Consider the following 72,089-nt stretch of genomic DNA (forward strand, 5'->3'; position numbering starts at 1 on the left):
CCTTTTAGCTCTAAATATCTATGATCCATGGTCTGAAAGAAAAAGGGTGTAGGTGGGAGAGTAATTCTCTTTTAGACATAAAAACAAAACAACAAAACTTATATAATAAGAACTTACTAGAAATGGTAAGGAAAAGCTTTGATAATTTTTTCATTTTTTTCTGCCTGATATGTGTTTTAATGTAATTTCAGCCATTTGCTTTCCATTACTGACTTGAGGTTACTTACGCCTAGCTTTTGTCAATATTATTCTTATACTTCATTCTCATCCTCCGTTTATCTTTCTGTACCTTCTCGTATTATACATCCCTCGTAGCCTAACCTCAGTATTTTTCTCAAAAGAAATCAATAAATTAGCTTTGTTCTCTCTTGCCATATAATGTTAGTAACAAGTCCAAATCAATCTATTCCTTCATCGTGGATTATACCACTCAAGAATGAGTTCATTCAGATTGAAGATTCTGGAAACTTAAGTTAAAATAATTTTTGCCATCAACATTAGTTTCCAATTTTGGCATGCCAAAACCACAATGAAAAGGACAATATAATTTTACTTGTATTGCAATATAAGCCACTAAAGGCAACTAATCTTTAAAAGCCAAGCAAAACAACAAAAAAGCAAGCAAATACATTCAGTTTAAAATAATGTTCCTTAATCTGCTTTGCTATACTGATAACGCACACATACTAATTTAGTTTAAAAAAAGTATTGAAAATGTTCAGGTGTGGGTGCTCCATTTGGATTAGTCATCCACTCTGCATGCTATCTAAATAAAGCTACCCCAAGTCATACAAATTCAAGTACCCTTCTAAGGTAAAGTCAGAAGTGTAAGAACTGCCTATCCCCCAAAATTAGACTGGTTCTCTAGACCTTTAAGGTAAAGCATGTGCCACTGTAAGTATAACCAGTGTGTTCTGTGGCCTCACTACTGGCTGGCGAGCAGCGTAAGTCATGTTTACACAGTTTTACCAAATGGCCCCATCTACTTTGTTAACAAGCAGTCCTCTTTTCCTGTGTCTCCCTACTCTTTCTATCCTTTTGATTCACCAACCACTACTATTAATACTATGCCACTCAGGATTTGCTATCTGCCTCACAATTGCAGAGGTTAATTTCTTAACCTCTTTTAATCACATTGTTTCTGCCTTTCCATTCTTACTGCCACAAATCAGATACACCTGGACTCCTGCTAGCCTTATCTTCAGTTCCTACCTCCACCATATTTCCCAAAAGTGTTTGTGTACTTTTTCTCAAGCCCCAATTTAGGTCTTACCTTTTTTGTGGAATCTTCTAAGATTCTAACTCATATCCATCTTCCCCTTAAGCACTTAAAATGTGTACAGCTCAATTTGATCATAAAAATGCACTGAATAAAATATTGTATTGGAATGAGCTTTGTGACTAAGAAAAGGTTACCTATTATGTAGTCTATGTCCTTGAATAATAACAACTAACATTTATTGAGTGCTTATTATATGCCAGGCTCTACAAGAATTACTTTTAGTTCCCAAAAAGCTGATGAGGTAAATACCATCATTTTCTCCATTTTACAGATGGGGAAACAGAGGCATAGAGGGTTAACTAATTTGGTTAAAGTCACACAGAATCAAACCCAAACAGTTCCTGAGTCAGTGTTCTTCATCATGATCCTAAACTACTTTTCAATTAACAAGTCAGTTGTATTTTTTTCCATCCTTTAAGAAATGGAATTAAAAATACCTGCCTTTATTACACTAAATGAAATACATCTATAGTGTTAACTAAGATTTCCATATCAATTACTTTTATTTAAAATTTGAGATATTTATTTTTTTCAATGCACTAATTACTTCATATTTATATGTAAAGCTCTGTAACTACTCAGGAATTTCCTTGTAAGAAGAGACCATGATTTATATATTAATGCATCCTTTTCTGCTTAGGAGAACCCTAGATAGATCCACTCATACATATTACTGATTGGTTAATACCCCTGCAACTTGCAGGACTATAAATCAGTTGTAAATAAAAGTTCCCATATTAGGTTAAAAAATATTATTTTAATTTTCAAATTACTATTGGGATAGTTTTGCATGAATTATTCACAGAGAAGAGACAATTCATTTTCATCAGATTCTAGGAGTCTGATCCTTCAGGTTGATGTTTTCTGCTCACAATCTAGATTCAGAACTAATGGAATGAGTGTCTCTTCCAAGCATACTTTGGTTGATGCTTTATCAGTGATAGAATATTATTCAAATAAGTAGTACTTTAGAGAGATCTTGATTTGTATTAAGCTGAAAGTCTAACTGTACCTCTCTTTTTAATTTTTTAGTTGTCAGATGTTTTTATATGTATATCCATTTTTCTCTGTTGGAGCTTTTTTTTTTTTATTTCATCTTATTATGGGGGATACAGAATTTCAGGCAACATCTGTTGGAGCTTTAACTTAATTCTTTACGAAATGCTAAACTATGTTCATGTACTCCCAAGATCACAAGCTAATTTAGATAAATCAAGTATGTATTTTTGCATCCAGATGTAACTCATTTTTTGTCTTAATAATGAAATTTTCTTTATCCATGGGGTTTCCCTCTGTATCTGTGATCCTCAGGGACTACAGAAAATATAGCAGTTTTAAGTCATATGTAAAAAAATTTTCAGACCAAAGAGATTTTGTGATGCTCCATAAACACTGCACATCTGCTATTTACCTAGCATATTAATTTAATGGAAACTATACAAGAACATACTTGTAATGTATTTATGATGAAATTAGTTATATAAATTACCACATAATGTCATGGTAACAAAAACTTTCAAAACAAGCACACTCTAAGGGATGAAAAACTATATAGATTATTCATTTTAAAAAGGTGGCACAGAGTTTTCTTTTTAACTCCTTACTAATAGTACCTCACTAATCATTAATTAGTACTTGGTTTTCTTTTAGTGCAATGCCTAAAATCTGCAAAAAATACACATTTTTCTCATCTAGGGAAAATACTTCTATTTGCTTCCCAGAAAATATAGGACACTCACAACCTAATTCCTATTTGTAGTTTCACATAGTTCAGAGTAAGTTTCACTACATAAAATATTAACCATTTGGGAATTCTCTTGTAGGTAGTTTTGTGGGTATGCTCTAATGAAAAGAAATTCTTCACTTTTCAGAGGAAAACTGCTGACATTGCAAGTTATTTCAAAGCCATAATTCTTTAGCTAAGAAATTACAAGCCTAACTGAAATCATAAAGATATTTTGTGAAAAGGAAATCGCTCCTGCTTGTGTTTTATGTATAAATTTCTAACTTTAAGCCTTTGTAAGTTAGGCCACCACAGTAAAATGAGGCACTATGGCGTTTTTCAGTGTTGTTTGGCTATCTGGAAAGATTCACAATGATAGCTGTGATAGAAGCTAAGGAAACCGAGGCCCAGAAGAGTTTAAATGACTTGTGTAAAGACAATTTTTTAGCAGGGCTAAGATTAGAACCCAGTTTGGTGCTTACTCCCAAGCCTCTTTCTGAATCTGTCCTTTCATGTTGGTGCGGCAGCCTTTCATTTATTAATTTCAACCTGAGGAAAGAGAACTCATGGCGTGGTGGAAGCGTGAACATCTAAGGGATATTCGCACAAATTTTCCTATTTGGTTTCAATTTCTAAAAGAAGTAACAACGCCTCCATTTTGGAGCACTTTTAGAGACAAATACAGAATATACGAACATGTTTTTCAGTTGAATTCTCCACGGTTGTACACCATGTGGTTACAACGTGCGCAACCTTGTCCCTCACCATTTACCCTCTTTTTGGTTATTTTCGTCTCGTGCGGCACAAAACTAGAGATTCCTCTGCCCGCACCTACATTCCATACAAGACAGCACTCATTTCTCTTCTCCTTTACTCATAATGAAAACACTACTCCATTTCTTCCTACCTGCCCTCTCTTTTCGCAACTCTACCTCGTAACTTCTACCACATTGCTTTTTACTAGACTAGCAAAGTCGCCCTTCCAACTTCTACCTCCTACTCCACCTTCAGGAAGTTTCTTCCTTCCGCTTCTCGCTCGCTTTTGTCTCTCGCGGCTGCCAGATCCCCGCCCGGAATTACAGTGCGCACGCGCACTAACTCGTCACCGCTTCTCTGCTTCTGCTTGGTTGGCCCGTTCTTCCCTATTTCCGACTCACAGTGGTGCGGCAACTCTCGCGATAATTGCTGCCGCCTACGGGCGCGAGCGTTTGTGTGTTTCTGGCGGGCCCTTTTAGCTCTACTAGTAGCCGGTTCCTGTGTTGCCCGGAATTGCCGGGCCGAGCAGCATGACGTCCGCCCTGGAGAACTACATCAACCGTATCCTCGGGCTGGCCGGCGCGAGCGCTAGCCAAGGCAGCGGCAAGGCCGGCGTCCGCACTGGAGCGGGGCGGGTGCGGAAGAGGCCGGGCTCGGTGGGCGGTTGGGACGACCGAGCACGGCGGGATCCGGGAGCGGGTGAGGGGATGAGGACCCGGGAGCAGCCAGTCCGGGCTCAAGGCTTCTTAATTTTATCCTAAAAAAATAAAAGTAAAAACCCAATGTAATTATTCCGAACTTTACTCTCTATAAAAAATATGTTCTTGATTCATTTTTACTATTTTCCTAGGGCCTCTGTGTTCAAGTTTGGCAACAAGATGAACAATTGCCATAGTGGCGACGATGGTTTTGTAAATCTATGTACTTGTTCTATTCACAGGCCTTGCTCATTGTTCGAGGATAGCAAAAAGTTTAAAGATGGTTCACAAGCTGAATTGCTGCCCTTTACCACTTGAAGTCTCAACTTGTTGATAGAATGAAAATAATGCCTGCTGTGGTAATGGATTATGGTGAGGGGCAAGTAACTTAAAAACCCACGTGAAGTCTTAGAGTACAAATGTTACCGTTTTAAAGCCTCAGGACAAAAACACTACATTGTTTCCATGTACAAACTGGGGACAAAAATTAAATACCGAAGGCTTTAAATTATGCAAGCGTTATTGGCACCTGCTGACATTGATTATAGGTTTTTTTCTTTTGAATTCTAGAAGCCAGGTCCTGAAACTGTGTTAATGTGCCTGAAATCATCCAACATTGATTAATTTAGCATTTATCCAATTTTCATTTTAGAAATGAAGAAATAGGGCTAAGAAAGGAGGAAATATCTTGCCCAAAGTCATAGATTGTCAACATTCCTAGTTTAAACAAAGTTCCAAAAATCCAAGTTGTTTGAGACAGGGTACAGTGATCACATACAGAAAGAGATTTCCTTTCTTTCTTTTTCGTTTTTTTAATTATGTAATTATCACAAGGACTAGTAGTTAGAAACAGTTTTTATGCAGGGAATGTAGTGGCTGTGTTGGTTACCTTTACCCTAATTCTGTCACTTTTTTCTAGTAATTTAGCTCATTCCCTTACCAGAGTCTAAATTTTCAGTTCATATTCCCTAAGAAATACTTTCCTTGATTCAATGATCAGGAACTGTTGCTGTTATTACTTCTGATGGGAGAATGATTGTGGTAAGTCTTTGGCATTTTCATTCTCTGCTTTCTTGTAGCCTTATTGTTTATAAATTTTTATGTAAAATCTAAGATCTCTAATGCCCAGGCACTACAATACCTGCATTGCAGTTTTATTATGATTCAGCTCTTACCGCTTTGCTGCCAATCCATATTTTCTTCATTAATAAATATGTTACTTCCAAGTCTTATAGGAGCTAGAATAATAGGTTCTGCCCTTAGAGAGCTCCTAGTCTAGTCTGCAGGTCTGTACTTTAAACTTATTTATTTTCCTCTTCCATTTTTTATTTCTGTCCCCTTTCAGTGCCTTGACATTTGCCACATGAATCATAATTTTTTTGAAAATTTGAGTATGCTTCTTAGAAACTTTTTTATGATGTAGATGCTACATATATGAGTATTTAAGACTTGTATGTTCTTAATATTCTTTGAATATTTTAAGGTTTAATGACTTATGTTTTCTGTAAGACATATTATGATGATTGATTCTAAATTTATGTGTATTATTGACCTCCTTTAAAGGCATTTCTCAGTTGCTAATTTACCTCTATAACAAAGATAAAACCTTCCTATGGCTGATATTTGTATTTTGAATTTGATCTGAGGAATTTATCTCATGTTTTTGGCTACTTGATTATTTCTTCATTTATAATTCATGTGATTGCTTCCAAAAAAGTTTTAAGGCTGGTAAACTTTCTCTTCTTTTTAATCTTACTTAATGTCTTCAGATAATTTAATCCCTTACTTTCCCATTCTGCAGTTTCGTTTTTGTTTGTTTTCTTTTTCATTCTTGTGATTTTTTTCCCAGTGGGTTGTTAATTACTACTAGTCAAAGTTATTAAATGTATGTCACGTACTGGGCACATATGTGTGCCCATTATTTAATCTGTAGTACAACCTTGTGAAGAATTACCCCTATATTCTGTGTTGGGAACCAAGCTCAGAGAAAGTGAGTCACTTTCCCAGAGTCACAAGGATAACAAGTGGCAGAACCAAACTAGGATTTAAATTGGGTTTGACTCTAAAACCAAAGCCAGTTGCTTTGCTTCTTTCTTAAATAAGGAAGCAATGGTGGTTTTTTTTTTTTTTAGGCCCCTCACATTGTATTGTGTCAAATGTGGGCAGTTTGAAATATTTTAATCTCAACACTTCAAGAAGCCTATTGCTCTTAACAGATATTTGCAAATAATTTTTTTTATTTTGTGTAAACCTTAAGTTCACATTTTCTTGTTTTCATTAAGAGGGTAGATAGTAAACTGGAGAATTATTTTTAATTTTATAGAAGAAAGAAAGCGATGTAAAAAGAGTATCTTGAGTACTAGAGTTCAGTAGTTCTGTATTTCTTTGACACATAGTTTACTTGATGGAATAGTTATGTGTAAAATGAAGCCAAGAGGTTATGTATGGGTGTTTATGATAGCAACCTTTTGCTGACAAGTATAGTAAATGATCTATGTTTTGTTTTTCTTCCAAATTCTGGGTTCTGGGTTTCTCTTTATTTCATTCTGATTTTATATATTTTGATTTTCAGAACATTAAATAGTTTAACAGTAATCTTGAGAGATTTAACCAGCCCAAACCAATATAAGCTGCTGTTTCTTCAGAAACTTGAATAGAATCTGAGTTACCATGTTATACAAGGCCCATGTCTTCCTTTATTCAAAACCAAGCTGCTTTTATAAAACTTTTGCTGATCATTTTTTTCAAGTTCTGTTTCTAATTATTACAGTAACATTTGCACCTACCTTACTGTGTTATTGGGAGAATTAAATAATAAATACCTGTGATACACATTAAATAATAAATACGCGTGAGACACAGAATACTGGCAGCTAGTAAGTACTCATTAAGTATTATCTGTAACTACGGGTTGAAGTTTTTGTGTGTATGGGACTAATTTGAATCTCTGAAAAATGGCAAATTATATTTACTTGTTTACAGTGTTAATAGCATAATGCAGTAGTTCACTGGTCTATCCTTTTGTGGTTCAGATCCTGGCTCTGCTGCTCACTTCCATGAGACCATGAGAGAAATTCTCTGCTCCTTAGTTTTTCTTCTTTGAAATGGGGACAATTATTGTATTATCTTGAAGGGTAGAGATTAGTTGAGATAACATATGCAGTGTGTCTAACAAACTGCCTAGTACTAGTATGTATAATAGTATGCAGTGATACTGTTACATTGCTATAGTTGGTATGTAGGGTTTCTCCTTGTTTATATATTTATATATCATGTTCCCTTAAATTTCCCTTCTTTTAATTTGTGTCCTTAGAATGTTAGCTCCTGGACAACATGAGCTTTTATGATACTTGGAAATACTCACACTAGTACATATAGGTGCCCTTTGTAACTCTGAACAACTCTGCATACTAGTCAGATACGTTGTATAGGTTTCCCCCCCCACCCACCCCCTTAAACAACCAAGAGGTAGGTTTTGTACCCAGGAATACTGTCGGATATAAAGAAGGCATTTTGACAGTGGAGTTATATTTAAAATCGGTACTTCTGTTGGAGTACCTGACAACTAAAATGGTTGTAAGGTTGAATTTATACATTCATGTAAACCCAAATATTTCTCTTTTGCTCCTGGATGTTTTCTTTACAGGGAACACTGAAAGGTTTTGACCAGACCATTAATCTGATTTTGGATGAAAGCCATGAACGAGTATTCAGCTCTTCACAGGGAGTAGAGCAAGTGGTACTAGGATTGTACATTGTAAGAGGTGACAACGTGTAAGTAGATTATGTCTTTTTAAGGCAGGTTAAAATTATACTACAGGTGTACTGCCTTCCTTTATGTAGACGTTTTCCCCAAAATATACTATGTCAACCATACAAAGTTAGTAGAATCAGGCACTCATTTGTTTTGTGAATGTGGCTTTTCTTACATTTGCTTAAAGTAAAGCAGTTCTATACATTTTATGTCAACATTTATTCAGGTGCCAACCAAAGCTATCTCTTTACAAATTAAACTTTCTCCTGAGATCAGTCCATACCTCTGATAGTTGGGTGTCCTGGATAGGATCCAGAAAGGGCGCTGCCTCATACCAAATACTTAATTAGAGAGGCTTCTTAAAATGGTCTTCCAAATACCCTGAATTTCAGCAGAACGTAAATATATTGTGAGAGTCCAAGGCTAGAAAATGCGTTTGAAATCTCTTCTTGGCACAATTTTAAATAATTCGTAGTCTATAATATAGCTGTATTTATAAACAAGGATTTATGCATTGCTTATTTTCTTTTAATTTTTTAGTATATTGACCACTTAAGATGTCCCATGTTTACTCTGTGGCCTCGGTTAACTTGGGACACACCCATACACCAGTTTGAGAGTATTTTAGTGATAGCAATTTAAGAAAAGCCTGCAGCTATATAGAGCAGTACTGTCCAAAAGAACTTTTTGCGATGTGGAAATGTTGCATACCTGCATTTTCCAGTACAGTAGTCACTAGCCATTGAGTACTTGGAAAGTGACTAGTGTGACTGAGGAGCTGAAATTTAAATTTTATTTAGTTGTAATTAATTTTAATAGTTATATGTGGCTTGTAATAGTATAGTTATAGAGGCTAGAAGAATTTGAATCAGTTCTCCAGTGAGTACTGTATTTAATCAAAATATGACTGGAAGGTAACAAAATATAAAAGATGAAGGGACACTTTATTCATTTAAGTTGTTTGTGTTAACTAAATTGCCTTTACATGGATAAATTATTTGATCTTTAATCAAAATTAGGGGTTTAAAGCTGGGCACATGGCATTCACTGAGTAGTCCCAGCTACTCACAAAGCTGAGGCGGAATGATTACTTAAGTCCAGGAGTTTGAGGTCAGCCTGGACTAGATAGAGAGTGAGAAAAAAAATCAAAGGTTTATAAAATATTCTATAGAGATGACTTTTTAGGTGGAATTATAAGGTGAGCTGTAAAGAATAAGAGGGAAGCAAAGCAGGTAGGGCCCAGGTCCCCTGACCAGAACAACATTGATTGGTTCTGGAATGTATAATAATTGATTTTAAGAAGATTTCTTCTACTTTAAAAATGTAGTTTTTTTTTTTTTTTTTGGAACTTCAGTTAAAAAAAATTTATTTAAACCTTTGCCCTAGACCCAGTGGTGTGCTGGAACCAGCTAATACTGGCTCATGAAAGCAGATTGTTATATTTTCAGGAATTTGGCAAGCTGATTGATTGTTAGTATTTGAAATTGGGCATGGTGGGAGTATTGTGCAATGGATATTAGTAAATGCTTCAAACCAGCCTCCTCGTTTTACTCCAGAGAGCTGGTTTTTAAACACTTACCAAAATTCCACTACCTACTTACAGGATTTTATTTTATTTTATTTTGTTTTTTTTAGACAGAGTCTCGCTCTGTTGCCCGGGCTAGAGTCAGTACCGTGGTGTCAGCCTAGCTCACAGCAACTTCAAACTCCTGGGCTTAAGCAATCCTACTGCCTCAGCCTCCCGAGTAGCTGTGACTACAGGCATGTGCCACCATGCCCGGCTAATTTTTTCTATATATATTTTAGTTGGCCAGATAATTTCTTTCTATTGTTAGTAGAGACGGGGTCTCGCTCTTGCTCAGGCTGGTCTCGAACTCCTGACTTGGAGCTATCCACCTACCTTGGCCTCCCAGAGTGCTAGGATTACAGGCGTGAGCCATCGCACCCGGCCTTAAGCGTAGAATTGAGGTCTTTAATTTGTTTTATTTTGAGAAAATATAATCTACCAGAGCAAAATTGGACTGATTCTATATTATAAATATTCATCTTTAGAATTACTCTCATTAAAATCAAACAAATGTAAACCCAACAAATAACAGTTTTGTATGGGATAATGTTTCATAGATCAACATCCTGTCATCTGGGTAATAACATTGATTATATCAAGTCAGAGGGCTATGGGTTGGTTACCTAGCATGCTATTAATGAATTTAATGTTATAGATGTTACATTATTGTTGAACAAGGAAGAGTTTCCTGGCTTTAACCCTAGCCAGTCAATATCAAAAATCATTTGTTAGATACCAAAGTACCTACTGCTACTATTATCTTTGTATATGAAGAACTGTACTTTTTAAAAAAGTCTTAGATTTAATTGGAAACTGAAAAATCATAAAAAGGAAACTAGTAGGTATACTAATGTATCATTTATGGATATAGTTCAAGATTACTCAAAAATTGATACTTACATTTGCTGATTTAGTAGTAATTTTTTTTTCTTCAATACAGTCCCAGAATTGAATTGAAATCATAGGATTTGGAAGTTTTGGGTTTTTATACCATACCTATCTCCCATATGTGTTTTTTTCCTTTAAAGACTCATGATCCAATCGCTTTATGCAATCTGTCCCTTAATATTGGTTCTTGTAATAATGTTTCTTCAAATAATTCCTTCTTGAGTTTTATGACTTAAATATATAGTTCACTGACTCATGCAAATATTTGCTTTTTACCTTAAGTAGTTCTTTTTACTATGGTCTCTCACTTTTATGTTTTGGAAGAATGCTACTAAGTGCTTTGGTTTGATTAGTAAGATTTTTGGAACACATGCAAAATTTCAGAAATGCAACTGTTTTAACTCTTTTTTTCTCCATAAATAATTATAGTGCAGTCATTGGAGAAATTGATGAAGAGACAGATTCTGCGCTTGATTTGGGGAATATTCGAGCAGAACCTCTGAACTCTGTAGCACACTGAAGAAAAACTACATACTTGGACATCTGTAAATCTTTGTACAGAAACTGCTTATTCTGAGTATGATGTGTGGAATTTTTATGAACATGTAATTGTGGATTTTGACTATATTGATTTATTGTAATATGTAAATTAAAATATTTCTACATTTTATTGAAAAAACTTTTTTTTTGCCTAACTCATAACTTTGGCAGCTTGGTTTTATTTTTCTATTAAATGGAGTGAAAATCTCATAATCATTTTGAAAACTTAGAAAAAAAATCAGGACTTGCTCATATTTTAATATTTATGGAAAACGAGTGTAAAAGAGATATTTGTATGCAATATAAGTCAAGCATACAAACAACATCACTAGTACAGGATATATATGTTTCTTACCCTGATTTTGAGAAAGTCACAGGAAGGTAAATCCCATTTTCTACAGTTACCTGAATCATCAGCATTTATCACACTGCCCTGGTGGTGGTTTACTAGTGCTTTTGAAAGTTTCTTCCCAGTACTTAGGCATGGGTAGCGTAAAAATGTGCCTGGTTGAGAAAAAGAAAAATGCTGTCAAAGTTTTAATAGATTGGGCCAAAAATTGAGACTTGAATATTAAGGATGACTGGGAAAGGTAGGATTGATGGAGAGGATATTGTTAAAATTTTTGGATGCCCCTTAGGTTACATATTAAAGAAATATGAACACATTAATATTGAATTTTGTAGATAGTAATCTGAAAAAATTGATTCCATGTAGTTTTAAAAGCCATTATAGCTTTTAATTTTGAAGAATTGTGGAATTTCTAATATTAAAGGAGTTTTTATTGTTTATAAATGTTGAATAAATAAACTAAGTTTATTTTGAAGCAGTGCTTGCTATCATTGCCAACAATTTTCCATAACTCATTGGTTTCATAAACCTGATTTAATAAAAAGTAAAGGTGGTTTTTTTAAAGAATCCATAGAAACTATGTTCTAAGTAGTGTTTAGATATCCAATCTAGTCCACAAAAATTCTCATTAACTCACGTGTAGGCCAAAGTGTGTATCTTTGTGATGAGAAGAAAATAGAAAAGTATTTGTCCTTGTAATTCAAACAAAATTTAAGTAGTCTTTTTTTTTTTTTTTTTAATGAAAAGTACTTAAAATAGATGTTGGCAAACTTTTTCTGTAAGATCCCTACAGTAAATATTTTCAGGCTTTGAAGGCCATGTGGTCTCTGTCACAGCTACTCAACTCTGCTGTTATAGTACAAAAACAGCCATAGATATTATTAATACATAAATGAATAGTCATGGCTGTCTTCCAATAAAAGTGCATTTATAAAGCAGGCAGGGTTGGATTTGACTTGAAGGTAATAGTTTGCTGACCCTTGGCTTAAACAATACAAGTTCAGTAAGAAAAGATGAAGGCCAGTTTGTATAAATTCCAGAATGGAACTTTTCAGAGAGTTTAAAAGTAGCTTTCATTCATATTTTTTAACATTTGAAAATTTTATTAAACATAGTTTTGGGGGAGGAAAATACCTTCACTCACAGAAACAAGCTTTGTATGGAAAGAAATGTTAAGACAGTTTTCTTCATTGGTTACCGAGCACTCATCACCCTGGAATAACTTGGTTGATATTCTATGCTGACTCTGGGAGGATTAAAGAGAGGCTAGCTAGTATTGGCTATTCATAAATATTTGGCTTTTGTAGTATGAGGTTTTGTAATCAATTTAGTAATAAAATGAAAATGATTTCAAAGTGTAAGGCAAACTTAGGCAAGTTTAATTAGGGACTGTGAACCAAATACTCAATTTTAATAAATAACGGTATTTTAAACTGGTAAACTAATTCCAAAAAATCAAGAATACATATCATTCAATTGCTAAAGCAAATGTATTCTAATGGTACAAATGAAGTCTAGAGTGATCTTTTCTCAAAATACTTGACACATCAACAGACTACACAAACAAGGAAACAAACTAGTCCTGTCCTCAGTAATGGGTATCTTTGGAATCTTCTAAAGCACCTTATAAAGATTGAGTTTCCTGGTTGATGTTGGAAAAAGCATTCCCAAAATATAAATTATTGCCTTTATTAATGGTTTATGGGGAAAATGAGTGATAATATACCAAATGGTATATGTAATTCTTTATTCCTGAATGCACATGGTAGGCTTTTGATACTCACCATTCAAATTGGATTTCTTTTTGCATGAGAATTGTAAGGGAACCACAGCCATGAGTGGTAACAAGATTAATATACAGTGTCAAGTTTTTTATATTTAATGAGACTTTTATTCTATAATCAGTTTCTTATTTATAAAGAAGCTCAAATCAATTTTAACCTGTAATTACCTCTGTGCTTTGTGACTCAGGCATAATCTAAACCCAGCTTAATAATGACTCAAAGAGGTGTTTCTTGGCAAGATATTTTCATTAAAGTAATTGGAAAAGGGCAATTAACTGCAAAAAGGACTGAATTTTTTTTTCTTTTTAACTGAAAAGATACTATCTAAAATAATAGTTTAAAATAACATTGCACTTTGATAGGTTAAATGGCTTCACATGCTGATGATTTTGGCTTAAATATTACAAATCTTAATCCAGAAGAATGAGATACTAAAGATAACATTTGTTTAAATATGCTCCTTAACAAACACTTTTATAAAATCATTTTGAACTCTTAAGCTAATGTGAGATTTAAGTATGATAAAAACTTTTAATTGGTATTTAGTGCAAACATAGTATAACCATGTCAAAACTTTTCTCAGACACGTAAGTATGGAAGAGAAAGTAAACAGTCCCTTTAAAATAGCATGTGAACCAAATTGTCTAGTAGCTAGAGTTATAAAGCAGCCCTTAACTGCTGATATATTAATAGTATATTCTGTGCCCATCACCTTTAAAATTAGAAGGTAGCATTTATTGAGTGCCTGCCATGTGTCAGGGATGATGCTAAGTGCTTGCAAAAATGATCATTTTACATGTGGAAAAACAGAATCAGGAGGGTTAAATGCCTTACAAGAGGTAGCACTAGTAATAACAGGGTTCAAATTTGTCTTTGTACTCCTTATACAATACTGCCTATGAACAGAAAGTATAGTCTCAAGATCTCTGCTATCAAGCATCTACCAGAAGCCTGATTGAGAAATACTTAGACAATCTAAGGCTGTTCCCAAAGCTGTAATGTGGGCCATTTTCATTATAATTACCAGAGGTGCTTTATAAATATTCTTGGGCCCTGCTTTCATTGACTGTGGTTCAGTAGCTCTGTTATGGGGTAAAAAGGAGTAGTCACTAAACAGCAAAGGAAAGCATGGTGGAATTATTAAAAGACAGCGCTTGCCCTGTGCTGGGCTTACCCCACAGAATCCTTATCTTTAAGATAAAAATAATAACATCTATCTTCCTGGGTTGTGAAAAATAAAATCAGACTGCATTTAAAACACTTGGTATGATTTCTAGGCCATAATTGTAAACAGCTATTCTAGTATTTAAAGGCCAATGTGGGAAAGTCACAAACGTGGGTCTTCTGCCACCTTAGTTTTTCAGTCTGTCCCACTAACTACCATAATTCTACAAGAAAATACAATATATAAATTTTGAAGAATTCAGATTATATGGAAGTTATGTATAAGTTTACACTATTTTAACAAGTATACAATAAAATTAAATTTATTTCTATGGCAATCATATATTCCTCATGGAGTCTGAAAACTCAGACTTGTGTAGTTATTACCTCATTTAATCATTTTAAATTTCATTTAAATTATTTTGAGTTTTTTTTTAACTTGGGCTTTTAATCTCAGTTTTTAGGTTATGAACAAATTTGATAAAATTGCTTTCTGTTTACATATAAAATTGAAATGTTGACAAGGCAAACCTATCTCCATTCAGCTTGATGCTGATCCATTAAATGGCATAGTGCTCTCATTCAACCAGCAAAAAATTCACTTAATTGTGAGATATCTAGTATTTATGCTCCGTCCTGTTTATAGGAATTATTTATGTGAAATTTGGTCACCTGCTTTGATGTGATCTTCATTCCTCTCTACAGTGGGAAACTACATGACCTGGACTCAATTAGTCTTTGTGAATCGATGCTGCCTCCTAGTGGTCACTGCTTCCTTTTCTTCGTGTCAATAAACTTTAAAAATAGATTTTGGAATTTTGTCAGGCACATTTGTCAAACTGTTAATACATGCCAAGCACTGTAGCTGACATTGCGGATGTACCAGAGAACAATATTAATAACTTCTTGTCTTTGTGACGCGTGTATCTATCTATATCTACCTCAACCAAATCATCTTGACTCAAAGATCTACCGTCCAAGGTCATGAGTTATGTCATCAGATTCTTCTAGTATTCTAGGATAGTTTATCGGGTCTGGTTCATTCAGAGAAACTAGAAATGGTCTTTTTAAATGGATATAATTTATATCAATCATTTTCTCCATCTATTTTTCTGTTTTGATATTGCTAAGTCTGTGTAGGTTGCCTAATTCTAAGGATAAAGACAAAATAGAACTTCGCCAGAAGAGTTTTCTATCATTAATTAACAATAGGCCATCTTGCTGCCCGTGGGCATCATTTGGGAAATGGAGGAGTTGAGAACTACTCTTCAAGACATTTTCCAGATTTTTTTTCAAGACATTCAGGCTGCGGCTGCGCGGGGTCCTGGGTGTTGCCTGGCAACCTAGGCCCGCCCAGGCCTAGGCCGGGGGTGGGGGTAGGGTGGGTTTGGGGAGGGCCCAGCCTCCTTCCGGTCTCCGGACACGTCTGCTTTGGTCAGGGTCTCCAGTGGGCCGCCAGCCACGTGCTGAGAGGCAGGGCTGGCGGTTAGGAGCCCCAGAAACTACCTGGCCCGACCTGAGGACTGCAGCTTGCGGCGCCATGAAGAAAGTTTTCCGCTTCTGGGGGAGGAAGGATGAGTCCCACAGCCGTACCTCCTCAGACTTGCCCATGGGCTTGGGCTACGACCTTCGAGACAAGGATTTAAAGAAACTTCACAAAGCTGCTTCAGTCGGGGATTTGGAGAAGCTGAACAAGTACTTCCAGCTCAAGAAACTTGATGTGAACATGCGGGACAAAGAATACAGGTGACCAGAGCTGAAGAGCCGGCGGGTAGGGAGAAGCTAGGGCTTCACTGGATCCGCCAGTCAGAAACAAGCCACGTTCGGCTGTTTGACGCTGGTAGTCTCTTTGGGTTTTACAGAGCAGAGATTGGTAACCATTGGCAGAGAGTCACACTCCAACTCTCATCTTCTTAATTTTTTTTTTTTTAAGTGCTTACCTGGGTGTTTTTGTCCTCCCTGATTCTGTCCACTCCTCCCACCACCTTAATCTCCACCAGCACTCCATCCTTTTGCCCATCTTGGTGTTTTGCTCTTGTTCCCAGCTGTGTAAAATTTACCATTTTACTAATAGAAGAATAGGAAGAGATTAGGGGCGACCACCAAGAACAGTGGTGGTTAAGATTTTAAGACTTCAAAACACCAAAACAAGTAACTTTTTTTAAACAAAAGAAACTTGTTGACTTTATTAATATTTAACAAACAAACTTATTTGGACAGAGGATAATTTTTTCCTCTTCTTTGCTGCACATTCTTTACCACCAGTTTGCTTAGCTCTAAATTCATCGTGTCAACAAATATATACTGCAAACATATGTAACAATTATATAAACTAGGTAATGTGTTAGATTCTGGGATAATATGGTGAATAAGCTAGACAGACTATTTCATAGCCACATTCATTACCATTGAACTTGTCAAGTCACAAAGATTCTTCATAGCCTGAAAGTGCATTGATACACTGCAGTCAGCTGTATAGCCTCTGTTACACCATGGACTTTACTTCAGTTACAAGTGACTTTGAGAATTTCCAGACTCAGAGCTGCTCTTGAGCTGGGCTTGACAGACAAGAGGGACCTCCCATGTAGCCGAGTATCCAAGTTAGCTCTATAACAAGTACAGTTTATAGGATCTGTCTTGGCACACTTGAGAGCACAATGGCTGCTTCAAAACAGGCATTTGAACTAATTGTTGAATCAAAATTTAATATGCCAAAAAATGTGCTAATTTAATGCTAGGCAGTGGCACATATTGTGCTACTCACATATTGTGTATATTCATCTGCTTGATTATGTCCCATAAGTCGTTTAAGCTGTCTTCACTCTTTTTCATTTTTTTTTTATTTCTCTGACTGAATTCTTTCCATGAACCTGTGTTTGTATTGACTGATTTCTTCTGCTTGATTTAGTTTGATGTTGAACCTTTTAATAGTGAATTTTTTAGTAAGGTTATTGTGTTCTTCAACTCCATGATTTCTGTATGGTAATTTTTAATATTTTCTGTCTCTGTTGAAATTTTCACTTTGTTCCAGCATATTTTCTTGAACTCTATGAGAGTCATTTTTAATTCTCTATCAGGTAATTCGTATAGTCCATATCATTAGGGCTGGTTTCTGGAGATGTATCTTGGGTTACCTTGGAACATCAATGCTTGTTTTTTCATTTTTCTGGACTGTTGATGTTGGTGTCTGTGCACCAGACAAAGAAGGAACCTCTCTCAGTTTTCCTGGATTTGTCTCATGCAGGAGAAGACCTCTAGCAAAAAGCCTGGCCAGAGATTCCAGAAGCCTATATCCTCCTCAGGGAGAAGCAGACAGCTGTGCTGTTTTGTCTGCGTGTTTTGTGTTGACTCGGGAGAGGATCAATAGCATCTATCAGCCCAAGCTGCCACCTCCATTCTCCCTCTGGTGGCTGAACTGTGCTGGACCTGTCAGAGCTCCAGGACTGGAGAGATGGAGGCTAGTTCTTTGGGCAGCACCAGAGCCATTGGGGCACTGGGCACACAGATCAACTCATTTCCCTAACAGAAGTTGAGAGCTGAGATTTTTCATGCAATTGCTCTTTGCTGAACAGGGGGTAGGATCAATGGTGTCTACCAGTTCAAGCTGCTACCTCTGTTCTTACCTTGTCTACCAGACTGTGTTGAACCTGTCAGTGCTTCGGGACTGGGAAGAGTATCTGGGGAGCCCCCTTAAGGAAGTTGGTGTGCTGGCAAGACAAACGCTTTTCTCTCCCAGGTAAAACTGGAAGCTAATGAGTCTTCCTGATCATATGGCACTTGGTGGTGGGGGCAGTGTCTTCAGCAAGAGGGTGTCCTGATTCTTCTTTTTAGCTTTGATGAGTCTGGTTTTGCATTCTCTCAGGGTTCAGGAGACTTTCAGTTAGTTTCTGATTTTTCACAAAGGAAGTTTGTCCTTACGCTATTTCTAAATGGGTATATTTGTTGGGGGAAGGAAGGTGCAGAGTTTCCTACTCTGTCATGTTACTGATGTCACTCTGTTTAACATTTTTAATATGGATTACCTATGAAAAATTTCCTCAAATTGAAGAGTATCTTTAGAAAACTCAACAACCACTTACTGCAAAAACAAAATTAATACATATTAAGAAACAAAATTATGTGTTTGTCATTAGTAATAGGAAATATGTACTATCTGTAGCTGCCTTAAAGTCTTTGGAGGAGTTTTCAAGTCATAGAGTATGAAAAGTTTCATGTTTCTTCATAATTGGATAACTGGAAACTATATGGTTAGAGGATTTGTGTTCAGCTTGCTGGTAGCATTATGTCCTTCTCTTTTAACAAAAACAGAGTTGTCCAATCTCTTACATGGCTTTTATCCTACACTACACCACTGAATTAATTTATAGGGTTATGGGTAACTTTGACATGACTTCATTCAGCGGTCAGTTCTCAGTCTTACTTTGCTGGCATGTCAGTCAAGTATTTTATTTGCTGTATCAGTAATATTTGAAATATTGTCTTGTCTTTCAGAACACTAGATTCATCTGGCATTTATCCTACTTTTATGGATACTTCTTTTCGGACTCCTTTGCTGACTTCTCTTCATCTTCCTGACTTGTCAACATTTAATGGATCCTACCCAGAAGTGATTCTCATTCTCTCTCTCCCTCCACCCTCCCTCCCTCTCTCCCTCTCTTCATTCTCCTGGTGAAGAGAAATTGACTTTACATAGCTATATTCCCAATGCCTTCATCTCTGGCCAGACTTCTCTCCCAAACTCTAGATTCATATATACATATATATGAATATATATTATATAAATATATATGAAAAAATATATAAAATTGCCCATATTTACACTTGGATATCTGAGATGTAGTGATGTGCTGGTTTAATAATTTAGGGGTTGGGAGAAGGGAAGGAAAGCTCTGATTCATAGAGTTTGTTGATAGTGGCCAATTTTAAGTCACCAATGTGATGTCAACTGGCTTGCAATATTCCTGAAGATTTAACATTTAGCTTATGAATGCCGCTAGCTCCGTATCATTGATTAAGCATCTCAAACTGAGATCTCAAACATCCCCAAACCGAGATCCTGTTACTCTTTCTCAGACCTGCTCTTCTCTTTCTATAAATGCCAAATCCTTTCTTTAGATTGCTTAAGCCACAAACCTTGGAGTTATTTTTGACTCCTCTCATTCATTCACATCCTCTTTCTGATTAAACAGTAAAACTGTTGGCTCTACCTTCGAAATATATCTAAGATACAACCATTTCTTGTCATCTTCGTAACTACTACCCTAGTCAAAGCCACCATTATGTCTTAACTAGAATTGTGGTGGCCTCTTAATTAGTCTTTGGTCTTTTTCCCTTTTCAGTTTGTTCTCAACACAGCAGCCAGAATGATCCTCTAAACTGTATGTCAAATGATATGACTCCTTGCTTTCACACTGTCTAATCACTTCCCATCTCATTAGAGGTAAAATTCAAGATCTTCGTCCTTACCCTGTTACCTCTCTGATCTTAACTTCTACAACTCTCACTTTCATTCATTTATCTCCAGCTACACTGGCCTTATGTTTCCACAAAAATGCAAGAAATGCATTTCGAATCTTGGGACTGTTGGGTCCTCTGCCTGGAGTGCTTTTCCCCAAGATAGCCATATGACTTGCTTTTTCACTTTTTTTAGATGTTTATTCAATTGTCACCTTACCAGTGAGGACTTCTCTGGCTACTCTCTACCTGCAGTGGTACCCCTTTCTCCTTACTGACATGTCTTATCCTTCTTCCCTGCTAGATTTTTCTCTGTAGCGCTTAATACTGACTGACATACTGTGTATTTTTCAAGTTGTTCTTTGTTTGAATCTTTTACTGACATGTATGATTCATAAGAGCAGATATTTTTGCCTGTTTTTTTTTTTTTTGCTGCTGTATCCTCATCACCTAGAACTCTGCCTAGCCATAGTAAGTGCTTAATAAATAATGTTTGCATAAATAAAGGATAAATCAATATATACATACATAAATGTAAAGGTACTGTTGGCAATAAAAGCAATGAATTACTGATACATGCAACAGCATGGCTGAATCTCAAAAGCGTCATGCTAACTGAAAGAAGCCAGATCACAAAAGACTCCATTTATGTGAAAGTCCAGAAAAGTTATAGTGGCAGAAAGCAAATTAGTGGTTATCAGGGGTTTTAGATACAGAGGGGAGGGAATGACTGTAAAGGGACATGAGGGAACTAACTTTTAAGGGTGACAGAAATGTTCTTTATCATGATTATAGTAGTGGCTATATGACTATATTTTGGGTCAAAACTTATAAAATTGTACATTTAAATGTTATATATAGATTATACCTCAATAAAGCTGAATACAAAAAATCTCAGACTATATTTGAATATTTGTGTGGGGAGGGGAGAGTGTGAGAAAGAGAGAGAGAAAATCTGAAAAGATAGGTACTAAAGTTAAATTTGATATTTCTGAAAAGAGATGAACTTTGGAAAAGTGGGTAGAGTAAGATGGTCATTGGGTGCTGCTTTGTGCTGTTTGAATTTTTTAAATGGTAAATTACAATGTTTTATAGAATGTTTAATAGACTCATTTTAGAAGCATTGTGTTGAAAGTCTCTGATACCTCATGAGCACATTATGTGCATATTAATAATGGCCTATGGAAAAATATTGTTACATATGTTTTCTAGTAAAAATAATGATACTACAAGTTGAAATTTCTGATTAATATGGTAGGGGAAACCTGTGAGCAGGATATCACAGTGGCCTAGTAGGAAAAGCATTGTTTTGAGAATCAAGATCTAAGTTTGAGGCCTTATCTGCATCTATATAACCTTGACCCTAAGTCTCCTCATTTGTCAAATTGAAGCTACTGCTAGATTGGTGTTTTTTAAACGAAAATCTGCAAAGCCCTATTGCAAGAAACTTCTTATTAAACCAGAAAAACTTCCTGTTCATGTGCTCTCAATAGTTGTCTTCTATTTTTGTTTTTATTTCAAGAGCACTGTGCCTAGTAAGTTTGAAAATGAACAGGAGGTGTTTAATATCTCTTCTAGCTATAAAATCGCTTTTATCGTTTTTAATATAAAGTTTAGATCTATATGTAGTCTGGTAAGTGAAGGGTCATTTCCAAATTAATATGTTCAGCCATATTACTCAAACCTAGATTAGATACGAAGTGCCCAGCCTAGAGTTGAAAATGACCTAGTAGTATGAGATAGCTTCCTTGGTTACCTCTCTTTCACTTACCCTGAATTCTAATTCATCAAGAGCCCAACAAAGTCAGTTAATAAAAGAGGTATTGTCATGATGAGACTCAGTTGAAGACTACAGCTTTCCCTGGCCCTTACTGTCTAGTGGAGAATACTTTTCACTTCGGCTTCCATAGTAATCATCCAATCTTCACATCCATTCAAGTCATGCCTTTTGCTAAAGTTCAATTTGAGATTTCTGGGATCTGATCATTCATCACCTGTCCACAGTGTATACTGACAATTCTTCCACCAGTATATGAGAGTGAGAGACTGGGAGAAAACAGAACTTGAATAAAACAAAATGATACCAGCAAACCTGAAACCTTAGAAACCGGGATTAGGCTTTGCAGGAATTTAGCTTTCTGATTAGATAAGTACTAAGAGTTAAGAAGTAACAGTATAAACTAAAGTCTTACGTTGGGAATACAATATATTGATAAAAGTTAAGGATTTTTGACAAATGGAATAATGCTCTTTTTTTAAAAAAAAAAATGTTTCTCTAAGATACCTGTAAATATACTTTTTGCATTCAACCATTCCGGAAAATAGAATGGGTTTTGTTTTTTTATATGAGATGGAAAAACATTTATATTGGCCTTGAAGCATTTACATTATATATGTAAACATTGGGATAAGTGGCCACACAAAGACATTATTTGCTGCATACTCCAGTTGTGAGCCTTAAGGACAGTTAAACTAAAACTTGAATATAAATGTTAAGTGTGTATGTTCTTAAAACATTTTGTCTTTTTAAACTAGGTGAATCCTTTAAAAGGATGCCAAATATTCTAAGTAAATATCTTCTTTATAAGACTGTTTTGAAGATTTGAGTGATATTGGGAACTTTGTAGTGTGTTTCATGCCTGCTCAAGAGAGACTGTTTTCAGATTTTGTGTAAAAGACCACAGGCTATATTGCTAAATACTTCCTTAGAAAGCTGAATCTTTCATGGCTATTTTATATTATTGAATTTGTGGCTGATTTCCTAAGTTCCTTGGAGCATACAGATGAGTTCTGAGATTTTTATCAAAGATTTAATTGTTTTAGAAGGTTTTAGACTTCAAACGGAAGAGTGAAATTATCCAGCAGGGTGCAGTAGCCACTTTTGGAAGACCTCTTGGGACTTACCGAAATGCCCTTTACTTTCTCTTAAAAGAGAGTGATGTGTGTGTGTGTGCATGTTTGTTGTAAATTAATTAAAAAGAAAACAAGTTGGAGTGGAGGGAAAGATAGATTTAAAGTTTGGGGGGAAACTGCCAAAGTTCTTTGGGACTAAATTCTTAATATGTGTATAATGACAGATGGAGGTGACAGATCCAAATGTTTGCCAGGATTTGCTATGCTACTGCAGGGAGTTATCTTAGGTGGGCTTAAAGCTATTTAGCCCTGTGTGTTTGGGTTGAGGGCTGGAAAAACTTCCTATTACATAAGGAAGTTCATCCTCAAAGCCACATTATGGATGGTAACAAAAAGGTTAATCTGTGCTTCCTTGTATCAGGATTGAGAAACCAAATTAGTTACTAGAAATTTGCTTGGTAAGAATGGAATCACAGCAAGGTAAGGTAGACAGTTTGGGGGGATATTTTATTTAGTTCATGAGTCTGACGAATCATTTTTGTCTTACAACAAAGTATTCCTTTCCAATGACTGAAAAGTTTGGGTTCCTTAAATTCAGATTGTCTCTTCCATGGAGGATATTAATTAATCATGGATAACTTTTGGTTTTATTCTGTCATCCTAGCTGACCATCCTCTTCCTGATTATAGTCTTTCTTCAGCTAGGGAATAATATAATTGATTAGAGCTCTGGTTTTTATATTGTAGTTATATTACAGTCTTGCTTTGCAGAGATTACATTCAGGTAAATTTGATTGGAATTCTAGCATTTCCAAATTGTTACAAACTATTTTTATATTTTCTTGATTTATTTCCATAAGTGGTAAGTTATATCATTGTGTATGAATTTTGATAATTTTACCTTTTGAAAGTTACCTTAATTTTAAATCTTTGAAGATTATTTTTGGTACTCCTACGTGTCAATAACATGTCTGTTTAGGTACCCATAAAGTACTTCTGAGGACGTAAAGTGAAGCAGTGAAATGCTATGTAAGTTCTTTTTTTTGGGACATGAGCTATGCATATATAGATTCTGTATTACAAAATTATTTAAAAACAAGGATATAATGGTATCACCTTTGTAAATAAATAAAAATTTATTGAGGGCCAGTCCAGTCTAAAAACTTCAAGTTAAAATGGAGTTAATTAATATTCTGTCATACTTCACAAATGTGTGTTTGGTTTCTGGTAGGCTACCTAGGGTGGGGTTCTTTGAGAAGTAGAAACTAGTGTAATAACTTAAAATGAGGTAGAGATCTACAACTTGGAGGATCCTTAGGCTTTGACCTTTGAGTTCATTTCTCAGATGCAAATGCCAGTTTTACTAGCTGACCAAATAGAAAGAAACACACAATTAGGGGTAGCATGCCATCGAATAGGCAATGTCTTTTCCTCCTTTTACCTATTGAATGTATCTCAGGTTTTAAATACAATTCCTAAATTTTATTGTGATACCTAATTTTATCATACTTTCCAACCTATTTTTCAACTCATATAGTTAAGTTTTCCTTAAAGTGAAACCAGTTAAATATTTGATCTTCAAGGCATTTACACAGCCTTTTAAATTCAGTAAAAAGCAATTATAATTACTGTAAATTTTGTGTAACTATAAGTAAGTGCATGAAGCAAACACCTTAACAATATACAATAAGTAACTTCTCAAATACTTATCTCTAACTTTGTGTTTTGTTATATTGATATAGGACACCTTTGCACTTGGCCTGTGCTAATGGATATACAGATATTGTATGTTTCCTAATTGAGAAACAATGTGAAATAAATGTCCTGGATAGGGAAGGCAGATCTCCATTGATTAAGGTACGTTCTACTCTTTCCTTTTCAAAATGAATGTGTTCCAGTTCTAGTTAATTTTCATACTTTAAAACATAGTATTAAACATTAATTTATCATATCTTAAATAGTAAATTGATTACTGATCTATTCGTGTTGCATTGACAGGCAGTACAGTGTCAAAGGGAGAATTGTGCTACTGTTCTTCTAAGCTATGGTGCAGACCCAAATCTGATGGATTTTAATCATAATACTGCTCTTCATTATGCTGTCTGTGGTCAAAATGTCTCATTAGTTGAAATGTTGCTTAAATACAGAGCTAATCTTGAAGCTAAAAATAAGGTAGGTTTCCATTAAAGAAAAAAGGCTTACACTTTAGAGAGAAGATATTTATTTCAGACAACTAATATATGTTGAAATACATGTCATATAAAGAATGAATTTTCCAAACTGAAATTGGGGAGGAGATGAGAGTATAAAAAACTGACAGAATTTTTCTTCCTTTCAAGTCGTCATCCATTTCATTGCAGATTGTAATGCTGACCTCCAAAGTAAAGTCATATTTACAAATGATAATTGTGCAAAGGGCCATATCAAATGAGAAATATTTGATTCCCTTATAAGTCGATATTGACAAAAATTATAAACTCCACCCTTTTTTCTATTCTATTCATATACTCATGAATAATAAAAAGCATAGGGTTGAATTAGCAAATTATATTATATTACAAGTAATCTAACTTTCCTATTGAGACATTTTGGATAACTGATGAATGCTTTTTTTAAAAAAGCATCTAAACGCTTAGTTTACTGATATTTTGTATACATGACTATCCAAAATAAGTGCCAGTTTTGGAGATTTAAATGAAACCCCATGGAAACCTGTTATGAAATTATGAAATGTGAACTGGTGATATGTATGCTGCTCATCACTTAATTATTCTAGGCTGCTGTTGCTCACAATTTGAATTAAGCCTAAATTAGAAATTTTAATTATTTTTGGCTGGCCCAACTTTGTTTTCTTGATTTTTAGAATTATCTTTTGTTGTGTGTCAAAATCTTTTAAGAGTTAAAGTATATATTCAGAAGTTTCTTATAAGCACACTTATTTTTTAAATTGAATTTAAATCTAAAAGACATGTAACTTTAGTACGGTATTTTAAATAATCATTTTGAAATTTCTTTTTTTTTTAGGATGGGTATACTCCACTTTTACTTGCTGTTAGTGAAAATAATGCAGAAATGGTAAAATTTCTTCTGAGGAAAGGGGCAGATGTGAATGCTTCAGATAACAATCAAAGGTATAATTAATAAAGCTAAATATATAGCCTATAACACAGCTAAAAGGATGAGAAATATATATATATATTGTTTTGATATTGGGAAAATATAAGGCTGTATGACATATGATTTTGGGCAAATTACCTAGACTCCAGGATCTGTTTTTCTATTTATAAAATCAAACACTTGGACCAGATTGGTTGGTTATTATTATTAATTATTATTATTTATAACGTTAGAATCTTACACAGAAGACCAACTATTTTAGTTAAATGGAGGTAGGGGAACCAAAGCCTCAGACACTCTCCTTCATGAAATTTTAAGACATATTCTTGAAAACACTAGGCTTTCAGGGAGCAGAGATTGAAAACTATCAATCCAGCTGCTTCCTAGGGACTCCTTATCTTTAGACTCCATGATATAATCTATGATTGGCACACTTTTTTGAGTAGATCTGTCCCATTTTTTACATTCTTGCTTTGACTCTTTTCCTCATATCCTACATTTGAATAGTAAATTGAGAAGGCTGATTTAAAAAAATGACATGTCTAAGATCCATAAATGGACATTTATTTATATCTCTTGCTCCAGAACAGCCCTTATGATTGCTATCAGTGATGAACCAACAAGTTTAGTAAATCTTCTTCTTCAGCAAGATGTGGATCTATCTTGTCAAGATATTTATGGATTCACAGCTGAGGAGTATGCTTCTTTTAATGGTTTTAGTGTGTAAGTGATACTGCATATCTTTTAACAATTGTTTAGAGTTTGGTTGTAAGAATTAAAGCATGAAGCCCAAAGTACAAAGGTATAATAGGCTCAGCAGCAAGCAGGTGAGCAGATCTGTGGATCCAGGGATTATTGATTTCCTCCATTTGTAGGGTCTAATCAATATAAAAAGTAAAGGTGAGCCAAGTGTACAGATTAACTACCAGTGACATGAGAATGGGCAGTATGCCAGGACCAGGGGTTCAGGTGTCTAGTAACATAGCCATTAATAAACGTATGGGCAGTAGATTTGGGCAAAAGATGATTCCTTCACACAGTGCCCCTCTATTGTCTTTACATATTAGTAATGTAAGGATTTTATTCATGCTTTGAATATGATTATCAATGTTTCATTAGTTAACTTTGGTGTGGTAAGTTCTCAGAATTCTTAAGTATCTTTTCATTATACCCGGAATAAAAAACATTTTCATTATGAACATGAATTTCTGATTTTTAATAGTTAATGAGAAAACAAGATACAATGAACAGAAATTTAATTTATAGCAAATGAAGTTAAATAATATATAGGATTTTAAAAAATAATTTTAAGAGCAATTTTTAATTATGCATAGGGTTTTTTAGTTTATTGTTATTCTACCTACTTTATTCGTATTTTAGCAATACTTTTTTTTATCGTTAATTACATATGAAAAGCATAGGTAGGGAGAAGAAAAATAATCATATACACACATACAGATGTTTATTTTTAAAGTCTTGATTGATTTTACACACTAAAGAATTCATACTTTATTAAATGTATGAACCATAATTGAATACAGTATTTCCTTCTTTGTAATATTGAACATGTGTATCTTGTTTTACCTTACTTTAATCGAACCATATACATAAAAATTTAAATAAAGAGATAAATAACTGGTGAATATTCATACTATAAAAGGATTTTTCCCTCTATATATGAGATCCTTAACGGTTGTTTTTAAATTTGAAATTTTCATGATCACTTAAAAAATTTGGGTCTATGAAACTAGGAGACACATGTTTCTGTTCAGTAAGTATCTATTGATCAAAAAACAGTACTTGTATATTGAAATAACTTGTTTACATCTATAAGTTTTATGAAGCCATCACTGGGTAGTTTGATGGGAAGGAAATCTCACAGACTTTTTTCATCTTCCCCAAATGGCTTTTAGAAATTGTTTTTGTAGATTGCTCCATCATTAATTGAAGAATAAATAGAAGCATGTTGACCATGGAGTTTTTATCCTCTCAATATTTTCATTTTTTCAGTGTTGAAAACTCTAGGAGAATTAGAATTACGTTTTCTCTTTTTTTCAAAAAGGTGAAAGGGAAGAGAGGTAGTTTCCCAATGACTAAGCAATTACCTTTAGGATGTGGGAATGACCAGCATTTAATAAGAATTGCAAATGACTCTTGTAAGCTACGGTTTGTCCCTCTATGCAAGGGGACCTGAGCTTTCTGTGATTGTGACTTTTGTTGCTGAAGCGTCTGTTGCCTAGTTAACGTACTTAAGCAGGTTCCTGTGCTTAATAGGATTATTTGTTGGTGCTCTTCCCTAGTAAGTAGGTTCTGTGGCTTACTCAAATGGAAGTATAGACAATGTTTCTTATACAGTTTTTAAAAATAAGCAACACTGTCACGAATGAGGGAGGTACAGTTAGCTTTAACCCATACATTTCCTCATTCCTTTCACTAAAATTCTGAAACCATATGCCTGCTAATCAGTGACTAGAATGGACTCTTTTCAGTCATGGAGAAAGGTTTATTCTTCACTGGGTGTGTTTCAGTCCCTGACTGAGTTAATTGTCTTCACTTTGTTAAATTATAATTCAGCCCAAGTGCTATGAGGTGAATTTTGTTCCTTCAAAATTCGTATGTGAAAGCCATCACCCTAGTACTAGAGAACGGGACTATATTTGGAGATATGTAAGTTTAAAGGGGTGATTAAGTTAAAGTGAGGCAGTTAGGGTGGGCCCTAATTTAATCTAGCTGGTATCCTTACAAAAAGAGGAGATTAGGACATAAAGAGAAACACCAAGAGTGCTCATATTCAGAGGGATGACTTAAGTGAAGAGGACAGTAATCTACAAGGTGAGGAGAGGCCTGGAACAGATTCTTCCTTTATGGTCCTTAGAGGAAACCAACCCTACCAGCACCTTGATAAACTCCCAGCCTACAGAACTGTGAGAAAATAAGATTCTGTTTAAGCCACTCAGTCTGTAGTGTTTTGTTATTGCAGTTCTAGCAAATGAAAACACCAAGTAAAATATAAAGCCATTTCTTCTATTTTGTTAGTGACTTTTAAAAAAAATCATATTTGTGATAGCAGGAAGAAAAGAGGTGCCAGAGAATGGGAGTACATGAAATTAAAATGATGTCTGTTGACAGAATTGGCTTGAGCAGAAGCTTGAGGGAGGGTCTGACATACTTGGGAAGGCATTGGCTGGTGCCTCAGGTTTTTTTTAAAATAATTATATGTTATGAATTAAATGAAATTTTTGTGAATGCTGGAATTCATACAAAATTTCTCTTTATGGATAGATACCCACAATTAATTTCTAATTATGGAATGAAGAAAAACATTAAATAGACATATTATACTAAATTGACAACTTTGGGTACTACATGTGATACAGAATAACTGAAGGAAGGTAAGAAAATACTAAGTGAACAAGTTTTTCTTGTTGCTTTTTGTTTGTTTTTTTAGGAACGGAAACAACTTTCTTAAGTAATATTTAAATTTGAAATTGAAATTTTCTTATAATTTGAAATGCCAGATATTTTTAAGAACTGTTCTTAAGAATATTTGTGATTAAAATATCCTGATACCATGTTGACTAACAATGGAAAGGTGTGATGTAAAAATATACTGAATGATTAAGATCTTTTTTTATCTGTAGTCTCTTGACTAGTTATAAAAGACAAAATTTGGCACATATGTAGATATTTTACTAGATACAAAACTATCATAAAATTTTTATAAAAATACTTGAAATAAGCACATTTGATAATAGTTAATATATACCAAATCATTACATAAAATTTAAAATTAAATAACACTGTTTGTGAAGAACTAAATTTACAATGCATCAACTAAAATAATTTTTGGTGCTCATTTTCAAAAATACATACAGTTATTTTAAGTCTGTAAAACATAGCCGTTTTTTGGGTGAATATGTCTTGCACTGACTTTTTTCGGTTGGATTAAAGAACAATTCTTAGAACTATCCTCTGTATTCACCAGGAACCACACTCCTACACTACCATAAACAAGAAAAAATTAGGGCAGAGAGGGAACATGAAGGCAACTGGAGACCATATAAATGTCACAACTGTTCAAACCTTCTCCATCCCCCAAGTCTATAGTGATGATGCTTACAACTATGCCTGGCCCTATGGACTACAGGTGAATATACTTAAAAGAGAATGTCCCTGAATTCCTCTAAATCTATACCCTTGTTTCCTTCTTCTCTTCTACACCTCTGTCTCTTTTTGAAATGCCTACACAACTATAAAAATTAAAGAATTTCTATGGTTTACACGTCATTTCTTCAGGGAACTAAAACAGTAGAAACTATAGAAACAGTATGCCTACATTTTGAGTGTCTCCTGAGGGTAAACATTTAAAACCACCCCCAATAATTTTATACTGGCAATCTGTTTTGCCAGTTTCTTGTGAAATGTTAATCTTCATATGCTTTAAAGCATAACAGAAATATTACATCAAGAAAATTACCAAAAGACACAGCAAAAGATGGTAAACTTAAAAAGTTCTATTTCTGTCAGATTCAAAGGGGACAACTTAATAATTTTGACAAAAATGACTATAAAATGAAAAAATATCCATGTTAAGTTATAATTGTGTTGTTGCTAGGCATAGAATTGAAGAAATATATTTAGGAGTGAAAATATTTAGACATAAATGAAGACATTACAAATATCATGTGTTTTCTAGATGTGCAACCCATTTCCACAAATCCTTTGCTGATTCCTTGGATTAAAAAAGTCTACTTTGAAGGAGCTGTGAAGTGAACTATCATAACATTTTTGCTGACTACCCATTTGAAGAAAAGTTTGTTAAATGGAGAATAATTTTTTTTTTTACCTTAGAAGCCATGATGAAATTTCAAAAGATAAACATCTATATCATGAACCATCAGCTGAAAAGATACAATTTGTGTTCAGTATATAGACAGAGAAAAATTTGTAGTTAAAATATTGAATGAGATACTGGTAAGAGTAAACTGTGTTAGGCATGTATTGGAACATTTAAATGAAATAAAAATACTAACATCTCAGCTACAAAATGGAGGAAAAAATTATAAATTATTCTGTGTACATCAAAATTCTCTTTTATTTGCAAGTACTTTCATTGACAAAGCCTTTTTGATTGTTTTGCGATACAATAATACTTTAATACCCATTCAGGAAACTTGGGTATTATATTAATAGAAAAGAAAGAAAGAAAATGCATAACCCAATGTCTCATTACCCAAATAAAACATTTATTAAATTTTTGGCATTTTTTTTAGTCTTTTAAAATTTGCTTATCTTTTTTTTTTTTTTTTTAATCAAAGAGAATTTACAATTTTACATTTTTCTTTTTAAAAACACAATGCATTGTATGCAGTTTTCCCTGTGCCCCTTTCTGTAGCTTAAACACATTAAGCATGGTCTGGCTCCAGGACTCTTCCCTGGAAGACCCTTTAGCTATTGCCTAGGACAGCTCCTCAAGGGACCTCAGTGGCTGCTCTGCCATTCTGTAACTTCCAATGCATTACTGTCTGTTCTTCTCCTCTTTGCCGTTTGGAATGCAAGCTCCACGAGAGCTTGAACTTTGTGTTCCCTACCAGTAGTAAAATGCCTGGTGTATAGTGGATATTCAGTTTGCTGAATTCATAATAATAACTGGTACTTGTCAGGCACTGTTCCAAGAACTTTACATATCTTAACTCATATGATCTTCACACAGTATCGTTGAGGTAGAAAATACTCCTATCCTCATTTTAAGATGAAGACATTGTGGTACAGCATGGTTCAATGACTTGCTCAAGGTTACTGAGATAGGAAGCTGGAAGCTGGCATATAAACTCATGCCCTATGAATTTGAACCTGGCCAGTCTAATGCCAGAATTTGTGCCATTAACCAATATACCACACCATCTCTATCATGAATGGATGAATATATATCATCCTTGTAAACTCTATTTTTAATGGCTCAAATGGAAGATTTTAGTATCATTTGAAATTTACTTAAACAACTTATTCATTTAAATATATTGAACTCCTTTCTAGTATTAGACGATATTGAAGAGCTAAAGTGGAGGGAAAAAACCTGCCAATTCCTGTTGTTGTAAGTCAACAAACACTTAATTTCCACTATGGTTTCAATCAATGATTCTTAACTGAGAGCAATTTTGCCCTCCCAGGGGATATTTGACAATATCTGGAGAGATTTTTGGTTGTCAGGACTGGGGAGCGATACTGCTAAATAGCCTACCATGCACAGGACAGCCCTCACAAGTAATTAGCTGGCCCAAATCGTCAATAGTGCTGAGGCTGAGAACCCTGATCTGGATTCTGTGTTATTTGCTGGGGAGCAAAGTTGAAAAAATCATATTTTCATATTCTGTGCCTTCAGTCATGTCACAGATGTTTAGTTTCCCCCATCCAAGTCTTTCTCAACTTAGTAAATGAGAGTCAGAACATATGTAATGGTACCTTTACCATTAGCAGAGAAGGAGGCAATGATAAATCACCTGGAGTAGATTAGGGAAAGTCAGAGCAATTTCAAATAAAAAGGAACTTTTTGGCCAGGCTTGAAGGATAAGTAGGGTTTTTCTGGGTCTTCCAATCAAAACGTACTCAACTTTGATAAAAAAATTAATTCATATTAGAGGCAGAAACAAAACATCCAAGAATCCGAGGGGAGAGAGAGAGGTCATTTGTGGAAGTCACCACCAGGTTAACACTGGTGGGGTAGATGAGATTTGAATTGGGTCTTGAAGACTAGGTGGAATTTTTACATGGGACATCTAAGGAGAACTTAGGTGGGACAGAGGAAGGACTTTGTGTATTTTATAACTGAATTTCTGTTGACTACCTGTTGGGGAAAATGTGTACTCTAAGATGGTATGTTGTAGTACAGATATAGTGCACAGATATTTGACCTGAGTTTAATTGCCAGCTCAGCTTCTCTAATACTGAGACATCTCTAGGAGCATTTTTGTGAATTCTCTCAAGTATTTCAACTCTTAGAATATTGTCAAATTGAGAATGTGTCTGATAATATCTAAAATAGAGCTCATTTACTTTTCCTTTAAGAAGTTTGACAACAGAAAACAACTATTTAATACATACCCAACTTTAGGTAAACATTTAAACTTCCTTTAAGTGATCATATAAATAGACTACTTTTCCCACTCATGTGGTCAGCTTGGAAGGAATATACTTCTTGATAAATGAAGTCCTCAAACTTCAATTCTCCTTCTTCCCCTTACTAATTTAGGGTTATGGCACAAAGTTGTGCAAACTTAGTGCATACTCTTGGAGGGAGCAAAGCTGGCCAAACCATGTGCTTTGACACAGGTCTGTGTCAAACAAAGAAAGGGCACATTTTTCTAATTTTCAAAGATGTGTGGAAGTGACAGGATGCCTTTTTTCTAGCAGAAGCCCATCAACCCTCTTGCACTCTTGGCATCTTCCCTGAGGAGAGTGTGCTTAGATAGATAGCAGCTACTTCTTCAGCCTGGGTCTCAGAAGGAGACACACATGGTGGAGATCTGAACTCAAGCCTAACTGATATCAGGAACCTAGCCAGGCTGGGCAGTGCCACAGTCGTTACCCATAAGTAAGAAATAAATGTTTGTTGTTTAAGCTCCTGAAATTTTGAGATTGTTTATTGCCCCCAGCAAAAAGCTGACAAATTGTGGGGAGAGGGCCACAACATATAGCTCCTGGCATTTCATTCACACAGTCCCAAGAAATGTACTCCTTGCCCCATTCCTGGATTCCAGATCCTCCATTCCCTAATTGTCACACAGCAGCTCAGGACTGCACTCCTCATTGGTCTCTTTTATTATGCACAGTTGTTTTCTTCTTGCCAGTGAAAACTGCAAGAGACTTGTCATTTCCACAATGTGCATCTCACTTGCACTGAGCTTACCTAAGTACATTCTGCAGAAATCAGGCCTCTCCCCACAAAAGATTCTTTTATCAGCTGAAAAGAAAAAAAAAATTCTTTGTTACGTAAGATCATGCTTTTATTCTGCAGTCTTTTCTGAGATTCAAATGAATCTCACTCAGGTTTAGGTAATCACTTTTTTACTTTAAAAAGATATACCTGGTATTTATTTCCTAAGAAGTTATAGTTTGCTGTTGTTGCTGTAATATGTTACCACACATTCAGTGACTTAAAACAACACAAATTGATTATCTTACAGTTCTGGAGGTCAGAAGTAAAAAATGGATCTTAGGGGGCCAAAATCGAGATGTTGGCAGGATGCATTCCTTTCTGGCAGTTCTAGGGATGAATTTTTCCTTACCTGTGTTTTCTAGTATCTAGATGCTATCCACAGTCCTTGACTTCTGACTCCTAGCAAACACATCACTCATCCCTCTGCTTCTGTCCTCAAATATCCTCTGACTTTCCTGACTCCTTCTTTCATTTATAAGAATGCTTGTGATTACATTCAGTCCACTTGGATAATCCACCATAATCCCCCATCTCGAGATCCTTAATATAATTGCATCTTTAAATCCCTTTTGCCTTGTAAAATAACATATTCCCAGGTTCTGGGCATTTGGATGTGGACATCTTTTGGGGGAGGGTGCATTATTCTGCCATGAAAGTATATATTCAAGAGCTGAAGAAGAGGAGTTGGAATTACTTACTAATTTTGTTTAGTTTTAATTTTGAAATGATCTTAAATTTAGAGAAGAGTAGTCTAGTCAGTACAAATGATTTTTCTGAACCATTTGTGAAAGAGAACACCTGACCTTATGTTGTATCACCTGCTAAAACTTTTGTATTTTCTCCAAACAAGAACATTCTCCTGTATAACCACAATATAACCATCTAAATCAGGGAATTAATATTGATACAATACTTACCATATAATTCTCAGATTTCATTCATTTTCCCAAATCTTCCAATAAAGCCCTTTATAGCAAAAGAATCAAATGTTGCCTCTGTTTATCATGTCTCTTTATTCTCTTTCACTTTCCAATGAATCTTTGGTCTTTCTTTCATTTTTATGGCCTTGATACTTTTGAGGAATTATAGTCCAGTTGTTTGATAGAATGTTCTGATTCTGAGTTTGATAATGTCTCATGATTGGATCCATGTGATGTGTCTTGGATAGAATTATCTGAAAAGTATTGTATGGTTCTTTTCACTGCATCTCCTTATGTGGCAAGCCACTTCAATTTGCAGTTTAGTTTGATCACTTGATTAAGGTGGTAGTGTCTGCCAGGCATCTCCAGTATAAAGTTACTCTTTTTTCTGTTTGCAATAATATGTATCTCATGGACAGGCGCTTTGAAACAATGTAAATATCCTGTTCCTCATTAAACTTGCCATTTATTCCTTTATATGATACTTGAATTCATAGTTTCCTATTTTGTTTAATGGCTTATATAACTATTTGATGCTCAAATTTTGTCAGATTTGCATGTCTAATTTTTATTAAAGACTGGATATTTTAGATTATATTTAGCAAGTCTAGGTTCTGTTTTGTTGCTTTCCATCTCATGGTTTTGTTACTTATGCTATTATTATTTTGTTAGCATTTTAGGCTATAGGGTTCTACTCTGCAACTTAATTCCCCATGTCCTTAGTTCTTTGTTTTGATTTATTATTTGTTTCATTAGATTTTGTCAGAAAGACTTACCTGCTAGTTATCTTTATATTTAAATAATAACTTGACTGTAACATTCTTAGTTTACATTTTCTTTCCCTCAGCATTTTGCTTTATTGCAGTTTGCAATTGAATTCTGTTGAATAAGTCTGAGGCAAACCTAGTCATTTCCTTTCTTCTAGGTGATTTGATTTTTCTGTCTGAATGGCTACAGTGTTTGTTTTTTTAATCCTTGAAGATCAATAACTTAACCAACAAATATCTTGATGATTGTTCTTTATTAGTGATTCTTTAACATTTTGGTCTCAGGACTTTATTACAAATATAGTTTTGACCTCATTGCTCTCCACACTTTGAGAACAGCCATTTTTGTTAATTCCTTTTTTCAATCCATAGATTCAGTTCTTCCATCAAATCCATCAAATTTTTCTGCATTAAAGCTTTAAATACTTTGAAAACTTATCTCCTTCAGGGACAATAGTTATCTCTAGATCACTTTTATCTGGATTTTGTATTCCTCATCTTTTCTGTAATTACTTTATCCTATTTCCTTTTATACCCTAGCCTTTTTCTCAATGCCTTTGATTCAGTTTTCAGCAATTTATGTTCTATGCCTTGCTATTTCCAATTTATATCAATTCTGTAATGGTCTATTTTTGGTTTTTGGCTAGTTTTTCTTAACTCCACCGCCTCTCATTTTTTCTCATTCTGTGTTCTACAGTCCTGTTTTTGAGCAGTTATTTTATTGGACTCTTGATCTTATTAACTCACTCTGTAGCATGATTAACTTGAGCAGTATCTCCTTCTATTTTGGGGGTTATTTTTCTTCCAAGTTGTATTTATACAAATTGTACTTTTGCGTGCTAAATTTCTTCTTTATTTATTCATTTTTCCCCTTTTTAGGAGGTGGGTACAGTGTGATTCTATTATTGCCACATCATTTCTTTTCACTTTGGTCATGTTTAGCTTGGGCAGCTCCACTCAGTTCTTCTGTTTGCTCTTTTGCTTTTTTATTATGCTTTTTGTTATTTATTACTGCCTAAGACTAGTGTATAGAATTCTGTGTATAACTTAACTACTTAAATAAGAGCAGTATTTTTAAATTTGCTTTTAAGGTCTAGTTTCTTTTTTAAATATTTGCTTTTATCGTCTGATTTTAATTTGAGGTTTTATATGGAAATGTACTTATAATGGCTTAAAATTATCTTATTATAGAAGTGTTTGTAATTTCTTTGATAGGGTTGGATTACAGTCTAGCTAAAAGTATAATTAAATTTGAAAGTGATAGTATGTGTCTTTTTGTCATGTTACAGCACAGCTATATCTTAAGTTTCATCTGAACAACAAAAACTTTAGTCTCAAAAAAAGAAATACATATATATATATATATATATATATATATAGCTGGGTGTGGTGGTGTGTGCCTATAGTCCCAGCTACCTGGGAACCTGAGGCAGGAGGATCATTTGAGCCTAGGAGTTTGAGGTTGCAGTGAGCTATGATGATGCCACTGTACTTTAGCCAGGGTGACAGGGTGACAGAGCGAGACTCTGTCTAAAAAAAAAAAAAAACAATCAAACCACACACACACAAAAACTTTAAGTACGTGTAGTGTCTCAAATAAATGTCTGATAAAATACTTTCAACCAAATATTCTATTAAATCTATTTAGAAATAACTGCCATATATCTTTACAGCATCAATACTTCAAGTATTTCCTTATGCACATTAGGTAGTCATGCTATATCCAAAGATGATGTGTTCAAAACTTAATATAAATGTTAATATGATCAGGTCAGGTGCAATCAGAAATTTTGAATAAGTTGAAGTCTTTCTACATTGAAGTCAATGAGTGATAGGTAGAGTTATAAGCCGCCTCATTTTTATTTACTTGACAAAGCATTTTTAACTTCTTTATCTTGCGTTTTGGGCTATACCAGAGAAGATAGCAGTGTTTTAGTGCTATGCTCCAATAAAAATAAAGAAACAGATTAAAATGAAAACACTGAAGGTTATTTTGTTGAGTCTTTTTATACACTCAGATTTGTATACCTGTCCAATTATTTTCTGAGGGTATAATTCTAGAAGTAGATTTGCTGGATAAAAGATGTTTTAAAAGCCTTTGATACATGTTCCCAAATGACCTCAGAAAATCTGGGATCCATTTATATTCTTATAAATAGAGAATAAATTTATTTACCCACCACCCCTTCCTGTCTCTCTCTTCTGCTCCTGCCAGCCCTGGATATTAGCAATTTTCAGAATCTGCCAGTTGGTTGCTAGTGGAGGGGAAACATTTTTCATACTTTTTAGCCATTTGCTTTTTCATGGGACAGTGGGGGCGGGGGTGAGAAAGTGTGAAATGCCTATCATATCCTTTGCCCATTTTCCTGTTTTTTTCTTTTCATGAGTACTTAAAATATTAAGGCTACAAATATGCATTTATTGCGTATGACAAAGTATATAGTTGATTTAACTTTGGTTCAACAGATTTTAAGTTGGTGATTCCTTGTAATAGTCAACTCCACCTCCAATATTACATTTATTCTTCACTGAACTCTTACATATTTGAATATTTCTTCGTCAATGATAATATTTCCTTCTAGACATAGTTATTATTTATAAGTGATTACAGTGTTTTAAAATCTAGGCTGGGCATGGTGGCTCATGTCTGTAATCCTGGCACTCTTGAGGTCAGTAGTTCGAGATTAGCCTGAGCAAGAGCGAGACCCTGTCTCTACTAACAAATAAAATAAGTTAAAATCTAGACTGTTTTACTTGTGGAGCTGCTTATGGCACATTTTCATCTTATTTATACTTATTTCAATGATGAATAATTATGAATCTTTTATTTAGTCCCTATAGTTAAGAAAGATTTCTTTTATATAAACTTTCACTTCTTGTCTTTTTTCTTTCTTTTTGCCATGCTTTTGATTCATAAATAATTATAAGGTAATAGGAATTTAGAAAGATTTTGTTCTGGATAAGATTAAGATTTAGGGTACTTTTAGAATATTTTACTTGTTATTTGCTTCCTTTGTGAAAAAAAAAAATCTTTATAACAAAATCTATAATTCGGTAAAATCTTTTTCCTATTTCCCTGTGTAACTGCTCGCCATCTAGTGGACAATCTACATGCTGCTCAGCTTGGTGAAATAGAGGGCATATGCAGGACCTATGGAGATAAGATTGAAACTGATCAGAGATAACCCATGGCAATGTGTGCTTTCCGTTAGTGTCTACCAGAGCAGATTATATAGGATAAAAATATTTAACGTTTCTTCTGCTTAGTCCTTATAGGCTGCTATTAGAGATATGTAACCTTATCATAGATGAATAATGTTGTTCTTATTACACATGCAATATTCAGCAACTGAGGGTGAATAAGAAATTTGTATAAAGATATGCAACATTTGTTTAAAAGAACCAGTACAAGTTGGGGAGAAGAGATAAATCAGAAGATAGAACAGTAATGAGAGGCAGAGAGGAAAAGGATACATAGGGAGGAGGGGTGGGGGGGATCAATTCAGAGATAGGGAGAATACCTGAAGAGGGAGAAGGAAGAAATAGCCAATAAGAAACAGAGGCAAAAAGGCAAAGTCGAAATGGAAGAAGTGTTAAAAATGTGTCCAAGGGAAAAGAAAGATGGGATTAAAAATGAGTTGAGAGAAAATAAAAAATATGCTTTAATTTTTTTGTAACGTATTTTAAAGTTCTGAATTTGATTCTTTCATTCACAGTGTTCTGTAGGGAGAAAATTCTTTATCCAAGTTTTAAAGTTTTAAGATATTTGAATACATAGAGATCCATGACTCAGTTCTAACATATAGAAGACTTGTTATTTTGAAAGAATTTGTATCCTCTCCAGCACCTACTACATTTCTTAGCACATAATAGGCACCTACCAAAATTAATATTTGTTGAATAAATGAAATGCTTAATTGGTTATAAGTGTCTTCCAATGATTGAAGCATCTATAATTTTTATACTTCATTATATTTATTCAGTTGAGTTACCAAGGAGAAGGATTAGAAGCCAGAGGGCTTGTTCTGTTATTACTGAAGAATGTCTATACTAAATGTTCAATTTATACATCTGAACTACATGTGTATGTGCATTGACTGATTTGCTCCTTTTGCACTTTTTCCATATTCAAGGTTCTCATAATTCAGGGACATAGTGAGTCCCTGAGTGGGTGGAGTTGTACTACTTTTACTAGGACCTATCATTTCACTTGGAATTTTTTTGAGTGTTTAACTAACAGAGAACTTCAAGTAGGATTGAGGACCCCTGATTGCCGTGAGCTACTGAGGCAATTGAGGGAGGGTGCTGGAGAATAAGGTTAATCAATGTATGCTTTAGAAGTTTGTATTCACAAATAGAAGTCAAGTGCTTCATCCAACAAGTACTTACTGAGTTTCCATTATATTTCAGGCATGTACTAGGCATGGCAGTATTAAGATGAAAAACACTTTATAATCTAGTAAGATTTTTCTGCTAATTGGAGAGGTTACAGATTGAAAATCTCTTACCTTCTTTAAGAAATTATGCTTTAGTTTATATGAGTCCTCATGCTTTGTGTGACAGGCACAATAGTAAGGTGACCCCAAGTGACTCATGCCCTTATATAATCTCCCTTTGAGTATTTGTGGAACCTGTGAATATGATGAGATATGCTTCCTGTAAGTATGTTGCCTTAAATGGCAGAAGGGAGATTATCCTGTTTGGGCCTGATCTAATCATATGAGCCCTTTAAAACTAGGTCTGGAGGTCAGACACGGAAGTCCAGAAGTCAGAGATACAAGTATGAGAAAGATCTGAGGGAAGAGAAATTCACTTGCTGGCTTTGATTATGAAGGGGGTTATGTGACACAACCTGAGAATAACCTCTGGGAGCTGAGTGTATCTCCCAGCCAATAACCAGTAAGAAAAACTGGACCTCAATCTTGCAGACACAAACCATTAAATTCTTTCAGCACCTATCTAAGTTTGAAAGAGAACTCTACGCACAAGATGAGAAAGAAGCTTGTGGACACCTTGATTTGAGACCCTGAGCAGAAAGCCCACCACACCATGACATACAGAACTGTGAGTTCATCAATGCTTTATAGCTTTCAGTGTGTAGTCTTTCACCTCCCTGGTTAAGGGTTTTTTTTTTTTTTTTTCTAGGTGTTATTATAAAGGGGATCATTTTCGTAATTTACTTTTCATATAGTTTGTTGTTAGTGTATAGAAATGCAACTGAGTTTTGTATATTGATTTTATATCCTACAACTTTACCATGATGGATGGCACCATGGATTCCTACTTCCCCCTTCGAGTTTAGATATCTGCATCCTACTGCTCTTTCAGACACACACACCCAGACACACACACTTCTTGCTAGAAGAATCACCCAACTTTTTTCATAAGGGACTTTCTTGGCTGTACATGGAGGGCCTTCATAGCCAAGGGAGCCACGTCCACTCTGGGGCTCAAAACTCTTGGGACTGTTGAAGAATCCAAACTTCAGCAGAGGCCCTGCAGCATTATGGGTAATCTCTAAGGCTCTCACGCCCTGGAATATTTCTATTATTATTACTAATAACCTGTTCACCAATGTTCATAGCAGCTTTATTTGTAATAGCCATAAACTAGAAACAGCCTACCTGTCCTTCAAGGGGTTAATAGCTAAGCATACTATGGTACATCCACATTGTGGAATACTACTCAGCAATAACAAAGAACAAACTGTTGATATACACCACAGCCTAGGTGCATTTGCAGAGAATTATGCTGAGTGAAAATAGGAAGGCCCAAAAGTTTACCTATTATGAGATTCCACTTATAGAAGATTCTTGAAATGACAAATTCATAGAAATGGAAAATTGACTAGTGGTTGCAAAGGGTTAAGGAAGTACTGGGGAGCAGGAGGGTTGTGAGCATGGCTAAAGAAAAGGTAACATAAGGGTTCCTTGTGATGATGAAAATGTTCTATGTCTTGACTGTGTCAATCACAGTATGCTGGTCATTTTGCATGGGGGAAACCAGGGTAAAGAGTAAATGGGATTTCTCTGTATTATTTCTTACAACTGCATGTGAACTGACAATGATATAAAAATAAAAAGTTTAATTAAGAACTATATACATATAAAAAATGTTACTAAGGCAAAACATTCTGAACATATGGGCACTTCAGGATAGTTTATTTCCTCCAACCTAATATAACTATCAAAGAGCTTTATTTTATATTTTTATGTCCTTGAAAACTCTATTCTATGTAGTTGGAGAGCCAGGTTCTGTTCTATGTGTAAATATTTATATTTCTCCAGACATGCAAGTTTTTAGTAAAAATAGAACTCTAAAAAGAATGATGTATTTATTTTTCTAAACAATAGGTGGCATCTGAGTTTCACAAATAAAATTGATGATTCATGCTCACGTATCAGGAAATATAATTGTATTTTTCAAATTCATTTACGTAGTACTCATCTTAGTTTGTGATATAAGTATGATTAATTAAAAGAATACATTTTTTTCTAAAATTAACACTGGGAATTTTGTTACTTTTTGAGGAAAATAAACTATAGGTTTCATAATGTGATTATATGTCTCTTTGAATATAATTTATATGTTATATGAAAATACACTCTTATTCTTGAATTTGTACTGGAAGTTTTAACTAAAATTTAGTAAATTCTAATGCATGTCAAATGTCAATTTTTCTAATTTCAGTTAGAATTATTCAAATGTGTAGAAAAGTCTAATATAACTATTCAACATACAAATAATTCATAGCATTATTTTCTAATAAATTTATGTTATTTAGAATATCAGCTTTCTCACTCTATGAACTTTGACCACTCTTTATATCTCCAGCACAAAATGTTTTTTTCTTCCCTCCCTTTCAAGATTTGAAACTTATTCTTTTTTTTTATTTCATTTCAGCTTATTATGGGGGGTACAAAAGTTCAGGTTACATACGTTGCCCATGTACCGCCCAGCCCCCCAAGTCAAAGCTCGAGGCATGTCCATTCTCCAGACAGTGCGCATTGCACTGATCATGTAGGTATATACCCATCCCCTCCTTGCACCTCCCCCCCGCCCCCCGAGTCAGCACCTTCAAGCATGACCATTCCCCAGACGGTGCACAACGCACTCATCATGTAGGCATACACCCATCCCCTCCCCCCACCCCCACCTCAGTCTGATATCCGATTGGTATCATTCCCAGATGTGAATTTAGATGATGATCAGGGAAACCAATTTTCTGGTGAGTACATGTGATGCTTGTTTTTCTTTTCTTGGGATACTTCACTTAATATAATGGGTTCCAACTCTCTCCAGGAGAACCAAAGAGATGTCGTATCACTGTTGTTTCTTATAGCTGAGTAATACTCCATGGTATACATATAGCATAATTTACTAATCCATTCATGAATTGATGGGCATTTGGGTTGTTTCCACATCTTTGCTATTGTGAATTGTGCTGCTATAAACATTCGGGTACAGGTGTCTTTGTCATAAAATGACTTATGTTCTTTTGGGTAGATGCCCAATAATGGGATTGCTGGATCGAATGGTAGGTCTATTTGAAACTTATTCTTGAGGGCTATTTTAAGCCTGAGGAACCATGCTGGGTGAGACTAATCATAGTACCTCTATTCTAGTTAAAAAAAAAAAGGCTTGGAGCCTTTTGTGTGATTTCTCCTATCTGTAAGACTGTAAACTCTTGTACATATTCAGAGCTTTTGACTTTCCTAAGAACCACTAGGCTATATTTGTTCTCAATATGTTTATATTTTATGTTTTCATTCTTTCATGGTGCCTGCCAGAATATAAACATGAAGAAAGGCCATTAAGAAAGCCACTTGCCAGCCTTGCTGTGACTGTCTGGGTCCTCGCTTTCAGGCTTTAGCCCCCAGACCAATGGGATAAAAGCCCAAACCTCAAGAGAGTGGTAGAAACAATGCCAAGTTTTCCATTTAGAGAATGGATTTGAATCCATGCTCTACCATTTTTGAGCCCTGAAAGTATAGTAACGTTTTTAAACCTATCTGAAACTCAGTTTCATCTACAACATGATGTGTAGTGAAAATTAATTTCAGTTAAATAATATGTATGTAAGCTATTCTATAACAGGTGCCTTATTCATTGTTTTCTTCATTAGAAAATAAAATTTTAAAGATGAATTCAATTTATAAATTCAAGCTATTGTTAAAAGAGTACCAAATATAAATTTGCAGTAATACCTAGCTAGCAGTTGTAAGCTACGGGAAGTTCAAAAAAAGAAAAGAAAAGGAAGAAAAAAGTGAAAGAAAATTTTCTGTCTTTTCACTTTGAAAATTAGTGCTCAGGGTAGAAATGTCTGTATTGTTATAGTCTCACCTTATTTGATCATAATATTACTGTAAGATCTTCAGTCTGGGAGTTTGGGAAACAGAAGCTGTCAAGAGGAGGGCATATTTTCACTGGAGAAGGTGAAGACAGACTTGAGGAGAGATGAGCAATGCTGGCAGGGCTTTGGCACTCCAGGAAGTTTGTGTATGTGAGGGGGAAAGGGGTGATTAATACTGAATCAAGGATGTGAATGCATGGTTTAAAAACCTAAACTAAGACAACATCATCTCACAGCAATATATTATCATATCATAGTCATATACTGTCAGATATTTAATAATTTAATGAAACTGTATCTTATCTCTATAAGGATAGCTTTTTGAATGGTAATGCTTTATATCCTTGTGTCCTTTAGAGTGTCCAGCACTATAATATATGATCTGATTACATAGTAAATGCTCAATAAATAATGGCTTAAATTAGCTTTTCCATCTGTAAAAATAAATTCTTGAACTACACATCTAGATTACAAAATGGTTTTTATTTAACTCCAAGGTATGTATCAGTGCATATATTTTATTTAAGCTTTTACTTTTATCCTTGTCAAGGATTTACTGTAGCCAAATCCCTTTAATCACGAGTTATTTATTTTATATAAATGCCATGCATTGTAATAGAAAGATTTTAGGCCCTAGCTATATTTTCCACTTGAGATGGCTGTATCTTTAAAATATATTTGTAACTGCCAGGTCTAGGTAATGAGGAAAATGTTTTGCCTAAGATCTTGCATCTATTAATAATTAGCATGAGAGGGAAAAATTCTTATAGCAATACAGTAACATAATCACTTGAGCACTCTGTCAGAATTTACTAAAAGTTTGACTTGTATAGGGAATATGGGTAAATTTTAGGTGCTTTAATCATGCCTTAACAGCTTTTTTCTTTTACTTCTAAGTTTATGCTGTCTATAAATTATCAAAGCATTTGCAAATGATTTAATAATATATCAAGATTTTTTAAAAAGAGTGCTATACTAAGTTATTCCAACGGGAATTGTATAACTCTTATGGTACACTAAGACCATAACTAAACTCCTCACTGGGGAGAATGTGGTTGAAAATTATAGTAATAATTGTAGTGTTTTTTTTCTTAGTTGATTTACTTTTGCAATCACTATGTTACAATTAACTGGTTAAATCAAATTAAACCTGCTGAATTTAGGGGAAACATGGCCTTTGGGTTCTGTGCTGAAACATTTCATCCACAACCTGACCATCAGCAATTTCCATCACTATTCAATTCCACAGCCCAGTTTGAAGCAGAAACTTCCCCCACTGCACATATACTCATGGGGAGAGAAGTTAAAGAAGAGGGCAATGACATGGTCTGTTGCTTTTTATTTATGAAAACATGGTTCTCATCTAGTGTGCACTGGATAGGAATAACGTAACACATTGCAAACACTTTTTTCACTTATCTGTGGAAAATGGTTTCCATGAGCAATTTAAATAAGGAGGAAATACACTTAGGTTTTTTGTGTAGAACAAATGCTGCCCTCATATAATGTGTGGTGGTTTTTTTTTTTTTTTTTTTTTTGGGTTGGCAACACTGCTGAGGTCAGCATAACCTGTTGGTTTTGTAAACTGTCTAATAAATCTCCAGTCCTGCTATATATTTAGAATAGCACAGTGATGGGACAGAAACATCAGCAATAGGAATGATTGTTCATGCAAAATGATCTAGTGCTGAGATTAGTTTAATTTTATTGGTGTTAGTGAACGTTTTATATTGTAGAGAGTCTTGAGATCTTGTTTTTCATGTTCCTATTAATCTTAGTAACATGGAAGTTAATCCTTCAACTGCTAAATTGTAGCTGTTGTAATGTATTTGGCAGTGAGTGGTGGTAAGTTGCCTCCCCAATTGGGCCTCTTCTGATAGGTGCCATTTATGGAGAATTTGACCTACTATTGCAGCTTGAAGAAATTCTAAGTTATTACATGAATGGAGTGATTCTACATGTTATATGTATCACACGTAGAATATCAATTATAACAATCAGAGTTCCAGAAAGAAACAGAAGCAAACTTAGGGATTAGAAGAGATGTTAATAAAAATGAAAAATTAGAGAGTTATGTCAGAATTAAGGAAACCAGCAAGGAAGTTGAGAAATTTAGACACTAGCAACATTGAGATGTCCAATCTCGAGCCAATATTGAGTAGCCCAATGAGAGCTGGAGTCCTTAGATGAGGGGTGTAGGACAGGAACTGCAGTAGTGGAGGGATAAAAACACTGTCAGTAAATACATCTTAGACAGGGAGTGTGGAATACATAAACATCTTTCTTCTCTCACCCTCTGATCTACTGAGGCCTCCAACTGGCTCAATACAAATGGGAACTGGCATCTTGGCAAGATGCAGTCCAGAGGGTTCAGAATCTTGGGGCACAGAGAAGGGCTGAAAATAAATCTAGGGCAGGATAGGTGGACAAAAAATGAATAACCAGCGAACTCTGACAAATGTAAATTTTATTAAAATAGCCTTCTGCAATGGCTATTTCTTATATGAATTTTTCTACTTTGGGTACCAAATAGACCCTTAATTGTAAGGCATCTCTATTTAGTAATACTTGGAGAGGTTCTTTAAATCAGAACTTAAATGTGCTGTGGCTTACTGGCTTCTGGTGTGAAGACTTATAATGGGAACTAGATATTTCTATAGAGTAAGTGGGCTTGGGTGGTGCCTCAATCTCAAATCTCCATTTGTATCTTCTAATATAAATTGAGGTCATGAAGCCCAGGAAGAAAAAGTCTTTGCTCTCTGTTCATCAATGGGGCTGCTCCAACAGATGGTAGTCTGCAAAAATAAAGGGAAAATGGAGTCTGTTAATCCAGCAATGGAGCTTTAGTTAGCCAGAAAGTATAGGTTACAACTATATGACTAATTTTGAGCAATTTTACTACTTCTCACCTCATTGCCTGGGAAATCTTTGCTGAAACAGTGTTGTAGTGTTGGTCGTGGTGCTCAAATCAGCGAAAGTAGTCTGCTATGCAGTGGCAGTGCCTCTCCATAGGGTTATCCTAAATTGAGCTTTGAAATCCCAGCTTGGTTTGTTGGGGCAAACAATGTATCACTAACCACCAGGATATTTTATACCTCAAGCAATAGGACCCTTTCCTACTTGTATTGAATGTAACACAGAATACTCATTCTCTGTACTTTTCAAAAGCAATAATATAGATTTCCTACTCATAAGCCGAGCCTCGGTGATCTGAAAGGTAGCACTACTTTTGTCAACTTTGATGTAGTGGATTTTCAGATTTACTTGGCAACAGTGTCTCTAGTGTGGCAGCAAAGAAGATGACAGTGGAATTCCAAATTTGGACTAGCCTTCTGGAGCTCAGTTATCACTTTTGTGGTACAGTGAAATCAGTTGTGACTTGTTACCATAGGCACAAATGATTTAGGTTCTGTCAAAAAAAGACTAAACTTCCCATAGCCTAGCATGTGAGTAATTGGAACACTGAAGTTTGAATATTAATATGATTATATCTACATTAACCACCTGGTGGAGCTTACATATTAAAGTTTTAGCTTACATACTAAACATGTAGTTTATGAGTGATGTGTAAAAGGATAATCTATTAAAATATTATGTATGTATTCTCCCTATAGTTTTTCTTTCTCCCCATTTTATCTAGTTGATAAATTTATTGATATCTTGCCTCAGGAATTGATGAAGGTGGAAATCAGAAGGGCTGGAACTCAAAGGTTGTTCTCTTCTTTGACAAAAACCTTTTGAAGAGGAAATGTTAGCAGGAGAAGGCTATTGATCACCTTGATAGAGGGTAACTTCCCAGAGACTGGGAAGGGGCAGATGTCTGCGGGTTCTGGGAATGGTTCATTTTTTTCATATTAGCATCCCAGAGAGGCAGTATGATCTTAGAACTGGTTTGCCTATCCTCCTGAAAGGTTCCCATGTCCCAAGTATGGGATAGATAATCAAAGGACAGAAGCTCAGGCAGACTGGAAGAATGATTGTCAGTACAAATGAATTGGCAGTAACCAAGAACCTACCTGGACCTCTATATTACCTTGTGGGGAGGAAGGAGCCCTGAGGGTAATTGGTTGAATTTCCTATTAGCATGGTCAATGAGGTTCCAGAGTTGTAATTAAATTCATTTACATAAAGTGTTGAAATATTTGTTATATTGTTGAATGTGTAGACTGAGCTTCCTTAGCCTTACCAATGATTACTATAATTGGGGTTTTTCTGCCAATTACCTATGAATCCTTTTGATTAGAATGTGATTAAATGTTTTAGCCAATGAGGATAGGAAAACATCTTTGTCCTAGTCCAAATTGGATTTCTCTTCTTTTCTACTTCAAGTCACATGAACCTCATATTATTGTTTAAAACCTTTGTTCACCATTTCCATATATGCATCTGATCAAAGATCTCTCTAAGCAAAGTCTTTATCTAGTGATTCCTATGAAATCTTGCCTGCTTAGTATGCTCTGAAAAAATTCTGGGTATCAGCCCTGCTCATTTACTTGGTATGCAGTCCTACTCTATTTCCTAAAGTCCTCAAGAAATGTCTCGTCTTGTGGCTGCAGAACCATGCAAAAAGCCATTGAAGGCACTTTTTCTTTGGTTCAGGAGACACCCTCTCCTCCCATTGTTCTCTCCTCCTCACAAATGGCTCTTAACCTATGTTTGCTTTGTGTCTTGTTTGGATCTTCTTATTTTTCTCTTACTTGAATTTGGTAACCCAATCCTAGATTTCTTTATTCAAGGTGGAAGATATAATGGAAATTGTCCCAGGTTTCATGACAAAACTCTTTACCCAGCACAGCTCAGACTTCCTTGATGCCATTATCACCTCTCTCCTCTTCCTCAATACCTCAGTCCCTTACTGAATCCAAAGAAGGTTTGTGAATCCAGGGAATACTTTCTAATTTTTAATTTTTGAGCGTTGTCTAATGTTTCTCTTCTCCCTTAGAGTTCTGAGTTCTGTGTTCACTGGAGTGAGTGGGTGAACCACCGTGACCACTGGTAGCCTGTAGGGAACCTCTAAGGAGAGAAACTCACAAAGGCTTCCTATCTGGATGGGCACAGCCCCATGGGCAGCCTTTGCTCTATTTGCATACAGCTCTGTAAGTGGAGCCTGGGCTGGGTTTTAGTTCCCACTTAATTCCTCAGTCAGGTGCCTTTGCGCCCAAACTCCACAATCCTGTGCACAGTATGAAGTTCTATTTCCCACTTCCTTTGGTGAGAAAAGTTAATTCCTAATTTGAGATTGTTATAGTAGTCTGTTTTTATAAGATGCTGTTCTGTCTTCCTCACAAGGAAGGTGTACCAACGTTTCCTGTATACAGCATGACTTGATTCTCTGTTGTGTCACCCTAGGAAGCCTATAAATTGAAGTGAGGCTGGGAAAGTTTATTGTCGCCATTATCACCACAATTTTAATGTGTATGTTGTTATGCATATTACTACTTTCATCAGTTGTCTTATTGTCTCTATCTAATGGATTAAATTGGCTTTGGAATTTGACTTATTTTTTTCCTCTAAAACAGGGTTTCTCAATGGCAACACTAGTAGCAAGTCAAGATGGGTAATTCTCTGTTTTGGGAGGTGGTTCTGCATGTTGTAGGATGTTTAGCAGCATCCTTGGCCTCTACTAACTATATGCCAATAAGCATCCCTTTTCCCTACTCATGACAACCAAAAATGTCTTTAGACATTTTCAAATGTCTCCTGGGGGCACAAAATCACCTCTGGTTGAGAACTACTATTCTAGGAGAAGCTGGTACAATAATGCATAGTAAAATTTCTTTTTGGATATGTCGTTAATATGTGCAACACATATTGAAAGTTTTGTATTCCCTTTTCTTGTTTCTCTTGTTTATATGAGGAATCATTTACCATTGGAAAAATGCATTGGTGTTTTGTATTACAACAATTTCTCTTAGCTCCACAGTTAGAAACCTTAGGGGAGGATCACTTAAGAAAGCAACATTTAGATTAAACAGAAATGCTTACACATGTAGCTTATTTGTATGTACTTATGTGAATATGTTCATATATAAATTTATTTTTTTCTGTTATATCTGAGGACAGAAATTCAAATGAATTGGTGGAGCTGAGCTTAAAGAACAAGGCTGGAGAAACAGTGTTTTAGTTTTTCAACAAACACACAAAAAGAGATAATGTAGTAAAATTCGAAATGTAAGCATTTTGCAGTAGTTTTAGAAACAGGGAAAACAGATTTCCTCAAAAGGCAATATTTTAAAAGATGTGCCCAAACAGAATTTTCCTGTGTTTAAAGATAATAAAGTTTATATTCCAACACATTTAATTTGTTAATAAAAACTATTCATTCTTAAGAAATTTCTGAAAGGCATACAGTAAAAAAATACTTGGTTATTTCCGAAGAGGCTTCATTCCAAAATTAAGCAAACTCAAATTTAATCCTTTTTTGTGCTGTGTTAAGTACATCTATTACACTACTTTTTGCTATAAAATCTCTTCTGATAGAAAGCAGCAAAAATGAAATCTGTGTTCTGCATGTCAAATCTTCACAGTGTTTCCCAGCTGTGTTGGTGTTCCAAGCCAGGCTCCTTCTCTTTAGAGTGAGTGTAATGAGCTATAATTGATGATGGCAATGATGATGATGAAGCATGAAGTTTCTCATGTAAGCTCATTCAAAGGAGTTTTGAGAAATCACTTCTGTGTCAGAATCTTTTAAGTTTTTATAGTGAATGAACAAAATTATATTTTAACAAAAACTCTTCATTTTGAACCTGATAGCATCTTTTTATTTTTTTGCTTACCAATATATGTTAAAATTCTTTTTTTATTGTGGAGATTTAAAAGTAGATTTATTTCCCAGAGCTTAAGCTTCCTCCATTCTATCAATGATCTTTTCTTCATTGATTCTTATGATTAGCTTAAGTAGCCTTGAGAAGAAAGTTTATAAGATTAATAAATATACTGCCTTCATTCTTTTCGGGGCTGCTGCAATTTTGCTGCAGATTTTCAAAGTAGTGTGCAGCATTTTATATTATTAGCAAGTGGAATGGGTATATCATATTAAATTCAATAATATCCTGATAAGTTGTGCTCATATATTTAAATTCTTAAAGCATGTATATTGTTAACTAGAGTTTAATATTTATTTATATTTTTAAGATAACATTTGTATACAATGAAAGGTCCAAATCTTAAATCAAGAAAAATAAATGTAGAGACCTTATACTAAAAATATAAGAAATTCAGTTAGGAATCACTGACTTGTCCAAACATAAAATCCTAGAGTTGAAAGAGACCATTAGAGGTCTTCAAGTTCAAATATTCTAACTCACTACAAATACCCTTCCCATAAACATGATGTCCCCTGGAATGACAGTGGATGAAGAAACTTCAAGGAATGATGAGAAATATGAAGCTATCAAAGGGCTAGTATCCTTTCCTGGGTAAACATCTTTACAACTCTGTTGCCCAAGTGTTAGTGTTCTTTTTTTATGGAATAGAAAACCACATCTGAAGAAGGAAAAGTAACTTGTTTATAAGTTTACAGATGAAAAGTAGTTGAGTTGGCACTTAAAACCTCAGGTTTTCTGAATTTATTGCCAAATCTTTGTCCACTCTAAAATATCACATAAAAAAAATTTAAATCCCTTTCTGTGTGTATTGATTGTCCTTAGAATGTGGCTCCTGTCTAATCATTTCTCTCCTTGGAGGACTAAGAGTGACTGTCCCATGTTTTGTCATGATAAATACTATCTAGTTTGTTTGTTTTTGTTTTTTTTTGAGACAGAGTCTTGCTCTGTTGTCTGGGCTAGAGTGCCCTGGCGTCAGCTGAGCTTACCACAACTTCAAACTCCTGGGCTCAAAGCATCACTTATCTTCTTTGCTACTTACCAATCACCATCCTCTTCTTTTTTCTAAATAAATTGTTTGGCTATGATGAGCTTTACTTCTTGGCTCAAAAGAAGACAAATAGAAAGAGCCTTTATTTTGAAATGAAATTTATGAATCTTCCCTATGAGTTTTAACGCATGGATTGTTGTAACCACCATCCCACCTGGATACAGAACACTTTCAATATGACAGAGAGTTTCCTCATACTGACCCTTTTTAATCAGACTCTCCCCTACTCTTAACCCCTGGCAAGCACTTATTTGTTCTCTGTTCCAATCTTTTCATTTATTTGTTTGTTTTTTTCCAGAATATCATATTAATGGAGTCATATGGTATGTAACCTTAGGACTTCTTTCATTCAGCAAAATGCCTTTGAGGTCCAAGTTGTGAATAGCAAGAATTATTCATTTTATACAAAGGAGTAGAATTCCTTTGTGTAGATATACCACAGTGTGTTTATTCATTAACCCATTGAAGTATATTGGGGTATTTCCAGTTTGGGGCAATTTCTACAGGTATAGGTAGAAATTAAAAACATTTGCTCTGGCAAAGAACAGTTAAGGGAATGCAAGGATAAGCCATACTATGAAAAAACATTTGTAAATCATGTTGAATCCAGAATATAGAAAGTTGATTCTTGAATTATATTAGAAAGAATTTGCCTGAAACAAGAAACAAGAAAGAGAATGTTGAAGATATTTAATGGTAATTTTGTGAAGCTAGCCAGGATTACATTTTGTTCTGAAATGAAACAATAACAATGGTATAATATGGGTAGAATAGTAATGCAAAATACTACAGAAATTGGAAAGATGCCTAAATGAGGGCAGTCTAGATTATGGTAGATATATATCTATGAAAAAATAGGAGTAAGATATTTGGTACAAAATTTTAACAGGGGAAGAAAGAGGTCATTGCATTTATAGAGCCACTGCACACATTTGAAATGTGAGAGCATCTGAGCACGAGGCCTGGCATTTGGAGAGCCTTAGATGTAGAAAACCAGGTCACAGAAGTGATCAACCAAAATGCCATTATTCATAAAATATGAATATATGGGAAAGAGGGACATGTGATTTCCTGGTTGTCTTAAAGCTGAACATATTAATGGGCACCAGAGAAGGGAATAGAAATTTGAAAAAGAATTAAATCATAAATCACTTGGAACTCATAAGGGTAGTTGATGTCAAAGGTTTTGGGAAACAAGCATAAAAGGATCTGTAGAGAGGGCAGTGAATGAGAAGGCATTTATGAAGGAGGTGGAAAGAAAGGACAACTAGGTGGTAAAAAAGAAAAATGCACAAGTGGCAGATTGTGGCTGTGGGTGTTTCAAGAGATGGCAATACTATTTCTGAGTGCTGTCCTAAGGACAAAGATATATGCTGTACTTAAAGGTTAGCAACAGCTGCGCACATGGAAATAAAGAAACTTATGTGGCTTTCAGAAGGAACTATCTTTGAGAAATTTAATGCTAGTTATCACATTCCTTTTCCAGATGTTTTCTGAAATTAAGCTATATTCAGCCCTAGAAATTTTTACTCTGATATACTTTTAGAAACCATAGTGGGAAGCAGGGATTTCTGAGGAGGACGGCATTTCCCCCTTAGGAACTGTGTTATAATTAGTGATAGCAAATAACTCATGTATGACAATTAATCTGTAGTAAAAACAATAATGGAAGGGGATAGACAATGAAATTAGTGAACATCTATTATATGCTATTATGAGGCTAAGCACTTTCTAAACTTCAGATGTCATTTCAAAAGTAAAATGTTTTCCAGTAGATGTTAGGGCTGGAAGGAAATAACTATCTGCAATCTTCTATAACTTAGATTACAGGTCACTTAATTTTTTAAAAAGATATGAATAGCAAACTAATTTTTATCTATCTATATGTCCATATCCCCATAATTTTATCTCTATGTATTTTTAAAACAACAAATATAAAAGGAGAAAAAGACCTTGAGTTAAGGGCTTTTAGAATCCATAAATTGATGAAGAAAACTTGTAGGTGACATAAAAAAAAATGGAATCAGTTCTTTTTCTCATTGCTTTGGAATTCACAAAATTTCAGCCCTTGAGATATGCTAAGAAGAGAAAGGTTAAGTAGGAAAGGGGTGTAGTTAAGGTTGGAGATGGATTTTAATCTTATTGTACAGCTCCCTATAGAATAGCCAGGAATCTAATTCATTGCATCCAAGCATGAATTGGAATCTGTGTTCAGGCTTGGCTGCTATCAGTCACAGTAGAATTGATCCAAAGCTGTAGCATCTTAGGAAAAAGGTAGTAGTTATAATTAGCCAAATGATGTTTCAGGCCTGGAAATCACTTAAGTTATAAAGGATTACAGGTAGCAGAGTTTGGGATTTAAGCCTGTGGAGCTGACAGGAGTGAGGTAAGTATTAGTCAAATGGACTGGGATTCAACCAGGCCTCTGGATTTTGTTTGCTTGGTTTTACAGGGTAAACTGGAAGACAGTCAAAACTGTGAAGGCAAGACTATCATAAGGAAGGGAGAAACAAAACATACTGGAGTTAAGGAGAAGACTAAGGATGCTGGGATACTTACTGTATGTTGGGTAATTTTCATATACTAGCTTATTTTAACATTTTGATTAAAATTGTTTGGGAGTTGCTTCTAGGTATACTGGGTTTGGGGTAGAAAATGTTTTAAATTTTGCCAAAGGAATAGATTCTGAGGTTCTTAGACTTTGCTGCACCTTGTCAGGTAACATCGGTTTATGCACTGAATAGAACTGAACTTAATTGGTTGTTGGTCTTAAATAGCCACAGCTGGGTGGAGCCAAGATGGCAAATCTCATACATTTCCTAAGCTCAATGTTCCTTAGCTGTGACACAGTCACTGTGTGTGTAGTGTCCACATGGGCCTACCTCTTCATTGCCTTGTGGACTTAGTAGGGCCAATGCCAGCATAAAGCTCATGCTGCCTGTTATGCCATAAGTAATAAACTATTTAAGTCCATTTGGATTCAGGGCTATTTTGGGATATGCTATGGGACAAGGTTGGCAAGCCTGACCTGGGAACACAGGTAAGTGAGTTTCCTAGCAGGTCCCTGCCTAGGCAGAACTACTTTTCAACCACAGATAAGAGGGGCTGGGACCTAGATTCAGGGTTGTTTTCAGATCTGCTATAGGTCTTAGTTTGGCTTATACAATTTTTATATGTTAATTGAAAAATAATCCTTTTGGAGTAGTCATCATTTTACTGGCCAAATCTGTGGAAGTGTGCCAGGCCAGCCTAGCAGCAGGCTATGTGCTGCTGCTTAGAAATTGCTTGGCTGCTTGCTAGGCCAGAGGGAAAGTACAAAGTATCACTAATTGTGGCCTGTTCTGCCTCCTCTAAGTTTATTGATATAAAAAGAGTTCTTTACCAAATCTTGGGAATTGAATGGTGTAAATATTGCAGGAAGTGCTCATTAGAAAAATATAGAGAAATTGATAATTGTCACCTGTTATCTATATTTGGATAGCTTGGTTGATCCATTTATAATAGATCTAAGTTTAAGATACTTATTAGTGAATGTTTTCCTGTTCTTTGTCATCTCCCACCCTATTGCCAAACAAAATTGTTTTTTTGTTATTTAAAAAACATATCTTCAAAGTAGAGAGCTTCATATATTTATAATATAAAAGAAAATATATTGTCATACATTTGACAAAATTTCTAATTGTGTATCATTTGCTGTATTATGCCACATTTTGTTAGGTGAAGTAACACATGGGGAATGAAAAAGACCGTTTGAGACACTGAAAAAAAAATTCTAGTGTCTCCAAAAATCATTAATCTCTGGTTGAAATAACATTTTTTTGCTGAATACTGAGCATCACTAATCATTAGGGAAATGCAAATTAAAACCACAGTGAGATGTCTACCATCTCACACCTTTAAGAATGGCTTTTATCAAAAAGATGAAAGGTAATAAGTGTTGGTGAGAATGTGGAGAAAATGGAATCCTTGCACACTTTGGTGGAAATGTAAATTAATACGGCCATTATGTAAAACAGTATGGCAGTTCCTTGAAAAACTAAAAAAGAACTACCATGTGATCCAGTAATCCTACTTTGGGTATGTATCCAAAGGAATTATAATTAGTATGTCAAGGGATATTTGCACTCCCATGCTCATTGCAGCATTATTAACAATAGCCAAGATACGAAATCAAAGTGCCCATCAATGGGTGAATGGATTAATAACATGTGGTAGATATATATAATGGAATACTATTTAACCTTAAAAATAAGAAAAGACTATCACCTGTAATAATGTGGATGAACCTAAAGGATATCTTGCTAAATGACATAAGCCAGCCACAGAAAGATAAATAGTGTACAATTTTACTTATTTGTGACATATACAAAGTTGAACTTACAGAATTAAACAGTAGGGGAGGAGATGGAGGGGATGAGTAGTTGCTGGTCAAAGGGTACAGTGTTTCAGTTAGACATCTGGAATAAGTTTTGAGATCTGTTGCACAGCAGTGTGACTATAGTGAATAATAATGTATATTTTTAAAAAACTGAGTAAATTTCAAATGTCTCACCACAAAAAATGATAAATAAGGTGATAGATATGTTAATTAGTTTGATTTAATCATTTCACATTGTATGCATATATCAAAGCATAACATTGTACTCCTTAAGTGTGTACAATCATGATTTGCGAATTAAAAATAATATTAATAAAAATAATGTACTCAATAGAGATTTTTAACCACTGTCTGTTACCATATTGGCTTTTTCTTCCCTGGATAATAATTTTTGTTTGATGAACATCTAAAATATGGTTGAAACTCTGATGACTTACAAAATTAACAGCCTTATTCAGGAAAATTATATCTCTAAGTAGAAAATTTACACATTTTAAATACCCATTTGTTTGGTAAGTTAAAATTAGTCTAATTTTATCATCACAATAGCTCTGAAGTATTTTCATACCTAAAAGTGAACAAAACCTTCACTCAAAATAGATGAAGGGTCCTCAGGAAGCTAGTGGCACAGACTTTATTCAAGGTCACGTATTCTGATTTTAAGTCCAATGCTCTTTCCATGATTTCAAAGTATTCCCCAATTATTTGGGGGAAATAAATTGCTGTGCTTGTTGCAAGCTAGAGGAAAGGTGATTAAATCCTTCAGGGAGAAGAATACTTCCTTGATTGTCTTTGAGAGAATAAAACCATAAGGGAAAATTTGCTTCTACAACCTAATGAATATTTTATAGGAGAAAATGTGTGTAGGTTATAGAGCATGAATCAAGGCCAAATAGGGCCAAATGAGGCTCCTGAGAGCAGAATGCAAGGAAATGCAGTAAAATATGACGAAGTAAAATGCCAGACCTTCAGATGACCATGGAGAGTGTCACCATCAAGGAAAGTGAGAGGTTGAGTCATTCTAGCTGATCACGTTATGAAATAAGCATCTTTTGCTAAACATGTTAGTCACCCTGGTGTACCAGACTAGGGTTCCTATCTTGAGAAATTTATTATGTGGAAGTGATAGTTTTGCAAGTTTTTTCCCCCTAAAACTGCACCAGAACTGGGTACAGAGATTTTAGTGAATTCAGGGGGAGTATGGTATTCAATCAAATAACTTTTGTGACATCATCCAATAATATACCACCGCAATTTTCAAAAATAAATCATTGTAGATGCACCTAAATGTCTCTCAGTTTATAAGAAAGTAGGATTTTCTAAGGCCATTGGGTGGTGTATAAATTACACATATAAATTTCTTTAAGTTCTCTAATTCAGGGACCTTCCTCTTGCTTCCCAGGCATCAGCCACAGTCTATGTTAGGCAGGAGCCCACCTGAATCCTCTTTGCAGCCATAGGTTTATGACTCTAATGGACCTGTCTGTTCCCTATTGGAAAGGAACTGAAAAGCTGGTGAAAACTGTATTATTTTCAATCTTTAAATGGCTTTCAGGTCTATACTAATAAATTTTGAATTCAAAGTTCATAACTGTTAGTTCAGCCACATAATTCTTCTTATTTTGTTTACCATCTCAAGAGCCTTAACATAAAGTGCTACTTTCATCATTCTAGACCCTTAAGAAAAATTACCTGTCAGTTTGAATTAAAAGTAGTTTATTTTTTAAATATTATGAGAAAAATCTTGTTCCTGGGAAGTACTAAACAAGCCCCAAATCTTTTGTTCAGGTATTTTAAAAATATATACAGTAGAATAAAAAATAAGTAATAGAGTTATATATTTAAACTTATTTTTTACTATAATTCTATGTTACTATATGGATAATTTCATTTGTTATAAATCATGCTATAGATAGAATGGAAAATATACAAGGTATTAGAAGTGTATGGTACAGTGAAAAGTGCAGCAGACCAGACTTAGAAAATTCTAGACTCATTTCTGTTTGCCCTTGAATATGTGACCTTGAATGAGTCATTTAATCTGTGTTTCATGGCTCTTAACTGTAAATGGGGGTAATAATGTTTTCCTCTAACATATCATTGACTAAGTTATACCCCACATTTCCAAAAATAATATGTGGGTACCCATGGCACTCATTACATAAGCTCCTTGTGTTGATCAATACCACCGCTGGGTAGTAAAATGATTTATATTAAGTAGTGAGAGGAATTTTAGTTAGAGTTGAAAATAAGTGCAATGTAAGTCAAGAATTTTCTGTGATCTTGCATAAAATGAATTGATTATCTACCATGATGTCTTGGGCAGAGCTTCTCAATTCCATGCTGGGAAGACCTCACCAAGGTACTCTGTTCTATTCTGAAAATCTCACTTTACGAGGTCCTTTCATCAAATTGAGGCGTGTATATGGCTAGGCAATGAGCTTGGTTTTGGGCCAGTGTCTGGGCATGGACATAATAAAACTGAAGATATTTTACTTGCAGAAGTTATCAGTTAGGGATTTGATCAGTATCTTTGATTATTTGCAGAAATGGCATATGTAGCAAGATTTGGACTAGTTTTGCGAAGCTTTGTTTGGAGGACAGGAGTAGGATGAATAGGTAGATGACTTAACATAAAATAATTTCTAACAATTAGACCTGACTTCAAAATGGATTAGAGTAATAAGTTTCTCAATACTTTAGGTATTTAATCACTGTCTAGACAGATGCTTTAGGGAACTTTTATAAAGAATTGGCTTAAATTATATCTTAACTGCCACGGTCCCTTTTCACGTAAATGTTTTGTAAATTTCTCATTTGTATTACTGTTTATTATTATTGGTTGTTAAGTCATTAGATTAAAATAAATTTAATCTTTATTTATTTATAAGTGTATTTCTAGAAAACATCAGCTGAAAATCAAATACATTTATATTACTACATTGTTCTGGTTCATCACATTTCCTCAGGCCCATATTCTTGAAATATATATTAATTACTGATAAATGAACTTGTATTTTCTGCTTTAGCTTTTCAAGGTGTTTTTGAATTGTGAGAACATTTTTTCACCTTTGATATCATCCATACCTCAAGTACTCCTCTTCTCCTCAATTGCTAGCCTCTTAAAATGGTGTAATGAAGACAAAATAAGATCCAGTCAATATAGTTAGAAGAAATAAATAAATTAGGTGAATTAGAGGATTGTCTGACCTCTGTGGGGATGCAAACTTGTTGAAAGGAGGTTAATTTCTACTATTTCCTAAGCAAAATATAAAGATGATACTTTGCTTATAAGAAGGGTAGAATAAATTAAATCCCCTAGCTATTAGCTCCAGTACCTGAATGAGCATTTTACAACTGTTTCAGATCATTCCTATGTTGGCTGCATCTTTGTTAGAATTTATGATTTTAATTCAAGATTTATTTAGGATCTATATCATGCAAGATTTGTAATCCTGTGGTGGATTTGTTACTTCACCCTTCATCAAATGTGGGCAGAAAAAAGATCTTATACATTATGGTCTTTTAGAATATGTGTATATGTATTTTTTTCCCCTAAGTGTGATAGGATGCAGTGAGCTCAAAGAGAAAAAAAGATAAAGAAATTATATTAAGATATTCATATTTGATGTATATCATAGGTATTTAGGTAATATTATTACAAAAGGAAATGCTGAATTTAAGGAAGGAGGAAATTGTCTTAGAAATTCATCTGAAAGTCAGGAAGCAAGAGTTGAAACAACATGCTGTCATTTCACTAGAAAAAAGGATGTCTCAAAAATGAAAATATTACTAACATGGATAATTGATAGAACATTGGACTGAATTAACGAAAACACTGAATTGCAAAATCTATTCAAAGAAAAGAAGGTTAGTTCCAAATTCATACAATTACTTAAATAAGCTTAATAAAATATGTCCTTATGTATCAGATGGAAAAGATTCATCATCAATGTATTAGTTTCCTAGGACTCCTGTAGCAAAGTACTACAAACTGGATGGCTTAAAAACAATTTTATTCTCTCTTGGTTCTGGAGGCTAGAAGTCTGAAATCAAGATGTTGGCAGGTTGGTTCCTTCTGACAGCCTTGAGAGAGAATCTGTTCCATGCCTCTCTCTTAGCTTCTGGTGGTTGCCAGCCATTCTTGACATTCCTAGCCTTCTAGATGCATCACTCTAATCTCTGCTTCCATCTTCACCTGGTGTTTTTCTCTGTGTGTGTCATTCTGTGTCTAAATTTCTCTCTTCCCTTGTTTTATAAGAGTCCAGTCATTGGATTAGGCCCACCCTCATCCTATATGACCTCATCTTAACTAATTACATCTGCAAAGACCTTATTTCCAAATAAGGTCACATTCTGAGGTTCTGGGTGGACCTTAATTTTGGGAGGGTACAGTATTTAGCCCCACATGATCAGTATATTAAACCACCAGCCTAAATAATCAACTTCAACTCTCCCTTCTAGTGAGTTTTTTACATATGCAAATATATCTGTAATGTTTGGATTTATTCTTTAAGAAACAAAATTTGCTTATATCTATATTTTTATTACTAATTTATTAGTAGCTCTTTTATATTGATATGACACATATAAACTTTAGCTCATTCCCTCTTTTAATTACCGCACATTCCAAATGTATTAGGACAAGCGATTTTATGGCTGCAGTTATACTTGGAATTTATTGGTATAACCATCATCCTCATAGTAACCCCCAAATTTTTTTGGAGGATAATAATGAGGCAAAAAAGGGAATGCAGTGGAAGTATATTACTATCTAAAGTGATTTTCTTTAATTAAACAGCTCAGGCATGTGATTTGTTCATACCAGTGTGTATTGCTATAATAAAGATTTTACCAAAATGTTTTCTTGCTGCCATGTGGATGTTTGAAATAGTTACAGCTGCTGGAGAAATAAACCATAAGTTATAGCTAGAAGATACCACATTGGTTTGCACTGATATCTCCCTGTCTTCTAGTGTTCTCAGGCCAACCTTATTTTTTTATTTTTTATTTTTTTATTTTTTTTATTTCAGCTTATTATGGGGGTACAAAAGTTCAGTTTATATATATTGCCCATGCACCCCCATCTCCCCGAGTCTGAGCTTCAAGCCTGTCCAGCCCCCAGACAGTGCACATCGCACTCATCATGTAGGTATACACCCATCCCCTCCCCTATTTTTAAATCTAAAAAGAATACATTGACATTCACACTACTTATGCTGAGCACACGCTGCTGCTGTCCTTTTTCCTTGCCCGGCTTCATCTCTTGCTGGACACCATCCCTCTTCCTTCACTTTTCTGTGGTATCACTGTATGATTGTCATATCTGGCAGTCTTTCATTGAAATTTTGGTGATTGCAGAGAGCCTGGGAAAAAACTCAAACATTAATGCCAAAAGTAATCACTTATTACTGTTCCTAGAAACTTCCTGCCATTAGTTAACACACGGGCTTTCTCATTTGCCACATCCCTCTGGATGCCCCTGTCCTCCCACCATATTGCTGGGCCTTGTTTTGTTTTCTGACTATTTCCTTCTCTTGGGCTATTCTCTAAAATGTCACATTTTCCCCTCTTAGTTATACAGAAGGTTTTAGGTTTTTTTGTTTGTTTCTTTAACTGCACTTTCAGCAGTAGTAGAGGTAAATACAGCAATTACCTTTCATGCTCAAAGAGATCCATCACGGTATTTTTCTAGACAAAATAAGACATGAGAAAGCACCACCTCAGATCGGTATTGACATTTCTCTTAAAGCCTTTAAAGCCACTGTAGTCAGCAAACCTTAAACTTATCCTCAGATTCTACTATGTTTTCGCCGCTGATAACAACGCCTTTTTGGCAACCTAATGAGTAAGTGTTCTCCTGAGCATTAACCCTAAGGGAGTGTTCTGAGATGTCTCCCTGTACTTTATGATCTGCATGACTGAAGGAAGAAAATTTACATTATAGATTCCAGGGCTAAAGTGAACCTCTGGTGTTAACACAAGGAACTTGGGAAGTAGAGATGATCTATGCACAGGACAATGTGAAATAAGTAGAGAGCTGTTTTATGTTTTTTTATTTCAGCATATCATGGGGGTACAAATGTTTAGGTTATGTATATTGCCCTTGCCCCCACCTCTCCCGAGTGAGAGTTGGTTTTAAATGTTATGAAGTCCATTGCTTGGGAGCAACTCTCTTTAATTGTGTGGCTTTGATAGCTATTTTCCTGCCCCACCTCTCGAGAAACAATTTATGCAGAATATGTCCACAGTAGAAAATCAACATCTGGTAAAAATATAAGAATTTCTTTTCCATGATAATTGTGAGGTGTCGTTCACATTTTACAATTAAATAAACAAGAATGTAAAGTAATGAAATGACTCTCAATCCATATATCATATGAGTGGCACAGTTGAAAAATAAGGTCATTGAATCCTGATTTCTAATTCACTTATCTTTAGGTAAGTTCATTCTCTCAGGTATGGAGAAAACTTAAGGAGCTCTTTTTATCACAGCGAAGAAAACTGTGTAGCATATTCATAGCGAATCAATTAAACTTAAGTAGTGAATGGCTTGGGTGATCTGGGAAGTTAACTCGTGGGTAAACTTTCTCTGTATTTATGTATTCTCTGTGGTCTGAAGCCTTGCAAACTGTACATCATTAACTAACTCCCTACTCTCATTTTTGACAATGTTTAAGCTATTATTTCTCATCAGCCAAATGTAAAATAGTCAGGAATATGCACATAATAAATTAGTTTAGGTGGAAGTAACTGGTCATGGATTGAGATTAATGATATTACTTAGTTTTGCATCATCTTGCCAAAACCACAGGGAGTAACACAGTTAAACACAGCAAGAAAATAACTGGCAACTGAAACGGATAATAAGTATGAGTTGTCTATCACCAAATGAAAGTGTCTACAGTAGTTATTACCTCAAATCTCTCTTGTATCATAAACTATTGCAAAATATCTTCTCCCAGCTTCAGTGTAGTGAGAGACATAGTCTCCTTACAGTTATAATGTAAGAGTATTTAAATGGGATAATGTATGTAAAGTACCTTAAACAGTTTCTGGCATTTAGTTGGGGAAAAATAAACATGAATTTTCCCTTGCTATTGCTTATTAAGTTTTTATACAGATAATGAAAAAAAGCTTTTCATGAGGGCTGCTGAAAAAGTAATAAGGCCTATGAAAATTTTGAATAAGTTTTCAGGATATTTTCAGTCTTTGTAATGAGCATTTCTTGCTAAATTAGTTGGTTTTACTGTGCTTTTTATATTACTCAGCTGACACTAAATAAGTTATCTATTGAGTTGGTATTTTTTTCCCTTTTGATCACAGATATGGATACAATATTAAACTCGGTATGCATTCACCTAAGAGAACTATATACAAGAACTTTCTGAAAAAGGCAGGGCAGGGAATTAAAAATCCAGGCTCTCAGAATGTTCTGTCCTTGGTATTGCCAGTTGGATTAAATATTTGTCTCTAAATAAGTATTATCCTCGTTAGTGTGTCTAACATTTTTCTCATCTTCCCATCTGCTTGACTTTGCTATAAGAGTTGCTCCAAGTACGTTTGTTCTTAGGGATTTTCCAGATATTTGATCACTTTCATCGACTGCCTTTCTGATCTTCTTGGTAATAACCCAGTTCTTCTCCTGACTTTCAGTTGTTGCATTTGCTGGACATTTGTCTTGCTTCATTTTTTATTCAGATTTACTCTGAAGCTGTAATTAGTAGTTTTTAGGCCCTGAAATATGGTTTTCCCCTACTCCCAATTTCTATATAATCTTGTGGTCTTATCAGAGTGATGCACATGGTGAGTGTTCAATGAGCAGTTGTAGATTTGATTTCCTGACTCTTCTCGTCTTTGATTCCTACTGTTTTCCTACTGCTGCTTCTAGGATTTGACAGGTTGTATTTATTCAATTAGTAATATACACACAGAAAAAAGACAGGAAGATTTTACCTGCGCTTCACTGATATCAGATTCAGTTTATTCATTGATAATTAATTCCCTGATTTGGAGCTAGTGAATATGTTGTACATACAGCATAGAGTAATATTTGAACTAGAGAATAAAAACCACAGCCCACCAACTGGATGTTTTATGTCAGAAACCACATATATAGGGCATTTCCAACATGTGGATCCTGGTGTCAAGTATTAGGCAAAATCTATATTGTTAACCATGTGAAAACATTAAACTGGTAGATATTTTACTTGGCATGTTATTATCCAGTGACAAAAAATACCAACCAAAAAAATCTTAGAAGGAGTTACATATAAAATATTTAGTAATAGGAATAATAATTTAAGACAAATAATAAAGGTATACATTAAAATATTTATCTATCTTAGTCCACTTGGGCTGCTCTATAACAAAATACCTTACACTGGGTAATTTATAAGCAATAGAAACTTATCACTCACAGTTTTTGAGGCATAGAAGTCCAAGTCCAAGATCAAGGCACCAGCAGATTTTGTGTCTGGTGAGAGCTTGCTCTGTGCTTCACGAGATGGCACCTTCTAGTGCTAACCTCACATTGTGGAAGGGGCAAGAGAACACCCTTGAGCCCCTTTTATAAGAGCACTAATTCCGTTAATGAGGGTAGAGCCCTCATGACTTAATCACTTCCCAAGGGCCCTAACTTTTAATATTATTACATTGGGTTTTAGATTACAACATGAATTTTGGGAGACACCAAACATTCAGACAATAGCACTATCTAAAATAAAATAATTGTGGAAATTACCATTTTCTACTGAAATTTATTTTTAAAGTTTTGAAAATCTGGTCTGTACTTAAGTAGAATTGTATTTCTAAAAATGGATAACTTAGGATGATTTTTTATTCTATCATATAAAAAGAAACAAAAAATTATGTTTAGTTATTTTAGGCAAGGCTGATGTTTTTAAAAACAAAACTATTTGAAAATAATTTTCTCTTGAGTGTTCATTCTTATACTGCTAATGAAAGCTTTGCTGTCTTAAATGAAAGGAAACAAATATATGTATAAAAGATAGCTTTTCTTCACAAGTTTTATTTTATCTTTAACAGAGTCTTGAGACAGTCAAATATTTTTCCTATATTTTTTGAAGGAGTTTTTGTCATTAAAATTCAGTCCCTTATCTGCCATTGATCCAGAATAAACTGCTAACTAGCATTCAAATAGTTAAATGGTTTTCTGAAATCTATGATGATTATGTTGAAGCACTATTTGATAGTGTTCTTTTTTTTACCAAGTAATTTTTGTCAAAATACGCTTTCAATATTCACTTTGATTACAACTAAAATGCTGTCACAGTGTTCCTAAGATGCTGTCAATGCAATTTTGTAGTAAATAATATTATAATGTCAATGTATGACCAAGGTGACACGATGTCAAGGATACACTCAGCATGGCTATATCATAAATTTAATGGAAAATGCATATTTATGGAGCCCTTAAGATGTCAAAATCGAATCATGCAAATGTTATATTACTGAGAATAAAGAGATCAAGTTGGAGGAAACTTTGTTAAAGATTATGTAAATTCTACTGAATAAAGGAAATTTCAAGTTATAACAGTCAAGGTGCCTTCAGATTATAAAATGCTATCATATCTCCCATGGCAACTCTGGAGTACTCCCCCAGCTCTGTTGACAATACTTGATGTCCTTGGATGTGAGGAATTTTTTGTAAATCACAAGTTCTCCCACCATGATTTGCCAATATTACTAGAGAACTTTTAATTTCATGAAGGGGGTGAAGTAGTTAAAGGTTCTCTAATTCCAAGTCCTGCCCACTGTGATGACACTTTTTCTTCTAGCCTGCTCTCCTGTTTTAGTAGTGGAAAGATGGAATTGAGATGTTGGACCCACCGCAGGCTTCTCTACGTGAAAAAGAGGAATGTCTGTATGCAATTTTGATATACACTCAGCTGATTTCTAGATTTCTTCTGTTATAAATTCATTCCTTTTTGTTAAGTTTTTAAAACATCATTTCTATTAGGGAGAGGAGCACATCAGACATTGTCCACGTTTATCAACACGTTTTTCCAAGTGTGGTCAAAGAATGCCATGTATCTAATTCCCCGGGATGCTTGTAGAAAAGGCAGGTTCCATTCTGGACTGTCTCTCAGATGTCCTGAGTCAGAATATTTGGGCATTAATATTTATTTTCTGCCTATAAGTGTGTCCTGAGAAGGCCTGGCCACCAAAAGTTATACCTTTTCTCTGGGCTAAGAAATACCTACTATCCATTAATCGTCCTGGCTCCAAGTCTGGCACTCATATTTTTTTCCCTATTTGGTTTACAGAGTATTGTCTCTCTGTCATGACCAGTGTGTGCTACTCAGTAATTTTCAAAGATCTATGAAAGGGCATTAAGTAGATAAAGATCTTTGTTGCTCCTTTTCCTTAGCTCATTCACTCTCTTGCCCGGGAGACAGAGAAGCAACAGCAGCCCTTACAGCTTGCATACATTTTGTATTTCATGCTTATAAGTAAGTAAGGTGACCATATAATTTATTTTTCCAATTGGGGCACTCTTAAGAAAGAAAGGGAGTGCTACTAATTCTTATTCTGGGGTATAGGAGAAAACCAAGACTCTCCCAGACAAAGCTAAACATATGATCATCTTAACTCTATTTGCTAAAAACAGTGATACCAATCAAACTTTACCAATCAATTGTAAGTTACCCATCACAGTTTCTTGATCAGTTATTCTGACAGAATATCATAACTTAATGCCTTTCTATCTATGAGGCCAATTGTAATTTTCCTGATGTTCTCTGTTTCCTCTTCCATCTCCCTTTGCCCACACATAGACTCCGTTAAATCTATGGTTTTCTACAGAAGTCCTTGGCCTGAAGCATCAGCAGTAGCTGGGAACTTGTTGGAAATGAACATTCTTGTCTCCATCCCTGATGTCCTAATTTAGAAACTTGATGATGTGGCCCAGTAATTAGTATTTTAACAAGCTTCCAAGTGATTTCGATACACACTAGAGTTTGAAACCACTACCTCAAGCTAGGACTTCTAGAATTCTTTTCCTGGTATTCAATTCTTTCCCCGCCTTTTATTCCCTCTCTTTTTCCCTTTTGCATGATTAAACTTATGATGTCATTAATTCTATATTTCTTTTACTCAGGTTGGTGAAGTTGTAAGGAAGATGTAGGGTCTAATTTTTAAATTAAATTCATTTTTATTCATTTATTAGACAATTTTTGAGCATCTAACATGTGCTAGGCATTTGAGGGTATGAATGAAAATCGTATTTAGATCCTGCTCTTTTAGATCTGTGACCTATTAGAGAGACAGAAATGCAAACTAACACTTGCAAGGAGGTGAGTGCTGTGGAACTGGGTATTGTGGGAGCAATATTTCTTTATGGGGAAATCTTATCGAGTTCTCATTGAAGAAGATTCACCTGTATCTTTCTGGAGTAGGGAGCTGGAGAGTCTTCAGGCCTCTAAGCTCCCCATTTAGCTTCCTCTTGGCGCCTACAATGTCTTTCATTTCCGTTTATTTCTGAGTGTGTTCCTTCCTCTTCCCCTCACCACCTTGCTCTGATTCCTTCACTTGCACAAGATCCTTCATAATCACTTCTTAGCACCAGGGACTACTCCATCTGTAGCTTCTGTTTGTGAATCTCAACTGACGTTGCTGATGAGAAAGAGAGAGGGAGAGGATCTGATCCACCCAAATTATTGTTTTTCTTTTTGGAATAACTCTCAGGTTATTAGGACTGGCCAACCCATGGTTGATTTTCATTTGAACCATAGTTTAAACCTGAATGGGAAGTTGGATATGGCAAGTCTTACTCAATGTTGCTTAATTTGTTAAAATCTTTGTTTAACAAAGACAACAGCTTGAACTAAAATGCCAGAAATATGCTCTTTGTAGAAATTAGCTTCAAAATTATTTGGATTTGGATCTTCTCCTTCATAATCATGCAAAATATATTTTTTTTATTTTTAATTTTAATTGGCTATCACTTTTGCATGTTTCACACAAAATTTCTTTTGATTATAAAACACTTAGTCTAAATTAAAAAATATATAAGCTTCTTTTAAAAGAGAAGTTGGCAAATTTAGATCTGTTTGGATTTTTCCTAGGTTTTGCTAACATTAATAGCATGTAATAGTTCATATCAAATAGCTTTGGGTATTGCAAATTCAAAATTATTTCTGTTTTATGCCGAAGACCATGATTTGCTCGATGAAGGTCTTCTGTTATTTCACTCAACACTTACAATTCATTTTATACTGTCTCTAAAGTAAATCTAATTTTATTACTAGCATTTAGTCAGCATTCCTATCGTATATCTGAAAGTTGTTTTAAGGTCAAATTTGATATATATATTTACTCAAGATTTTTCGTCTTCAAGCAGATTCATAAAATATTGTATGTTATTTTTGAATTGCTCTAATGACTGTCAGACTCTAGCTACTGTTAAGACCATTTCACCTAGTAACAAATTCAAACTGAATGCGTTTAAAGACTCTTTGAAAAGAATAAGAAAAAAAAGACAAATTCAAACTGTGGGCTACCATGTATGGCACAGAAGAATACATCTAGATTTAAGGCAAAATTCTTGTTTTGTATCTTTCCCATTACCAATAAAATTAAGCCATTACCAAAATGGCTAAAATTAAAAAGACTTACAATACTAATTGTTGACAAGGATGTGGAGCAATTAGAAGGCTCATCTGGTAGCATTCAGTTCTCAATTAGTCTGAAAAATATAGATTCATGCCTGTTTCTGTAGACTTACATATATACAACTTAAATAGTAATATGAATTATTTAATATTGCAATATATTCTCCAGCTGTCATGTGCAAATTTTGCAAATATTGCCCTAACTCATGACCATCTTTAGAAACACAGTTGTTTCCAGACAATTTATACAATTTCCAGACAATTTTCCAAAACAAAATGAGAAGCAAGAGAATAGGCTCTTGGTGGTATTGGGAAAGGTCCCATGCAAGAATTCCTGTCATTCATGCTTTCTGTGAAGAAGGACTTGATAACTTAACTAATTTGTCTTTCCTCTTTCCTGTTTCTACCTCTCAAATACTCCCCACAATTCTAATCACCTGTGTTAGCAATAGCACAATTCTTAAACCTTTGTGGTTTTGGATTCAGTTGTCTTTAGTTTGAAGATACAGGGTCAAGTGATATGGGGAAGAATTTTCTTGGGATTTGGATAGCATTTATCAGGAGAGCAGAGTTACTGGTTCTTCTGAATCAGCCTTCGTCCTGGAACCTGAGTGACTGAGAATTATGGATGATCATTGTGCAATGCTCATTCTAGCATAAGAAAAGTTTATATTAAATATTTTATATGGCAGCTAAAATCCCATTATGAAAAATTCCATGGCAATATCCAGAATCTTTGTTTATATGTAAGTTTTATTGTACTTTACATTGTATTGTGTTTGCTTGAGAGATACGGTCTATGGTCTGGGCTTTGAGTAGTTAGAAAACAAAACGCAAAACCTAAACTATGAAAGACTACCTAGAATTGAGCTCACCACATAGTTGTTACTCAATATCTTTTAAATTAGTTCAAATCTGAAGCAGCAATTTTTATATAGTAGCACTTCTAATTTGGGCCTATGTGGAATTAGGTCAATGTTGCTCAGTGTTGAAACAAACAGATGATGTTTCTAGAGCTTGAGAAATATAAAAGCAAAAAACAAATAAATGTCTATAGTATTCATAAATTTAGCATTGTTAGCCCTTTTAAAATGATCATTCATGGAATAATTTTCCAAATAGATCACAATTTTCAACGTGCAAAAGTTAACTAAATTGTTTGTAAAATTAGTTTTCTCAATATTATACTGATATCCATTTATAAGCAAATGTGCTAAAGATTAGAGACCAGACTGAAGTAGATGGAAATGTTTCTCATGAAAGTTATTTAAAGAATTTTTTTGCATAAATTTAGTCTGACTTCTTACTGTTGGAGCAGAGATCAGACTAAACCTGTGAAAAACAGCCCTTTCTGAGTGTGTGAAGAACTGGTAGAATTAGCCAGAGATTTTTTTTTATTCTCCTGGGAAAGTTCATCTGGAGAGTGATGAGGGCACCATGTACTGTTGGTTTCCTAAGCGATAAAAGCTGCCTGGAGTTGATTTTTAGAAAGCAGATTAAAAAAACCACCATGCTGTGGTCTTTACTTTTAAATTTGATTAGCTGTGGGATAACTATTATTTTATCTTCTCACAGAATTAACAATTACCAATTTCTAGTCTGAGAGGATTTTTTTGGTCAAAATAAATACTTCAAATGCTGAGAAATCAAAATGCAACGGATATATCTATTGGGTTTTTAAGTACAAAAATAACCTTGGTCAATATTATTCAAAATTTCCTCTTGGTTTCCTTATTAGCAATGTGTATATTAGAATAGTAGTGCTTTCCTTATGTGTTTGGCATATGAATCAGACAAGTTAGAATTGTGTTAGGCACCTAACACATACTCGATAAATAATAATATTAAATTGTTTAAATTTAAATACTTTTGGACTTTTAAAGCAATGCTGTACAAGTGTTTCTTTACATAAAGTCCTTTTAAGATTTTAAAGGTATATTGGAGGGGTCATTTATGACCTTCTTTTTGCATATAAACAGTGATTCACAGAGAGTAGTCAGAGGCTCAGACACACAGCAAGGTAGGTTTATTAGACTATATGGGATTAGATGAGATGAGAAAGTAAATATCTTGATCAGAAAGGAACCAAAAAAATGGTTAGCTTGTTTGAAAATCCATCAGTGTGGCTGATTGGCATCCCGACATGAAAAATGGTCATGAGATGACTTGTTCACTTTTCAACTAAATTAAGAATCATAAAAACTTAATAACCACATGCTGTTAAAACTAATTTAGAAATTAGCAATTGATTATATAGCACCTTGCAATTCTCAAGGTCTCTTCATTAGTAATGAGTGTGATCTAATCACATTTGCAGAGGTAGAACTATGCCTTAGGTAGAGATAGTCTGGAGCCAGGAGAATTGGTCCTCCTTGAGACTTGAGGTAAAATACCTAGCCATATCCAGCATTTTAGGAGGGCCTTTCCTGTCATCCGAAAGAGACCCATCCAAGCCAAGGTGTTAACTGGTGCTTCCTAGGAATTATATTTTTGTTTGAAAGAAAAAACCTATAAACACAACAGTTAATAGCAATTCAGAGAGAATTTTAGTAATCTAGAGAAGAATTTTTTGGTGGTCAGATTATTAAATAGGTAACTACTATATTCTCTCCATATAATATTTATATACACATATGTATAATGGAGATACAATATATGCACACATAGTATATGGTGAATATGTAATAGATATATATATAATATGATATAATATGTATCTGTATATATTAATACATATACATAAATATACACATACACATATGTAAATAATATATCTGTCTTTGGTCCTGATGGGGATTCTACTGAACGTTTGCATGTCCTGGGGAATGACTGAAGACTCTCCATCTGGATGGTAGGAGATAGAATGTGTGGCAACTGTTCAGTTTACAATTCCTCTTTGTCCCACTTTGGGACATGCCCTGTCAGGACTCAGCAAACATTTAGGAGGATTTCTATGTGGATGTCTGGAGCTCTTTTTTCTGCATAGTTCTTTTCTCTCTGGAAGTCTGCCATGCATGTTGCAGCCAACTCCTCCTCCCTAAACCCTATGGAATCTGGCACTTACTATCATTTTTCTGGGTTGTGTAGCCTCTAGCATTTCTTCCTGCTGCTTAAGTGATTTTTTTGAAAAATTAAACTCTGCAAGGAAAACAAATATGCAGTTATTTTTCTCAAAGAAATATTTTGCAACCTACACAATTTAGTATAATTTCAGAATTTGTACCTTTGTGGAAGAGAAAATCAATAACTTTTACTTAATTCTAATAATTGTTTTTATAAAAAATAGAGTTGACTTAT

General features: G+C 34.8%; 2 protein-coding genes across 2 annotated transcripts; both read left to right on the forward strand.

Annotated features, from left to right (window-relative positions):
• The first annotated feature begins 4,218 nt into the window (after positions 1-4,218).
• LSM8 (LSM8 homolog, U6 small nuclear RNA associated) lies at positions 4,219-11,338 on the forward strand. Its single transcript, XM_069462197.1, has 4 exons — positions 4,219-4,322; positions 5,460-5,500; positions 8,106-8,233; positions 11,098-11,338. The coding sequence occupies exons 1-4, from the start codon at positions 4,292-4,294 to the stop codon at positions 11,186-11,188; spliced, it is 291 nt and encodes a 96-aa protein (XP_069318298.1). The 5' UTR covers positions 4,219-4,291; the 3' UTR covers positions 11,189-11,338.
• Positions 11,339-16,045: 4,707 nt separating this feature from the next.
• On the forward strand, positions 16,046-26,655 carry ANKRD7 (ankyrin repeat domain 7). The gene is made up of 5 exons (XM_069462358.1): positions 16,046-16,251; positions 24,554-24,668; positions 24,810-24,983; positions 25,836-25,942; positions 26,514-26,655. The coding sequence occupies exons 1-5, from the start codon at positions 16,046-16,048 to the stop codon at positions 26,653-26,655; spliced, it is 744 nt and encodes a 247-aa protein (XP_069318459.1).
• The last annotated feature ends 45,434 nt before the right edge of the window (positions 26,656-72,089 follow it).

This window comes from Eulemur rufifrons, chromosome 29, assembly GCF_041146395.1.
Source record: "Eulemur rufifrons isolate Redbay chromosome 29, OSU_ERuf_1, whole genome shotgun sequence".
In the NCBI taxonomy this organism is placed as follows: Eukaryota; Metazoa; Chordata; class Mammalia; order Primates; family Lemuridae; genus Eulemur; species Eulemur rufifrons.

What these genes read in the sequence shown, in the direction of transcription:
- LSM8 (XM_069462197.1), top strand. Translation starts at nt 4,292, where the DNA reads ATGACGTCCGCCCTGGAGAACTACATCAACC. An exon ending in CCTGGAGAACTACATCAACC is followed by an intron (nt 4,323 to 5,459) that starts GTATCCTCGGGC and finishes TTCAATGATCAG; the next exon opens with GAACTGTTGCTGTTATTACT. An exon ending in ATTGTAAGAGGTGACAACGT is followed by an intron (nt 8,234 to 11,097) that starts GTAAGTAGATTA and finishes AAATAATTATAG; the next exon opens with TGCAGTCATTGGAGAAATTG.
- ANKRD7 (XM_069462358.1), top strand. Translation starts at nt 16,046, where the DNA reads ATGAAGAAAGTTTTCCGCTTCTGGGGGAGGAAGGATGAGTCCCACAGC. An exon ending in ATGCGGGACAAAGAATACAG is followed by an intron (nt 16,252 to 24,553) that starts GTGACCAGAGCT and finishes ATATTGATATAG; the next exon opens with GACACCTTTGCACTTGGCCT. An exon ending in GCAGATCTCCATTGATTAAG is followed by an intron (nt 24,669 to 24,809) that starts GTACGTTCTACT and finishes TTGCATTGACAG; the next exon opens with GCAGTACAGTGTCAAAGGGA.